This window comes from Taudactylus pleione, unplaced genomic scaffold, assembly GCF_031769625.1.
Source record: "Taudactylus pleione unplaced genomic scaffold, aTauple2 ptg001183l, whole genome shotgun sequence".
NCBI lineage: Eukaryota > Metazoa > Chordata > Amphibia > Anura > Myobatrachidae > Taudactylus > Taudactylus pleione.
Window position 1 is genome coordinate 573,401 of NW_028285584.1, and position 72,089 is coordinate 645,489.

Below are 72,089 nucleotides of genomic sequence, written 5' to 3' on the forward strand. Positions count from 1 at the left end.
AACCCGTCACCTACCCTTACCTCTAACTCACCTTTCCGGCAGCCTATCCCTAACTCCCCCCCCCCCCCCCCCCCCCCCCCCCGACAGCTTGACCCTAACCCTTCCCTTAGTGCCTAACCCCTAAACCAGGGGTGGGGAACCTTCTTTCTGCCAAGGGACATTTTGATATATACAGTATAACATTTGGGGGCCCTAGACAAGCCTCGCCCCTCAGCGTGATGTCACACAGGAGCAGGGCCACAATCGCCGGTGATTACAGCAATGCCCGGAGCATCCTGAGGAGCTGTAAGGGCAGCAATGTGGCTGTCTGAAGCCTCCTAAGGAGGCTCCAGGCGGAGCTGCTGCATAGATTCCGGCTACAGTGTGCCATTCTAGGCACCATGTTAGCCAGATGAGGCTAGCAGAAAAAAGCTTCAAGAGACAGACCTAATGATTCTGAGGGCCTGAGGTTCCCCATCCCTGCCCTAAACCTAATACTAACCATCAGGACTGCAGCTGTCATGGATTTTGGAGCCAGGATTCTGACTGCTGTCAGGATTCCGGCGCCGGCATTGTGTACGCTGGGATGCCGACTACATCCCCTCTCCGTATGCGTTGCACTTAAGAGACTATGGGGGTCATTCGGACCCGATCACCCTGGTCGGTCGCTAGAGCTGTGGGTGGTAACCCACAGCTTAGCGCTCGACCAAGAGGCGGCACTACAAGATGCAAGCGGCCGCCCTCATTCAGAGCGACTGCCTGCATGTAACAACCGCCTCTGAATGAGGTCCTATGACCAGTGATTACTGTGCAATGTCTGACTGTGCAAATATGAGTGAATGGATAAAATTATATTTAAGTTAAAATAAAGTAAATTAAACTTTATAATCTTAATAATAGATTTTACTTAATGATGCAGCCAGATAATGAGCTGAGTTGATCAGTTCATTAAATAAAAAGGTAAAATTCAGCCCATATGCTGTCCATTGGTTGCGTCAGTGGGTCCTTTAATTTCCGGCCTCCTGACCTGTGCCGAATCGAGATCCATTTCATTCCATTCCAAGCACAGGTTTGATGTGTGGAGCGTCAGCCACAAACAGTCCGGGGTCCGCTGGTTAATCCCCGGCATCAATAAAATAAAAATGCAAGAACACAGTTCACAAAACATCTTCCAGTCTTAAAAGGATTAAGTCCCAAATTTCTTCTCTTTCATGGGCGGTGGGAGCTGAGCCAGAATATCACAGATAGGTCTCTCCACCAGGACCAGTTCCCCATCGTCCAACAAGTCCATAAAGAGCAGGGGCTGCGAAGGCGTCCAACCAGCGGCACGGGCATTAATGTTTAGAGGGAAAGAGAAATGGAGAGTAGCGTTAAAGAGGATAAAGCAATGGGACAATATATAATACACACTACTCTGGGCATGTTAGCTATGCATAATGTCACTGGCTTGTCAGCGCCCTCATGCAGCTTCCAGGCAGTACGTTAATAACAATCTGTAGGTGTTGATTCATTGTGTAATCATTAAGGTAGACTGTGTACAGTACATCAGATGGACAGACAGGACAGACTCCTACCTGATACTTCCTGGTTATTTTAAAGGCGTGCCCCTGACTCCTCCGCACTCTTTCAGGGAGGTGCTTCAGTGAGATCTGGTTGACAAGTGCGGTCTTATCATCTGGAAGTGGCTGAGCAGAGAGAGACAATTCATTATAATACAATATATAAAATGGATGTATAGTGCTAAGTGGCATATTTTCCTTAGTGCTGTGCCAATCCCTGCTTGGATTCGGTTGTCAGATTTTTGCCAGCGTACATGGAGAATGCAGATCTCTTGGCCTGGAGAACGGTAGCACAGGCAGGCCCGCCACGAGAGGAACGAGGAAGCAGAGGGGGGGCTGTTCAACCCCAGCCTATCAGAGGTCGCCATCAGCACAGATTGCGCCATCATCGCAAGTTCCCCAAGCAGCACAGCTGCGGCTTTACTAACACATGCAGAGATACAAAGGGACATAGGGGCTGCATCTAGGCGCAGGAGGTCGTCTGAACTTCGTCCACAATACTTACTACATAAGCAGGACTCAGAATAGCAAGTAACTGTGGCTACGCGACCAGAAAATAGTTTTCTTGCATGCATTCGCCCAGTAACGGCCATTTAGCGGTCACAAAAAAATGGCTGATACCCTTATGCCTCTGAATGACATGTACGCAGTATGTGAGAAATCGCTGCATGCAGACGCATTCAGAATTGCGCGAGACTCGTAATCACAGTGCATAAAAGTCCCTTTGCATTAACCCCAGACATTCTGCCACTTACTAAAGACTTATCCAGGACGCAGAACATGTAGTTGTCATGCATCAGTATGTCCTCAGGCCTTGAGGGGTTAAATGCGATGCCAGTGATGGGCGTGTCTCTTTCCAGCCAATCACGATGGAGACCATGTTGCAGGACCCTCCGGCTCCAGTCAGTGTACTGTTTCTGAGCAATGCTAAACTCCAGCACCTGAGGGGGTGAGATGCCAGAACACACCTGTCAGACATAGGACTTGTGTTATATGCAGGCAGCGTGTCCCACGGCAGAGGTGTACTCACCTGCTGGTCGGCATGTGCAATCACCAGGTTTTTAGTGGATGGGTGGATACTGATTGCAGTAGGAGGGGAGTTGTATTGAGGCACTGAACACTTGAACTGCAAGAAGCAGAAATGCAGTGTGTTTAAAGGCAGAAGGAGAATAGGAAACCTCATTAATATCAACGTTCTACAGTTACGTTATATGTCATCATTCAGTTCCTACCTTTAGCTCCTTTATATTATAGACATCAATCTGTGAGCTGGGACAAGCCGCCGCCAGCAGTGACCCGTCTGCACTTGCAGCCAGGAGATGTACAGGGTCTGAAGACACTGATGACACAAAGGTTTGAGAGGTCAGACTGTTCGACAATCAAACACAACAGGGTAATAGTCTGGGGCTGCTACTCCTCGATCTGTACCGAAATGCCGTATCTAGTCCCCCTATCATCAATAGTACTGACTCGCCAGCCAATACCCCCCACCCCCAGTTCTCAACATCAACGTCCAAACCTCTCTCCTTATGTCTTCCATTTCTCTCCCCCTTCCCTTTAGACTGTAAGCTCCATAAGCAGGGCCCTCCACCCCCCCCTGTTCTCATCACCTACTCCTCTTGCACACCTGCTACATACCCTCCTTGGTCTATCTGTCCCTGGACTTCAATCATCTGTTTTTGTTTTGTTATTTTTCCAACGACCTAGAACCGTCATTTGCGCCCACGCTGACAGCTACAGGTTTCAGCCGACGCTATACATATCAATTGCACACATTGCATCAGTGGCTGTGTGGAGATTTGTAGTGCTATTTGTACTGTACGGTTTTACCCTGTGCTGTCTTATTGCTTTGCCCTCTGTACGGCGCTGCGGAACACTTGTGGCGCCATATAAATAAAATGTATTAATAATAATAAACTCCCCTTAACCCCTTGTGCCAGCTCAGTGGCTATGCCCCGCTAGGACCCCCGGTTAACATTATCCACTCTCCACAGACCTGAGATTCTCAGCACCCAGTAATATTCCCATTACCTGATGGGGGCTGTAGGGTGTGACTGTGCCGCCAGGTGCCCTCACACAGGTCCAGCACATGGACAGATGCCCCCTCTGACCCTACATAGAGCCGCGTGGAGTCAGGAGAGAAGAGAAGTTGCAGAGCTGCAGTTTGCGGCTGGGGGACTTTAGGAACCTGTAGGGGGGGGGGGGGGGGGGGGAGACAGAAGATACATTCATCCCTGCAGATATACTAGAATGCAGCTAAACACATGATATAAGAGGAAGCAGCAGTAATCAATTAATCCATGTACAGCCTTAGGCCTGATTCTGAAGTGATGGCAGAGGAGGCTGTTGTCTATTGGCGGTTGCCCGTCTGCGACTACATGAAAATGCCGCAACAAAGCCATTCCTTGGTGTACGTCAGTGCGTCTGGCGAGGCTTGGGCTGAGACGCCCACTGCCAGCGTCTGTAGGTGCTGAAGTACCACCTGGTGCATCTTTAGACGCCAGCATCGCACGCACCATCTAAACTTGCAACATCCCTATGGCGGGCACAGGTGTACCATCTGAGCTTGGCCTCCAAAGTGAACTGAGCGTCTGTTTATGCAAACACTTCCGCGGCGGTCTCTGTCGCTACTGATTGTAGCATTAATATAAACTACAATCTAGGTTTACAATCCTTTACATTTCCTAGGCAAGAAGCTGCAGACAGGAGCTCTGTGTAGGGACCACTCACCCGGCTGATGCTGATATCGTCGTTCTCGTATCGCAGCCTGTGCAGGAACAGACGGGAGGACGTGGCGTAAGAAATCCAGGAGCCGCAGCGGGATATGGAGCTGCATCGAATCCCCTCAGGTCCCTAAATGGAGACAGTCAGTCAGGGGACTAGAGCTTAGCAAACTAGCCTTTTCTTCTATGTATTTATATCATCAGATCGCTCATTTATTACCACACTGCAACTCTTATTACAAACATTGCTTTATCTGTCTAGCTTCTTTCTGTGCTCTTAAAACCATGTATTTATAGCATCAGGCATATTTTTCCCCATAGGGATGTGGTGGCTCTGCTGTGCTCTCTGCATGGGACACAGCTTCATCCAGACAGCAGCTTCATGTTATTTCCCATAGCTACAGAAATAAACAGCTCTGCATGGATGAAAAGCACAGAAAATAAATGGAAAGTCAAAACAAGTACTAAGATGCGCTCTGCCCATATGGAGGCACCCCGCTGTGCTGCTGCTATATATACATATGGAGGCCCCCGCTGTGCTGCTGCTGTATGTACATATGGAGGCGCCCCGCTGTGCTGCTGCTGTATGTACATATGGAGGCGCCCCGCTGTGCTGCTGCTGTATGTACATATGGAGGCGCCCCGCTGTGCTGCTGCTGTATGTGCATATGGAGGCGCCCCCGCTGTGCTGCATGTACATATGGAGGCGCCCCCGCTGTGCTGCTGCTGTATGTACATATGGAGGCGCCCCGCTGTGCTGCTGCTGTATGTACATATGGAGGCGCCCCGCTGTGCTGCTGCTGTATGTACATATGGAGGCGCCCCGCTGTGCTGCTGCTGTATGTACATATGGGGGCGCCCGCTGTGCTGCTGCTGTATGTACATATGGGGGCGCCCGCTGTGCTGCTGCTGTATATACATATGGGGGCGCCCGCTGTGCTGCTGCTGTATATACATATGGGGTCGCCCGCTGTGCTGCTGCTGTATATACACATGGAGGCCCCCGCTGTGCTGCTGCTGTATATACATATGGAGGCCCCCGCTGAGCTGCTGTATATACATATGGAGGCCCCCGCTGTGCTGCTGTATGTGCATATGGAGGCGCTGCTGCTGTATATACATATGGAGGCGCCCCCGCTGTGCTGCAGCTGTATGTACATATGGAGGCGCCCCCGCTGTGCTGCTGCTGTATGTACATATGGAGACGCCCCGCTGTGCTGCTGCTGTATGTGCATATGGAGGCGCCCCGCTGTGCTGCTGCTGTATGTACATATGGGGGCGCCCGCTGTGCTGCTGCTGTATGTACATATGGGGGCGCCCGCTGTGCTGCTGCTGTATGTACATATGGGGGCGCCCGCTGTGCTGCTGCTGTATATACATATGGGGGCGCCCGCTGTGCTGCTGCTGTATATACATATGGGGGCGCCCGCTGTGCTGCTGCTGTATGTACATATGGAGGCCCCCGCTGTGCTGCTGCTGTATGTACATATGGAGGCCCCCGCTGTGCTGCTGCTGTATATACATATGGAGGCCCCCGCTGTGCTGCTGTATATACATATGGAGGCCCCCGCTGTGCTGCTGTATATACATATGGAGGCCCCCGCTGTGCTGCTGTATATACATATGGAGGCCCCCGCTGTGCTGCTGCTGTATATGCATATGGAGGCGCCCCGCTGTGCTGCTGCTGTATATGCATATGGAGGCGCCCCGCTGTGCTGCTGCTGTATGTGCATATGGAGGCGCCCCGCTGTGCTGCTGCTGTATGTGCATATGGAGGCGCCCCGCTGTGCTGCTGCTGTATGTGCATATGGAGGCGCCCCGCTGTGCTGCTGCTGTATGTGCATATGGAGGCGCCCCGCTGTGCTGCTGCTGTATGTGCATATGGAGGCGCCCCGCTGTGCTGCTGCTGTATGTGCATATGGAGGCGCCCCGCTGTGCTGCTGCTGTATGTGCATATGGAGGCGCCCCGCTGTGCTGCTGCTGTATGTGCATATGGAGGCGCCCCGCTGTGCTGCTGCTGTATGTGCATATGGAGGCGCCCCGCTGTGCTGCTGCTGTATGTGCATATGGAGGCGCCCCGCTGTGCTGCTGCTGTATGTGCATATGGAGGCGCCCCGCTGTGCTGCTGCTGTATGTGCATATGGAGGCGCCCCGCTGTGCTGCTGCTGTATGTGCATATGGAGGCGCCCCGCTGTGCTGCTGCTGTATGTGCATATGGAGGCGCCCCGCTGTGCTGCTGCTGTATGTGCATATGGAGGCGCCCCGCTGTGCTGCTGCTGTATGTGCATATGGAGGCGCCCCGCTGTGCTGCTGCTGTATGTGCATATGGAGGCGCCCCGCTGTGCTGCTGCTGTATGTGCATATGGAGGCGCCCCGCTGTGCTGCTGCTGTATGTGCATATGGAGGCGCCCCCGCTGTGCTGCATGTGCATATGGAGGCGCCCCCGCTGTGTTGCTGCTGTATGTGCATATGGAGGCGCCCCCGCTGTGCTGCTGCTGTATGTGCATATGGAGGCGCCCCCGCTGTGCTGCTGCTGTATGTGCATATGGAGGCGCCCCCGCTGTGCTGCTGCTGTATATACATATGGAGGCGCCCCGCTGTGCTGCTGCTGTATGTACATATGGAGGCGCCCCGCTGTGCTGCTGCTGTATGTACATATGGAGGCGCCCCGCTGTGCTGCTGCTGTATGTGCATATGGAGGCGCCCGCTGTGCTGCTGCTGTATGTGCATATGGAGGCGCCCGCTGTGCTGCTGCTGTATGTGCATATGGAGGCGCCCGCTGTGCTGCTGCTGTATGTGCATATGGAGGCGCCCGCTGTGCTGCTGCTGTATGTGCATATGGGGGCGCCCGCTGTGCTGCTGCTGTATATACATATGGAGGCGCCCGCTGTGCTGCTGCTGTATATACATATGGAGGCGCCCGCTGTGCTGCTGCTGTATATACATATGGGGGCGCCCGCTGTGCTGCTGCTGTATATACATATGGGGGCGCCCGCTGTGCTGCTGCTGTATATACATATGGGGGCGCCCGCTGTGCTGCTGCTGTATATACATATGGGGGCGCCCGCTGTGCTGCTGCTGTATATACATATGGGGGCGCCCGCTGTGCTGCTGCTGTATATACATATGGAGGCGCCCCGCTGTGCTGCTGCTGTATATACATATGGAGGCGCCCCGCTGTGCTGCTGCTGTATGTACATATGGAAGCGCCCCGCTGTGCTGCTGCTGTATGTACATATGGAGGCGCCCGCTGTGCTGCTGCTGTATGTACATATGGAGGCGCCCCGCTGTGCTGCTGCTGTATGTGCATATGGAGGCGCCCCGCTGTGCTGCTGCTGTATGTGCATATGGAGGCGCCCTGCTGTGCTGCTGCTGTATGTACATATGGAGGCACCCCGCTGTGCTGCTGCTGTATGTACATATGGAGGCCCCTGCTGTATGTACATATGGAGGCCCCCGCTGTGCTGCTGCTGCTGTATGTGCTAGGGATGGGGGCTGGGCACCAGCAGAACTCAATCACGCGCAGGTGCAGAGAAAACCTGAAAACATGAGCTGCTGGGGGGGGGGGATGTGAACACTGAGTGCTGCTATAGGATAATAGGGGACAGGGTCTTTGCGTATGTCACCTGCCCATACTGACCCCTTGCCACAGTGCACGTATAGGTGGGTAATGTGTCCTGGGTGTCCCCGCTATGTAACAGCACAGCAGTTGTCTGCACACCCTGTACTGTTACCCACACAGTGTCTATTATAATGCCCCTACTCACTGCAGGAGATGCCTATACCCCATATTGTGTGATCTATAGTGTTCCTGCTAGGCTGGGCAAGCCCCCAGTGTGAGACAAAGGGAGTAGGAGGAAGGGATGGCAATAGACCACGTCCCCTCCCCAAATGGTTGTTTCTCTTGATGGGTGTCATGGGTTCGATTCCCACTATGGCCCTAACTGTGTGGAGTTTGTATATTCTCCCTGTGTTTGCGTGGGTTTCCTCTGGGTACTCCGGTTTCCTCCCACACTCCAAAAACATACTGGTAGGTTATTTGGCTCCAAACAAAATGAACCCTAGTGTGTATGTATGTGTGTAAGCATGTGATAGGGAATATAGAGTGTAAGCTCCACTGGGGCAGGGCCTGATGTGAATGGACAAATATTCTCTGTAAAAAGTGCTGTGGAATATGTGTGCGCTATATAAATAACTGGTAATAAATAAATACATGAACACGTTCTTGGGTAGGGATCAAGAGTCCTTTAAGAAAATTACTTCAGTTGAGGTCTAAATTCTAGTAAAATGCTGCCCCTGCAGCTTTCCATGAACGTCTTCAGATGCATAAGTAGTACAGATGTGGACAAATTTGTTGGTACCTTTACAACTTATTGAAACAATGCTTCATTCCTCCTGAAAAGTGATGACTTTAATGACTATTGCCTCTATATACCTACATATGACCTTGCTAGGTCATAGAATAAAGCAAATAAACTGTGAAAAGAGCTAAAACTACTGCTTATTCACCAAATATATTCTAAAATGACCAGGAGAGATATGTCGGTACCTCTTAGAAAAGATAATAATTGGATTATAGTCATATTTCAGACCAATCGCTTTCTTTAATTAGCATCACACGTCTTCAATCTTCTAATCAGTTATTCAGCCTATTTAAATAGAGAAAAGGAGTCACTCTGCTGTTTGGTATCAACGTGCACCACACCGAGCATGGACCAGAGAAAGCAATGGAGATAGTTGTCTGAGGAGATCAGAAAGAAATGACAGGCCTGTTAAAAGGTAAAGACCATTTCCAAGCAGCTTGATGTTCCTGTGACTACAGATACAATTAAGAAGTTCAAAGTCCATGGGGCTGTAGCCAACATCCCTGGACGTAGCAAGAGGAAAATTGACCCCAGATTAAACAGAAGGATGGTGAGAATGGTAGAAAAAGAGTCAAGGAAAACATCCATAGAGTTACGAGCTGAACTCCAAGGTCAAAGTAAGTCAGTGTCTGATCGCACCACCCGATGCTTTTTGAGTGACAGTGGGCTCCATGGAAGACGACCCAGGAGGACTCCACTTTTGAAAAACACAACATAAAAAAGCAGGACTGGAATTTGCCAAAATGTACAGACACAATGCTGCTGGGTGAGTCAAAACTGGAGTTCTCTGGCAAGTCACATCCGCTCTATGGGCCTGATTCAGAGCCGGACGCTCTTGAAGAGCGCTCGCTCTGAATCAGGGCGGGTTTTTTTGTTTGTTTCTTGTTGCGGCCTGTGACCACCCACAGCTTTTGCAAGCGGCCAAGTGGTGGTCGCTACCATCGGGGCTTGCGACGTGGTAGGGTCTCATCCATCGCAAGCCCCAGAGAGCTTCCTGCTCTAACAGAGCAGGAAGCTCTCCAATGACATCACTGGTGAGGCCAGTGGTGCCTCCCACAAACGGCAGGCGGGAAAGCCTCCGTTTGTGTAGCCACCCCCCCTCCCCGCCTAAAAAACATGGCGAGCTGTCGATCAATATCGACAGCCACCCCTTTTGTAGTGAGTCCCGGAGCGAGAGAATTTCTCTCTCGCACCGGGGCTTGCACATGCACGCGCCGCACCCCACCATCAACCCACTTGCGAGCGCAATCAGGCCCTATGTTCACAAATGAAAAGATGAAGCTTTCAAAGAAAAGAGCACCATAGCTACTGTGCAGCATGGAGGAGACGCTATTATGTTTTTGGGCTCATTTGCTGTGTCTGCCACGGGGTGCCTTAAATCTGTGCAGGGCACAATGAAACCTCAAGACTCTGAAGGCATTCTAGAACAAAATATACCGCCCAGTGTCAGAAAGCTCTGTGACAGTCACAGGTCCTCCAACAGGATAACGACCCAAAACACACGGCTAGAAGCACTAAAGAATAGGTAGGAAGAACACACTGGACTATCCAGAAGTGGCCCTCTGTGACCCTGATCTGAATCCTATTGAACATCTACACAAAGAGCCGAAACACGCAGCCTGAGGGAGACACCCACCAAACCTGAGACAGCTGGAACAGTTTGCTCAGGAGGAGTTGGCCAAACCACCTGTTGTGGTCTCATTAAAAGCCACAGAAATCACTTGATTGCAGTGACTGCCTCCAAACTTTGTTCAACAAGCTATTAGGTTATGGGTCACCTTATTTTTGTCCATGCCGATTTCATTGATTTTATTATTTAAAATATTCTGTTGAAGAAAAAATAAATTACAAAGCCTGATTTCTATTAAATATGGAACAATGATGGATGGCAATGACTTTTGTCAGTATTTCAGAAAGGAAATATAGGAAGGGGGGGTTCTTTTTTCCATTGAAGGGTGGCAACAAATTTTTCCACATCTGTATATGGTGAGAATGGAGGTTGAGGCTACTTTGATGAAGAGTATTGTTGTGTCAGCTATTGTCCTCTTTCCCTGCATGTAACATCTTCCTGGACTCCCTGAGGTGTACGGCTGTTAGGGACGGGCTGAAGCATGCTGGCTGTAATGTTGTGGGGGCGTAAGCTTAATATGTCGCGGATGTCATGTCTAGCCCCACACCATCATATTATTTATTACCAGTTATTTATATAGCGCGCACATATTCTGCAGCGCTTTACAGGGATATATTCGGCCACTCACATCAGTCCCTGCCCCAGTGGAGCTTACAATCTGTCTTCCCTATCACATGTACACACACACAAACTAGGGTTAATTTTGGTAGGAGCCAATTAACCTACTAGTATATTTTTGGAGTGTGGGAGGAAACCGGATTACCTGGAAAAAACCCACGCAGCACAGGGAGAATATACAAACTCCACACAGTTAGGGCCGTGGTGGGAATCGAACCCACAACCTCAGTGCTGTGAGGCAGTAATGCTAACCATTACACCGCCGTGCTGCCCCGTCTGTGTCTATATTATAGACAGCGTGCCGACAGGTTCCTGCGAAGCTGCAGTATATAGCGGCTGTCCACCACATAGGAATAGAGTACAAACTGGGGAAAAGGAAGTCGACAATGCAAAAGTACAGCATCACTATAGTTCTCTATGATCCGGACATATTTGGTGAAAATTTATTTTCCCTGCACACATTACACAGGCTTTCATGGTCTCCGGTAATAGCCCCAGTCAGTACAGACTCAGTGCTGCCACCTAGAGACTTCCCCCCTCACCTTTCTCTTCAGCTGCAGCAGAAGCTCTTGTTCCCGGGCCACAGGAAGGATGTCGCCATCTAATCCTATAATACACAGAAACAGGTACAGTTATAATAAAAGAACAGACTTAACTTGTATCCTATAACAAGCTGAACAATGGGTTCTTCCAAAGTATACTGGCTTCTTGCACATAGCACACCGTAACGTTTGCTAAATTCGTTATTTGTCTAACTTCTGTGCTTTTTAGTTATGTACTTATATCACAGGGCAAAGAGGTTTACTTTCATTAATCGGAGTTCGAACTGAACTTTTATGTACTATACTGCACTGGGTATAACTGCATCCACAGAGGAACTGTGTGTCACATCCCCTGGTAACGCAGCCATCCAACACTTCCCACTAATGTAACAAGGATATAAAAATCAATAGACTTAGTACAATCGCAGGACAGTGTCTGCATTCAGTCACCTAAACAGCAAATAAAAATCTTTGTGATGTTGCCAGAGGGGCAGATCTGGCTCTTCAACCCAAAATGCAGATAGGCCAATTTGGTCACTTTGCATAAATACGCAAAGTGGTAGCGAATAATACAGAAGTACACTGAAGGACTAAAAGTCACTGGATAGCAGTATGTAAAGGTAATGGTAGGTGGCGTCACCATACCGTAACATCTTGGAAATGGCCAGTTGTTATTATTATTATCCTTTATTTATATGGTGCCACAAGTGTTCCGCAGCGCCTTACATAGTACTAATAATTGAACAAGAAACTTACAGTACATTACAGTGCAGGACAAGGACACGATTTATATACATTGCTGCAATAGTGATTAAAGCGCTCACAATAAGCAGCCGGGAGTTCTGCATCAGTTGTAAGCTGACATCTCGTGAGTCAGTTTGAACACCAGCTAGGCTGCTCGTGGCAAGGCGACGTGAATTATCGGAGTTAGAACGGGGCATGATGGTGGGTGCCTGACTGATGGGACATTCCAATTCCAAAATTGTGCGGAGATTCAACTTTCCTCAATCTACGCTGTCATATGTGTACCCTCATGAAAGGCATTACCACCCCCCATGGACAGGTGTTTAATGATCGTGACCAGCGGAGTGTGGCTGGAAAAGTCCGTGGTAAGAGACAAACACTGGCTCAAATCACATCCACATTTAATGTAGGAGATACCAGACGCATATCCAGCAGGTCAGTGCAGTGTTCTTTAGCTTCCATGGGTTGTGGGAGCAGAAAGACCCACCAGAGTGACCCTGTAAACACTATGACACCGGACATAGCGCCTCACCTGGGCTTGTGACATTGCTAATTGGACCCTGGCCACGGTTTCAGATGTTTCGGGCTGATGGTAGAGTTCAGTTGTGGCGCAGTCTCCAGGAGGTCATAGATCCCAGCTGTCAACAAGGCACCATTTAAGCTGGTGGTGGTTCCATAATAGTGTGGGGAGTGTTCACATGGCTTGGGTTGGGTCTGCTAGTTCGCCTGATTACGTCATTGACCGGTAACCACTACGTTGCATTGCTGGATGACCATTTACAGACTTTCATAGACTTCGTGTACTCCCACAACAATGGAATATTCCAGCAGGATAATGCACTGTGTCATCGGTCTTAAGTTGTCCAGAATTGGTTTGAGGAGCTTTCTGGAGAGTTTCAGTGTAGCCACCATGTTCGTCCGACATGAACACAATCGAGCATTTATGGGATGTGGTGGAGAGGACCATTCATACCGAAGATCCTGCGCCTATAAACATCAAGGAGCTATGGGAAGCTATCCAGACGGCATGTGTCATCTCTCCAGAGGTCTTCCGTCCACTTGTGGAATCCATGCCACATCGAATTGCTGCACTTCGCTGGGCTAGAGGACCCTACACGATAATAGGCATCCCATGACTTCTGGCACTTCCGTGTACAAATCACATAGCAGATAGATATTACAGAAAGACTATTTAAAACCCAACTGGATTTTGATAAGGCAAAACGTATAGTAACTCCTCGTACCTGATTCATCTGTCTCTCCGAGTCGCCACAGTTCCAGATGCTCGGGAAACTGGAAGAGAAGCAAGCGGGATGCTTGAGCGCAGGACACCAGGTGTCGCTGTAGGGAGAAAGAGACTTGATAAAAGCAAACTCACGAGCCTTGAAATTATGGTGTACAACCGCAAACCCCAGCATGCCTTAACAGTATCTGGGCTGTACACATTCTTAGTCAGGCACAGAGATACTGTCGTTATTCAGTTGCTGTGAAACCTTTATCATCTGCATGTAGACACTTGCAGATGATAAAACTGATGAAGCACATCAGAGACAAGCAAAGCATGCTGGTTCTTCTAGTTCCCCCAGACTGTCAGCATGCTAGGAATTTTAATACCTTAAGCAGCTAGAATACAACAGTTTTGCTAAAAGCTGGGAACACACTGGAGCGTTGGGCACTTGTGCCGACTGCCCTTGAATGGGGTTTGCCCGTTAACACTCAAACAAGTTAATGAACGACGGAACGATCACGGTTCCGTCCTTCACTAACATACTACAGGTCACTAGCGATATAATCATACCATCGTTAGCGACCACGGGAGCGTGCAATTGCCAGTACACACTGAGTGATGTAGGCGATCTGTCATTACAAAGCGGCAAATCAGCCCAACGTCGCTCCAATGTGTACCCAGCTTAAGCCTGGTAGAGAATATCAGTCACAGGACAGGAGCTGTTGCCTGGTACAGAATAGCAGAGTCACAGAACAGGAGCTGCTGCCTGGCATAGAGTATCAGTCACGGAACAGGAGCTGCTGCCTGGTACAGAATATCAGAGTCACAGAACAGGAGCTGCTGCCTGGTACAGAATATCAGAGTCACGGAACAGGAGCTGCAGCCTGGTATAGAGTATCAGAGTCACAGAACAGGAGCTGCAGCCTGGTACAGAATATCAGAGTCACGGAACAGGAGCTGCTGCCTGGTACAGAATATCAGAGTCACGGAACAGGAGCTGTTCCCTGGTATAGAATATCAGAGTCACAGAACAGGAGCTGCAGCCTGGTACAGAATAGCAGAGTCACAGAACAGGAGCTGCTGCCTGTACAGAATATCAGAGTCACGGAACAGGAGCTGTTCCCTGGTATAGAATATCAGAGTCACAGAACAGGAGCTGCTGCCTGTACAGAATATCAGAGTCACGGAAGAGGAGCTGTTCCCTGGTATAGAATATCAGAGTCACAGAACAGGAGCTGCTGCCTGGTACAGAATATCAGAGTCACGGAACAGGAGCTGCTGCCTGGTCAGAACAACTTACATGTGGAAATGTGATTTTCCTCAGAGCAGCTTCATAGGATTTTTCCTGTATCTTTTCCAACAAGGGCCGACAGGCAACTTGTCCGTCAACACCTGCGAGAGAAGAGGAGTCTTTAGAACTGAAAGAGAGCAATGCACAGACTATAGATCCATATGGGGACAATATACCTCCAGAAATAAGAGAGTTGCTACTGTGAGCCACAGCCCTGACGTCGTGGGTGTGATGCCGGAATGGTTTAGTGGAAACCCAGTGCTGCTCAGCCTTCCCTTCTTGAGCAGCCAGGCGCTGGAATTGGTAGATGACCCCCTGACTCGTGCCCACCACCAAGCTGTCCTCTGACTGGCATGAAAAAAAAAAACCACAGCAGAGATCAGCATTTTAATGAAGCAGATTCTGTGTTTGTAAAGTGCGTATCCAGAGAGCGGCAAGATCACCTGGGACACTGCAAGGCACAGGATGTCACAGCTAGCCACAGGGTACGACCGCATAAGCGTCCCCTTCTCCAAATCCCAGAATTGCAGCCTCCCGGCAGAATCCACGCTGACGATTTCGCCGCAGGACAGAACGGCCACACTCCAAACCACGCAGTCACGCTTCCGCCCACTGACTGGACGCCGGTGCAGGGTGAGCACTTGCACTTGGTGACCTAGGGGTGAAAAAGAATCAGTATGTTAGCCCAACAATGTGCAAATGATCAAACATGTGCCAGACATTTACGATAAACATGCTATGGTTTAGCGCTGCGGTGGAACTTGCTGTCTTGCCTGCTCGTGTTATTTTCCCCTTTACATACATTGCCTAATGTTTCGGAGGTTACAGGTGAACTCCCACGGCGTATACAGTAGATTGCGATTTTATGCTGGTGTCTACTTACCAACTAACCATAGACGAATATACTATGATATCATATGTTTCTCCTACACTAATATAAATAACAGATTTCTTGTTAACTCAAGGGCACCGTTATAATAACTCCCTCTAAGACAGGAGGGTCTGGAAGGTCTTGGGTACGACTGAAATACATGTGTACAAAGCAGCATGTAAGACCTTTGGTGAAGTTGGTAGGCTAAAATACAAATGTTGATCGATAAACAGGTACATACCCAAACCTAGGATAAAACGTTATTGATTTCGCCTGTTTACACACTTTCTCTATGTATAATCACCTGACGAAACACTGAATACTCTAATCACATTGATGGAACCAGTGACGATATGAGACCCCGATGGATGCCAAGCCAGACAGAGGATACGACCTGAGACAGAGAAAGGGGAATATAAAAAGAGGAGCACATCGGTCAGCAAGACTGGAACACTAAGCAAATGACATTATCACACAATCAATCTTCCGAGCACCTTTCTGGCGATCCAGGTTCTTCTCAAACACAACACTCTCTGGAGTGATGCTGAACAGCTTCACGGAGCCATCTTCACAGCTCACCTGCATGACATAGAAGGAAGAGACAGCTCAGAGACTGGCTCAACCCATGGAAGGAACTTAAAACGATACAAAGGACATTTGATAAATCTAATAGGGCTTACGGCAAGATGGGAGCCGCTGGGACTGGCTGCAATACTCCAGATGGGGCCTCCGAACGCGTCCACAGAATATTTAACACACTGTTTCTGCAGGTCGTACTCTGTGATCTTTCCATTCAGACCGGCCGAGAAAAGGTGGTCGCCAGCGACCCAGCAGATCGACTCTGTGCATCTTGTCTCGTCGCCAGGAATAATCTGCACAGCACAGAGTATATGAAAAATAAAATGCCCAGGCAGGTCGCAGTAGTGTATGCAGGTCACGAGCTACCCTAAGGTGAATATAAACACTTCATACCTTTTCCTGGTAGTAGTTGGCAGGAAAGTTGTACACTTCCACAGAGCCATCACTGCGAGCCACGGCCAGTCTCTCGGTCTGTTCGGAGAATGCCATACATCTCACACCGCATGGCACATAGTCAAAGAACCGGACACGGTGGACCTTAAACTCCCCCATTCCTGGCAAATGATACAAATAGATGACACAATTAGTTCAACTCCAGTTGTTGGTCTTTGTAAAAATTGTTATAATTGTGTGAATCAAGTTTTTATTAGTGAGTAGGCTATCTAAGCTGTTCTCAAGTGACGGATATATAAAATATAACTGATATTTGTTGAGTTGTGATCTGGGCCTATGTCTTATCACTCATTACAAATTTTAAATGATGCTCCTGTCATGTGTTTGAAAAATGACAGATAGGAGCTGACTGATTGGAGCACCATTTAAGATTTGTAACAAGTGATAACAAGATCATCACTCATTTATAAATCTGAGCCAGAGTGTGAAAGTGACCTGTAACAGAATACAGTATGATGATCTCCTGATATACTGCTATCCCATGACACATGCGTGTACAGCCATGGCCAAAAGTTGAGAATGACACAAGTATTGGTTTTCACAAAGTCTGCTGCTTCAGTTTTTATTATGGCAATTTGCATATACTCCAGAATGTCATGAAGAGTGCTCAGATGAATTGCAAAGTCCCCCTTTGCCACGACAATGAACTGAATCACAAAAACATTTCCACTGCATTTCAGCCCTGCCACAAAAAGGACCAGCTGACATGTCAGTGATTCTCTCGTTAACACAGGTGAGAGTGTTGACGAGGACAAGACTGGAGATCACTCTGTCATGCTGATTGAGTTAGACTAGCAGACTGAAAGCTTTAAAAGGAGGGTGGAGCTTGAAATCATTGTTCTTCGTTTGTTAACCATTATTACCTGCAAGGGAACACATGCAGCGATCATTGCTTTGCACAAAAAGGGCTTCACACTCAAGGATATTGCTGCTAGTAAGGTTGCACCTAAATCAACCATTTATCAGATCATCAAGAACTTCAAGGTGAGAGGTTCAATAGTTGTGAAAAAGGCTTCAGGGCGCCCAAGAACGTCCAGCAAGCGCCAGGACCGTCTCCTAAAGTTGATTCAGCTGTGGGAATGGGGCGCCACCAGTGCAGAGCTTGCTCAGGAATGGCAGCAGGCACGTGTGAGTGCATCTTCACGCACAGTGAGGCGAAGACTTTTGGAGGATGGCCTGGTGTCAAGGGCAGCAAAGAAGCCACTTCTCTCCAGGAAAAACATCACAGACAGACTGATATTCTGCAAAAGGTACAGTGATTGGACTGCTGAGGACTGGTTTAAAGTTCTTTTCTCTGATGAATCACCTTTCAGATTGTTTGGGACATCTGGAAAAACGCTTGTCCGGAGAAGGAAAGGTGAGCGCTACCATCAGTCCTGTGTCATGCCAACAGTAAAGCATCCTGAGACCATTCATGTGTGGGGTTGCTTCTCAGCAATTTTGCCTAAGAACACAGCCATGAATAAAGAATGGTACCAAACATCCTCCAAGAGCAACTTCTCCTAACCATCCAAGAACATTTTGGTGAGGAACAAAGCCTTTATGGAGCACCTTGACATAAGGCAAAAGTGATAACTAAGTGGCTTGGGGAACAAAACATCGAAATGTTGGGTCCATGGCCAGGAAACTCCCCAGACCTTAATCCCATTGAGAACTTGTGGTCAATCTCAAGAGGCGGGTGGTCAAACAAAAACCCACAAATTCTGACAAACTCCAAGCACTGATTAGGCAAGAATGGGCGGCCATCAGTCAGTATGTGGCCCAGAAGTTGATTGACAGCATGCCAGGGCGAATTGCAGAGGTCTTGAAAAAGAAGGGTCAACACTGCAAATATTGACTCTTTGCATAAACTTAATGTAATTGTCAATAAAAGCCTTTGACACTTATGAAATGCTTGTAATGTTACTTCAGTATACCATAGTAACGTCTGACAAAAAGGACTAATAACACTGAAGCAGCAAACTTTGTGATAACCAATACTTGTGTCATTCTGTATGTAGTATAGGTAGGCATGGACACATGTACGTAACATGGGACAGGACAGGGGCACACATACACATGCAGTACAGAGGATATGGCTGTATGTAGTATAGCTAGGCATGGACACATGTATGTAACATGGGACAGGACAGGAGAACACATACAGTACAGAGAGTATGGCTGTATGTTGTATAGCTAGGCATGGACACGTGTATGTAACATGGGACAGGACAGGGGCACACATGCAGTACAGAGGATATGGCTGTATGTATGAGAGGATCAGACACGCACCCGGCTCCGGTCACGCTGCTGCTGCTGCTGCTGCTTCTCCCTCACGTGGATGCCACACAGAGACCCGGAAGCGGAAACTCGACGTCACTGGGGAATGGTTCCGCCCCATCCTGCTGCGGCGCCAAATACAGTTCCCGGACCCGAATCCCTGACACTGTATTACTGTGTGTCCGGTGCTGTGGTGTCCGGGGGCGGCCATGGTGCAGATCTTGGTGTCCAGGTCAGTGCGGTCCGTGTCCCGTCCCCAGGGCAGCTAAGCCTGTCACTATGATGTTATTACAAGGTATAATGCGTGACACCCTGCAGTGCCCCCAGCTCACATTATGCCGCCCAGAAGCCCCAACTCACACATCCCACAGTGGTAGTGGATAGATCCCCTTCAGCATTTGTACCCTGACGTAATCAGTTACTGTCCAACGTGATTCCCTACTATCCACGTGGACATAAAGGGGGAATATAAACCTGTGGCGACTACCATACCACAGTGCCCCCCAGGCTGGTGACGTGACTATGTGCAACGCTATGACAGGTCCTTTCTACGCCATGCGGCGGCCTGTGCATGATGTCATGTGTAAGGGGTACTGCTGGCAGTGCCAGGAATTACAGTCCTGCCAGGAGCGTCCTCAGGGTGTCTCCGGGGAAGCTGTGCACACATCTGCTCTGGGCGGCACTGCGGCAGCGATTCTGGCACCAGGGTGTCCGTTGTAGGCACCCTGCTAACCCGGTGCTGGGGCCGTGGGTGAGTGGCGGTGCAGCCCGTACACCCCTAGTTATGGCCTTTGCTATATGTAGGGGCCTCTGGCTAGCTGCCCTGTTATTAATCTGTCTCTGCCAGTTACCTTTTACCCGGGCACGGGTTACTGCAGCTGGGCACACTTTATATCTCCACTTCCCCTACCGGTATATTATATTGTAACCACCCCAACCAGTATACTGCCACCACCCTCCCTTTCTACCAGTATATTATTATATATTATATTATTACACCCCCTGCCATTATATTGCATTTTATTACCACCCTCTTGTGGCTCCCTGCGTGTTTCTCCTACCAACGCTTCATCTCCCCCGTGTTTTGTGCTCTCTAGGAGGAAAAATCACATTTGTCCAGACAAATCTTTATAACTCCAGCTCTGTATAAGAAAAAATAGAGATATTTTGCAACTATGGATTTGGACAATTCCAGGTTAGTTAATAGTTTGAGAGCACAGAAGAGCCCAGAGTCAGCAGGACTAATAATAATGAGTGCGATTCAATTCAGTGTGATGTCGGGAGGGAGCTCCCTCAGCTATTCAATTCCGCGTGCTGTTAAATTGGAGAATGGCGGATCTTGCAACTTAACCTGGGTTTTTAGTCGCGAGAACCGGCATATTCCGACTAAAGTGTCGGCCGCGCTAAGCCGGAAAACCGCCATGCGGCCGGCACTTTTGTCGGATTTCTCCTCACATCCCAGGAGGAAGCGAGAAGAAATCCTTTAGCCTGCCCAAACATCACGTTGAATTGAATAACTTCAGGAGCTCCCTCCCGGGGCTATTCAACATTGCATTGAATTGAATCGCGGCCAATTACACCTTACTTCTATAGTTTGACCACCATTGTCCAGCACTACACACCATTTGTGGCTATCAAGGTTTAGTAAATGAACCTTCTTCCACCTCTATTGTAAATCAGTTCAATAAGCTGATACCAAGATGCCTTTTAAAAGGTGTTATTTTGGTGTAAAAAATTATTAGTATGAGTGATAGTGTAAGTAGTCCTTCAGCTGGAACTTATGGGCCCCATACATCAGAGATGGATTGCCGCGATGCTGCAACCCGGCATCGCAGAAATCCAACATGTTGGATTTCGGCGATTTGACCATCGCGATCAAAAAATGATCGCAATCATGAAATCGGGGACATTTAACATGTCAAATGTCTGCGATCTGGCGACGGATCGCAGAACATCGATGGTGGGCGATCGTAAATTTCCCTGTGATGATCCGTCGCAGATGTATGGGCATTTTTAGATGGTCCCTTCACAGTAAAGCTGGCCACACACTAGACCAACTTACATCCAACCATCCAACTAGTTGATTGGTTGGAATGAAAATCTGGTAAGGTATGAAAGTAAATGACAATCAGCAATTTGCTCCCAAACACCGGAAAATGGACAAAAAACTGTTTGAACAAATTGTTTAGATCAAACATTTAACAAACTTGTCTGAATGACCATTATTCATCTGTTTCCTGGCATTTAGGAGCAAATTGCTGATCCACATTTACTTCCATACATTACCAGATTTTCATTCCAACCAATCAACTAGTTGGCTGGTTGGATGAAAGTTGGTCTAGTGTGTGGCCAGCTTTAGTGAAGCGTACTTTGTGGTTATAGCAGACCCTCCAACATGACCCCTTCCCTGCTCCTGGACTTCTTACCTAATTTATGATTGCAGTCACATGTGTTGAACTAGTTAATTGATGAGACAGGTGTTTCTATACAGGTGACAGCAATCATCAATTATGAGGGAACTCCAGGAGCAGAACTTTTTGTACCTGATGGAAGGGTTGAGCTTATTTCCCCTTCGTGCTAGGGATCTGGAAGTGACGTGTGGTGGGGGCGGAAGTGCGGTTCCATGCCCATAAAGTCCACCTTGAGTAGAAACTTATCCTCTCGCCACGCTTCTGGCACGGTGACTCGCTACGTTCGCCACAAGATTATCATCCCCCTCTATGTCCACGTGGATGGTAGGGAATGACATTTTACAGTAGATGATGACGTCACAGTCCTCTCCGCGAAGGGAATCTAAACACTACCCTGACGGAAGGGGGTCATGTTGGAAGGTCTGTTTTAATTATATATATATATATATATATATATATATATATATATATGTATATATGTGTGTGTGTATTGGTTATTCTAATGGCATGCTTATCACTGCCTTCCAGAGACACTCAGGGGCAGACAGATGAATGGCTGCTTATGGAGCTACAGGGTGAGATAGAAGCCCGAAAACAAGACGGATTAGCTGGAAAACTAATGGGAGATCTGCAGTACACGAAAGAGGTAGGTAGCACAGCTCCCATTCACATAGTACAGTCTACTGCTTTATACTATGACATTACTGCCAGATTGTGTATTGCAGGCCCTTTGTAGCTGCTATTTCTGTGCCAGCTCCATGCTAAATGCCAACTGTATTATACTGTTTAGCATGAAGACTTCACTGTCATGCAAACACTTTAGCTGTATCCACTAAGGGTCTGATTCAAAGTTGTCTGCATGTGCGGTAACACTAAGCTAAATATAACTTGCAGACATCACGGACATGCAAGCACAAGTTATGTACGGTTGGACACGCTGGTGTAGCCTGCCCTCTGGAGGCCTTATGAGACTTGGCTTCAGCTACAGATACACTGTTGGAGGCAAATCTATTGCGGGTCCCGAAGGCCGTGTAAAGAAATGCACTGATGATAATCGTATCTTTATGGTGTATGAAAATTTCACTTGGTTCAAAAAATAATGTGCGAATCCCCCCCTTCCCCAGCGTCACTTTTCCCTTTCAGCCACAGCTCCAACTGCTTGAGCGACAAGACAGACCCTAGACCTGGTGAAGATGGTGGACCGCTCTGCGCTGGGCACGGGCTGGGGTAAGTATACAGCGGTGTCGGTGAGGGGTCAAGACAGGGAGGATTCTTTCGGGGAATCGGACCTGCAAGAACACATGAGCCCCTAACCAACCCCTGATTATGATCATGTTTCTGATCCTCCACCGTAATCCCAGGATGTCTTGTAAATAGACACCTCATTGTTCTCACTTATATTTTGTTTGAGTATTATTTTAGCAATAAATGCAGCCCTGCTTCACAAGTCCTATGCAATTCTCCCCCTAGCCCCTCAACCACGGGAAGCCCTTTTCTCTGGAAACCATAGACCGTCAAGACTGTTCCTTTGAAAGATGCAAAGGCGACCAAAATGGCTACTTAGGGCCGTCATTGACAAATTGATATCCAAAATGGCAGCGCTTGATTCATTAAACTGGCTCGTTTGCATTTCAAGAGGCTTCTAAGCAAGAACCCTCTGATCTCAACTCGAAGACCACATGGAAGATCTAAAGTACCGATCCAGGACGAACAGAGGGCCTGATTCAGACCCGCTCGCAAGCGGGTCGATGTTGCCCAAGTGCGCATGCGTACGACGGAGACGGCTCCGTCGTGCGCATGCGCGAGACCCGAATAACGACGGCCAAGCCGTCGTTATGGATCTCGCACCAAAGGGGGCGTGCTGTCGATGGTGATTGACAGCACGCCCCCTTTGGTGGGCGTGCCGGGGGCGTGGCTGCCCAGACGGAGGCGTTCCCATGGGAACGCCTACCGTCTGGGGCCGGCCCCACTGACATCACTAGTGATGTCAGTGGGAGTGCTTTTGGTTCTGATAGAGCCAAAAGCACTCCAGGGCTTGTGGCAGCGAGACCCTACCGCAAGGGTCTCGTCGCAAGCCCGATGGTCTTGACCATCGCGACCATCATTTTGGCCGCTCGCTATAGCTGTGGGTGGTCACCCACAGCTATGCGAGCGGCCAGGAGGGCGCTCCAAAAAGGAGGAGGGACGGCCCTGATTCAGAGCGAGCGCTCTGTCAGAGCGTCCAGCTCTGAATCAGGGCCAGTGTTCAAATGAAAAATATTCTGGAATTGGGGGTTTCTGAAAAGGTCCCAGCATGCTTAGAAGACGAATTTAAACGTATGGCCTCAAATTCTTGGAGAGGACCTGAAATTAGATTGTGCCTAACAAACAACCCCCACACGATGGGGTGATTCTGTTCCGTTACTTTAAAAATTGATATAGAAACTGCCTAGAGAAATGGTCCTACATATCAATACTCAGCAATGCAGTGACAAAGAGTGGTTATCTTAGATTACCGCTGTTTGTTAAATACAGAAAGGATGTGATAACCCCTTTAGTGAGCGCTAAAGGGGGTTGTGTAACGTTGTTAAATGGGGCCCTTAGTTCTTTTGTTACCCTTTTTTCCTCCCTTTTTACTGTATTTGTACTATATTGTTTAACTCTGTCATTTGCACAAACAAACTATCAGTGAATGTGAATTGCTTCCATTTATCAAATAAGCACATTGTAGCACCTTGTACAAAAGGCAGAGCAGCGTCCCGTTACACCTCCATGGACCTCAACGCCTGTATACTTGTCTTATTAGTGTCACTGAGTCTTTATACTCCTCCATATATTGTAAACATGGAGGTACAGTCATACGATTTTCACCTACTGAGTAAGTGCCCTCTACCCTCTTGTGCTTCTCCCTACTGTATTTTCATTTATCTCTTACTCCCCACTAGGGCAACTAACACTTGGCTGCTTATGTGGGTGTAAAGGTCACTAATATATAGCTATGTTTATTATCCATGTCTGTGTCCTGCATTGTATTGTAAGTCTCTGGTTACTTATTTCTTTATGTACTATGTAAGGCGCTGCAGAACACTTGTGGCGCCATATAAATAAATGATAATAATAATAAGTGTGATGTGCATGGTTGGATAACAATTGTGTCATGAAATATTAAATTGCCCAAACTGATTGCTTCATGATTGGCCAACTTTGATCTTTAGGTTATACAGTCATGCTGTAAGTAAGTCATGCTTACAGTGAACCCAGCTGATCTGAGTGTGCCATGTACTATTATTGCCTTGTAGTACACTAATAACAAGAATTAAGACCTAATGTTGTGGTTTTTTTTTAATTATTAAAACCGCTAATAGTAAGTAAAGCCTGCAAACTTAGACCCCTTTTCCACCAAAATCCCGGGTCTGACCCGGGATTTGGAAGATTGTTCCAAGACCCGGTATTTACCCAATTTCCACTGCGGCGCTGACCCAGGAATATCCCGGATCGGCACATGGGTGCAGTGCCGGAGCTTGGAGATGATGTCATCACTGAGCGTCGGAAACTCCAGATCTCCCCTGAACCCCAGACCGGAGCGGACTGGCAACCAGGGGAGGGGGTGTCATTCGGAAGCTGTCTGTGACAGCGTCACAGGGGAGGGGGAGATTACAGCCTCCCCATATGAAGCAGGGATGGGGTAAAAACCTTAACAGTCCGGACCATACTGGGAGGCTGTAATTTCTCTCTCCACGATGACAGCTGTCTCAGACAGCTTCCAAATGCCAGCCAATCACCATGCAGTAAACGGGTCCCAGGTCGGATGACCCGGGTAACCCGTTTATCCATGTAAAACCCTGCTCGAGACTCGGGAAGAAATGCCCGGTCAATCGACCCAGAATTTTTTCCTAGGACCCTTTTCCACTGAGCCGCGACACGGCAATAACCCAGATTTTTGCAGCACTGTATAAGGGGAATTAGTGATTGGGAGTTTTTGATTCATAGAATAATTGCTCACCTCCACAAATGTAATGTGAATTAGTAATGCCTTGCATACATTGAAAGCTACAGTATACTGAATCATAAAAAATGTGCTGGATTGCAATACTTAGTGAGGCCACAGGGTGTCATACTTGGATTTCTTCGCACAACGCAGGTCAGCAACCTTCGGAACGTCAACTGGAGCGGAGTTACTGTATATTTCCCCTGCATCTAGCTAGCTGAGAATTGTGGCAGACGTACATCCGCAACAACGCCAGTGTCATAGGTGGCTCATAACTCCTCTATATTGGTTGTATATTAAATGTCTGACAGCACAGATTGTGACGATCTCCTCCTTTGTCACCAGGGTGTCCCTATTCTTATTATTGGACATCACATCCTGTATGGGAAGGTTGTAAAACTGGAGAAGCCGTTCGCTGTCCTAGTGAAGAGCAGCAGCGCCTCATTGGAAGAGGTCATGACCCCTACAGATGGGCACGAGACAAAGTACAATGTGACTGCACTTATTAAGAAGAAAATCATCTTCAAGACACGGCCCAAGCCAATAATCACCAACGTCCCCAAGAAGGTGTGACGAGCAGAAAATGGACCTTTCACTATAATCAGCTTTCCAGGAGAGCTGGGAGAACCCATTTAGAGGGACGTCCAACGCATTTCACAACACTGGTGACATTGGGTGGGCAGCGTACAGCACTGAATCACAAGTGGGCAAAATAAAGCTCACCGCAGTACTGCAGCGAGCCATCGGCCTGATCTGGGAGCATCCATTGACCACCCAAATGAATGAATCCTAAACGTGGTAATAGGAATGATATTTCTTATATGCATTGGATCCCTGGATCATGCATTGAATATTCATGTTAACAATGAATAATTCATTTTTTTGTAGTTTTATTTTCGTTTGAATTAATTTTGTATAAACCTAAAATGTTTATTTTGCTGTATGTTTAATATAAATAATATTCTACCCCCAAAGGCAATTGTTGACCCTTTATTTACTTTTAAGTGATGTCCATTTTATGCACAACCGTGTGTCCCAGATGTATAAACCTGTATAGTTGGGGGAAAGCAAAGTATTGATTGTAATCAGTTCTGTTCCACTATAGATTTATAAGATGATAAATTAAAAGGTCAACCCTGGTTTTATTGACCGTGTTTGTCTTTGAACAATTAATTTAATTGCGAATTAAGCAAAGGTTCGGTTTGTTGTAGCCATTTATACGAGGCGGAAAATGTCAATGAACATCGAGCAGAAAAAAATCTGCGCATATTTTATATTGCAAAGTAATTAAAAAGAAAGAAAGGAAACTGTGGAGGCAGCCATGTCGTAGACTGACTAATCACCAGGGAGTAGGGTTGCATAAAAATCAGATTTAAAAAATAAATCAAAAACGGATTTATTTGATCAATCAGATTTTTGGGATTTAAAATATGATTTTTTTTTCAAAAAAAAAAAATTTAAGAAAATGTTTTACATTTTTAAACGTTTATTTAAAGAAAAAAATTATTTAAAAAAATCCTGTTTAAATCAAATCCGTTTTTTATTTTATTTATTTTTTTATTCAATTTTATGCAACCCTGCCAGGGACCAATGATATCATTGAGGTATGAGGCACCGTGTTACCAATATTTATGGGGCCAATAATAACAACATGCTGTATGCTGGTGAAATGATCATAGACACCAATATGGCTCCCCGCCACTGCCTATACCTCATACTGAAACATTACTTATTTTAATAGTTTGAGACATTTTATCCAGGAGGTAAAAGCAAATTGTTCTATTGGAACCTGTGACTGTTGTTTTATTTTACTTTGGCCGAGCAGCCAGTGGGGGGTAAACTCTGCATTGCACTTGGCCTTTTGCTAACAAACCTACATTAGGTTAGAGGCCGAAATTATGCTGGTTCATCTAATATTCATGAGAATGCATCCAATCAAATCACTAGAGACCAGAACCTCATGAATATTAGTCCGGCCTCATTACAACACTTATGTCACTGGCTACTAGGAAATATATAAACTGTAAATGAGTTCAGCCCACAAAAATGGATGATGCCTCTGTAGCATGTAGGAGACGGGTCCACTTTAATATATGTGCTATTATTTTTATTTAGCTTTATTCTATACAGCAGAGGTTCCCAAACTTAGTCCACGTTTTAAGGATGACCATGCTTGGGCACAGGTAACTTAATTAGTACCTGAGTCTTTGGATTTAACCATCTGTGCTCAACCATGGATAGCCTTAAAACCTGGACCGTTAGGGTACCATGAGGACCGAGTTTGGGAACCTCTGGTATACTGTAAAGAAGCGCCAATATAGGCAGTGCCAGGAATATCGGCTTTGTACATTCAGTTGTAGCTAATTTTGTATGTTGGAAAGTAGTGCAATGTATATTAGCACTATATAAAACAAAATAAACCCTGTAAAAAGATGTGTACACTGTATAAATAAATTCAATGCAAAGTGTTGCTTTAGAAAGAATCCAATGCATATTGCGTTTTTGCATCAATCTGTATTTTCTAAACATTTTAAAAACCTCATTAAAATGCATATGACAAATACACGTTTGCAAAATGTTTAAAACTGTACAAAATGAAAACAAGTTTGGGAACATTCAGATTGGGGGAGTCGGCCCGTTTCATGCGGCGTGCGGAGGTCATGCTTGCGACCTGCACCCATTGCACGTAGTCTACCTATGGCGATGCCCAAACGCAAGATGTCACCCTGCGCTTTGAGTCAAGGGGGGTAAATTTGTTCAGTGTCACTGTTTTCAAAGCCGCAGTGTCTTCTGCAGTTTGTACAGCTGGATGTAAAGGAGCACGAGCGTTACATCCAAACCCAGATGTGCCTTGTACTTAAAAGCATTGCCTCTTTAAATCCAGCGGCAGAAACCACTGAAGACACGGCTTTGTGCTGCTTAGTAGTTTACCCCAAAGTCTGTGCATTGCAGAGCTAAATAACGTACTTGTATGTTTTTACTACAGTACGTCTGTCCAGCATTGTATACGGTCTATGGCATTCTTCATTACTTAGTGGCATGGTGCTTCTTTATTTTCCATCATATTAGTTTCCAAGGTAAGGATAAAGCCCTGTGCAGGCAGCATATTTAAATCATGTGTATTCTGAATATAACAGGCCATTCCCACCTTATAGAACGTGGAAGGAAACTTCTTCGACAACGGGCACCTCTAAGCCTCAACACACTGTGTTGCCCTGAAATCTGGGTGATAAGCATGGCGCCTGGCACTTACACATATGGCGATACCCTCGTCCCCTTCCTTATTTTGAAAGCTGGTTAAGACATGGAGCTTTACAAACAGGTGAGCTGCAGATTTCAAGTTATTTAACCAATGAGATGTCACCTTTCATTAACCTGCCTAATGTAAACTGATACCTAGTTGATATGGGTTACAGCACGTCATTGGTCTTTGCACCTTGTTATGACACAAGCCCCATATTGTAGCTCAGTCATCTGCTTTTTAGATAACATCCCTTTGTTGCAGCATGTTGTATTGCCTGTACTCAACTCTGAAGCCTAATCACTTCTGGTTGGTGTGTAGGGATGTAGTTACACTACCGACCTGGATGCCGGCTGGCTAAATCCCGAACTGCGGACAGAAGACCGGCACTGGAATCCCGACTTGAGTGCAGATGCCGACGCCAGGATCCCGACACCGGCATCCCTATCATAAGTATAGCAGGCGCCCTTAGCCGTGGGGGGGGGGGTGTATTAGGTTTAGGCACCGCGGGGGGGTTAGGGTTAGGCTACGAACAGGGCAGGTTAGAGTTAGGCACCACCGGAGGGGGGTTAGGCACTGAGGGTTCGGGTGCAGAAAAGGAGGGTGAAGGGGGGAGGGTTAGGTTTAGGCACTACCCGGGAGTGTTAGGGTGCAGAAAAGGAGGGGGGAGGGTTAGGTTTAGGCACTAAGGGGGGAGGGTTAGGTTTAGGCACTAACCGGGAGGGTTAGGGTGCAGAAAAGGAGGGTGAAGGGGGGAGGGTTAGGTTTAGGCACTAACCGGGAGGGTTAGGGTGCAGAAAAGGAGGGTGAAGGGGGGAGGGTTAGGTTTAGGCACTAACTGGGAGTGTTAGGGTGCAGAAAAGGAGGGGGGAGGGTTAGGTTTAGGCACTAACCGGGAGTGTTGGGGTGCAGAAAAGGAGGGTGAAGGGGGGAGGGTTAGGTTTAGGCACTAAGTGGGGAGGGTTAGGTTTAGGCACTAACCGGGAGGGTTAGGGTGCAGAAAAGGAGGGTGAAGGAGAGAAGGTTAGGTTTAGGCACTAAGGGGGGAGGGTTGGGTTTAGGCACTAAGGGGGGAGGGTTAGGTTTAGGCACTAACCGGGAGGGTTAAGGTGCAGAAAAGGAGGATTACAGGGGGGGGGGTTAGCATACTTACGTATCCCGTTGGGATTCTCAGCATTGGGATGTTGCTGTCGGTCTTTTGACAGTTGGCATCCTAAGTGCCCGGGCTCCCATCCTCAACCCAGTCTGTATACCTGATGTGAGGTGGTGCGCCTTCATCTTGCACCACACCGCATGATGAATACAAACAAACTGGGAGTTTTGCGAGGCCTATGATATCTTCTTGCTGCTCTCTGGGTGGCACATATATTTATAGAGACTGGTAGATACTACATTCTGCATGTTAGGATGAATGCTGTCCTGTTCTGTTTTCTGCCCCGTATAAACCTAACACTGAGACCTATTTGGTAGGCTTGTTGGTTACTACATCATAAAACTCCCCTCCGCACTGCAACGGTACAGGGACACATTGCTATCACAGCGGCGGCAGAGAGGACAGTAATGTCCTAAAACAGATGGAAAATGTTATAACAAGACAAAATAACGCACAACCCTGAGAGAAGCCATTGTCACTGAATTCTGCTTATAATGATCACCATGAGGTTTCTGATGCTGTCACAGTGCAAATGGTGCACAGAAAATGCCTTGTACGACATACAGTTTATTTTGCATGTTAAAAATTCTGTATACTAGCGTTTTGGATGATGTTTAAGACAAGTGCCCTATAAGCTGTCATAAACTCACATATTCCCTGTGTAGTATTTATTAATCTGGTTCTTATTAGTATTACTTATTGAGGTTAGAATGATAATTGTGCTCAGTAGTTAGGCGAAGGTGCATAATAATATAGAGGCATGAGGCACTTATCACTAGTTCCTTATGACCCGATGATGGCGGAGACACCTTAAATATGTTCTTTAATCTTGGAAAGTGGATGTCTTACTGCAGAATAATTAGCACCTTTTATACTTCAAAAACAATTCTTCTTTATCAAGTTGTTAAAACATCTGCAAATGGCGTTTTCCTCTGATCCAGCTTGTCGTACAGGTTTACCGTTTCTTTATAAAATAGATGATGCTAGCAAGACTGCCTTTGTAAGTGTCGGGGGCAATGGCATTTGGTCTGAAGCCTAATTGCAATCAGCAATTCTTAACGCGCATCGGTCTCGCAAAAAACAGTTATAAAACAGTGGCCCTGATTCAGAGCCGGACGCTCTGACAGAGCACTCGCTCTGAATCAGGGCCGTCCCTCTGAATTTAAGAGCGGGCTCCTGGCCGCTCGCATAGCTGTGGGTGACCACCCACAGCTATAGCGAGCGGCCAAAATGATGGTCGTGATGGTCAAGACAATCGCGACCATCGTGCTTGCGACGAGACCCTTGTGGTAGGGTCTCGTTGCCGCAAGCCCTGGAGTGCTTTTGGCTCTATCAGAGCCAAAAGCACTCCCACTGACATCACTAGTGATGTCAGTGGGGCCTGCCCCAGACGGTAGGCGTTCCCATGGGAATGCCTCCGGCTGGGCAGGCACGCCCACCAAAGGGGGCGTGCTGTCAATCACCATCGACAGCACGCCCCCTTTGGTGCGAGACCCATAGCGACGGCTTGGCCGCCTTTATTCGGGTCTCGCTCATGCGCACGACGGAGCCAGCTCCGTCATGCGCACTTGGCCAACATCGACCCGCTTGCGAGCGCTCGCGAGCGGGTCTGAATCAAGCCCAGTGTCCTTTCCTCTCTGTCTTGTAATTCTGCTAGTTTGCTGGTGGAGGCTGTCCTGCTGGCTACAGATCATGTGACGCTGTGCCAGGAATTACCGCATGAGATTTGTGTGCTCGTAATGGTCTAGATGATGTCACAGTGAGCGTGATCCTTCCTGTACATGGGACGTTCTCTTATGAACTGTGAATATTTATACTTAACCAGGAGATACTGCATGCAGATATCTAAAGAGAGACTAATATAAAATTCACCAATGACATATGTTTAGTGATTTGTTGGCTGTTGCGACATCTATACCCTTTGGAGTTCACTTTGAGAGAAAGTTGATTTGACAACAAACAGACCATGGGGGGCTTATGTAATAGGTTGGGACGTGTAGCCACTGCGGGAACTATTGCAGGTCCTTATGAATTTTTAAAACCGCAATCATTTTAAAGGCAAAACTTGCTTGGTTTTGCATTTTAAAATGATTGCTGCTTTAAAAATACAGGAAGACTCGCAGGAGTTCCCGCAGCAGCCGATTACATAAGCCCCCATGTTTGAAATCTTCAAACCTGATAATGCCCATAACATATGTTTTATATGAGTTTTGATTATGTTGCACTAAAGTGCATTTGTGCGACGTAAAAATGAGCTTAGGTGCAAAATTGACTCACCGCCTATACACAACATAGTGTATTTAGAGGTGCATGTATCTGGAGAGGCCGACGAGGAGGTTAACGTGTCAGTCTACAATGAGGTGCATTTTACATGAACCTTGAAATACATAAAGCAGATGTCCATTTTGCACCTAAGTAAACCTGGCGGAAATTTTGGAGTTGCCACCGATGATCGCCGTCACCTCTTTACTCGAACGTATTTATAATTAGAGGCCTGAATCAGCGGTGCCCGTAACGTCCGTGCCACGCACAAGCAGGCAATGGTTTCAGTTTGCGCGTGCGTCCCGATGGTTACCGCCAGGAACCGCAGAACAAATTTGGAGGCAAGAGCGGGGGATTTCAGTGGACTTTACTGGGAGGTAATGGGGGCGGCTCGCCATACGCGGGCGTGTCGTGATCAGCTACTGCATCACTGACACAGGCAACCATGTTCAGACCGATGATCTGCTCTTAATGGTATAATGTGTGGCTCCATATCACATCGTGCCATCAACCCATCGTTTCTTGGATCATTACAAACACATTTCCTAGAACAAGTCCTAGAACATGGATGATCATTTTGCCCATCAGTCAACTAACTATGTTTAGCCATTACTCGATACTTCTCCCATATGTCTGGTGTCTGTAGAGGGTTGCTCATATAAATAACCTCTTCCCCTGCCGTGGATATGGCTGTGCAATGCTCAATAAAGCTTTCTCACATTTATTACTTTGTTGGTGGCACCATACCACAAGGATACTTATGGACGTGTTAAGGCTGTGCCAAACGATGGCTCTTATTGCTTTGGCAACTTGCTCGTATGATGATCTGCCTGAGGTATATGTTTGCATAGTACAGTCTTATCACTGTAAGACTTTGCTGGTGAGAAACTGTCTGTGGTCACATGGATCCTCCTCGCATCGATCACAAGGAAACCTCTTTTGATCCTTCTTTACCCTATACTGCTGTAGGTCGTACATTTGATTGGTCCAGCCATATCCTCAATAATATATTCAAGTTTCGTCATGTCAGTTCAAAGCTAGACCCTGTCCTCACTGTCACACCTCTGATAATGCCAGGCTGTAAAGTTCCTGCTTCTTTCCACACCGACGGGCAACGATTGCCAGGTAGACACTGAGCAATGCCAACCAGTAAAACCCGTACAGGACTGCTCCTGTTACCAGGAATAACAGTTCCGTCTCAGTGAAAGGATCCTGGCTCTGGCAGTACGCCGTGTACACTAGTCCACCCAGGAGGACACAGAACCACACCGACACAGGTACTATGCCCATGAAATTCACCACCAGCCTCCTCCGTCCCGACGTCCCCCATCCGGACTTGTTGATTGTGATCACAGCAAACATTTTGGCAGGTAGCAGGCTGGTCATGTAGAGGAGAGAGTACAGAGACATGAAGATCATTTCAGCATTGCCACGCAGAAAGCAGGCATACGTTGCCTTCACTATGCCCACCAGCTGCACAGTCAGCAGGAAGAGCATTATGTTCCAGATGCGGCCACGGTAAAAGAGTTGCACCACCGTGGCCACCAGGAAGAAAGGAAAGAAACCTGTGACCACGGACTCGTAGGTCATCCAGAGGTGGTGCTTGTGGAACCACAGTGCATTGTACAACCATTCCCGGAAATACGACTTACTCCACCGCGTTTGCTGGTTCAACCATCGCAAGTACTTGGTGGGCGTCTCCGTCAGGCACCTGGATCGCGCGGTGTACTTAGTCCGGTAACCCATGCTCAGCACTCGATTGGTGAGATGCCGGTCGTCTCCAAAGCTACACTTCTGGCCAAGGAAGGTCTGGTGGTACCAGTCTTCCAGGAAATACTGCAGCAGGCTGTTTCGGTACATCCCCAGCGGGCCGCTGATGCACTGTACACAGCCAAAGTAGGACTGGCAAGCTCGCTCTACATTAAATGCCATCCAATATCGTACGCTGCTCAGGAAGGAGATCCAGGAATCGTATTTATTCAGGATCTGTAGGGAAAGAGTGGACATTAGAGGCAGCAAGAGGAGAAAAACGAAGCTGTGGTCAGTACTGCACAATAGGATGAGATCCCCATGTCCGAAAAGTGTTTCATGAAGTGTTTCCCCGACTCCGAGCTCAAGGTACCTTAACAGTCCAGGTTTTAAGGATATCCATGTTTGAGGACAGATGGTTTATTCAAAATGAATGAGGGACTAATCTACTATGCTCAAGCATGAATAGCCTTAAAACTTGCACTGTTAGGCTGCCTTGAGTTTGGGGAACCACTGGTTCAATGGAAAAAAATACAACAATCAACATGCAAGCGGTAAAGAAAGAAAAAAAACGATGTTACCTGCACATCACCTCCAACTCCACCCACATTAGGGTCCTCTTCTAAAATCTGCAGCATTTCTGCAGTGCACGCTGGGTCCAGTACAGTGTCGGAATCACAGACCTACAACCAGATGGAAACAGCAGGAAGTGATGACGGGTGGATCAGCACTCTATGATCTCACAGTGATATTCAGTAGATTATAATTTGAATTCCAGGCCCATATTTTTACCCATACATAGTTGGGACAACCATTTTGTGGAGTGAACCAGCATTAATGAGAGCACAGTCCCTCAGGCTCTCTCTCAGTGATTTTATAATGATGTTTTCTCATGAGTAACCGTTCAGGCTACAAAATGGCTGCCCTCACTGTGTGTAAGCGATAGGTGCTCTAATCACTGCCTGTCATGCAACAATGCACACAATTATACCACATCAAACTATTTATAATCCACTTTCAGCCAGCAAGGGGGAGATTTATCAAAAGAAGGGATACCCCTTCTCCGGGGGTATACGTTGCCACGCTATGACATCCTGTATAGCTGCTATAAGCGTTAATACAGGGTGTGTCTTAGGCCCTGATTCAGCAGCGAACGCAGCTCCATTTTTTTATGCAGATTCCCAAAGTTCGGGAATCGGCGCATTTGCCGGACCCATACTGCTCATGTGCAGTACGGGTCTGGGATGTTGCCCGCAGTGCCTGACCGTCTGCTGCCATTTCGGGGAAGAGATGGGGCGCTGACAGTATCTGTTTCCCAAAACGGAGGTATGTCTTCGCCATTGTGGGGGAGTGATGAGGATCTCCATCAGCTAATGGAGATTTCCTGGCCTCTTTCCATCATCTGCAGTGACAGCATGGGTATCGCAGATGATGCGTTATTGCGTTCTAGAACGCAACATGGTTCAGTAATGCATGCAGAAGGCATGACACCTCCTGCTGCATTGTCATATTCGAGTCATCGCAGTTGCTACCATGTAAGCAGCTGCGAGAGCTACTGCAGCAGAATCAGGCCCTTAGTGCTGAGAAATGTCAGTTATTGCAAACAAAACGTATGGTGGTCGCTCACATCAACTTAATGACATTGCACAGGTGCTTGTAAAGGGTGGGGTTTACACTGAGCTACAGAAAAAAAGGGGATTTTCCCTCCAGCACACTGCAGCAAAAGCAACAAAAATACTTGAATCCTACATGATAATAGAAATTCAAAGGTATTGGTTTACATACATTTGCAAATATATGAATAAGCGCTGGGCCAACGTCAAGGCTCCTCTACACAACTATACTTTACACTTCACTTTCACCTTTTTTCCATTTTTCGTGTGATGCCCTGGGGATAGTCCTTGGCTGGATTCTTTTGGGGTTCCCTGCGTCTCGGACGTGAACCCCATAATGTTAGGGATGCTGGTATAGAGGAGCCTTGACGTTGGCCCAGCGCTTATTCATATATTTGCAAATGTATGTAAACCAATACCTCTGAATTTCTATTATCATGTAGGATTCAAGTATTTTTGTTGATTTTACTGCAGTGTGCTGAAGGGAAAATGTCAGTTATTGATAAAGTTTTTTCAAACGATCTTCCATGATAAAACTACTCAGATGTCTTTACCTCTAATCAATCATTGCATTGTTTTCTTCATATGGCCATCCCTGGCATGCTGTCAGTCACCTTCTGGGAGTGGCTTCACTCACAATTTTGCCTAAGAACACAGCCATGAATAAAGAATGGTACCAAAACATCCTCCAAGAGCAACTTCTCCCAACCATCCAAGAACAGTTTGGTAAGGAGCAATGCCTTTTCCAGCATGATGGAGCACCTTGCCATAAAGCAACAGTGATAACTAAGTGGCTTGGGGAACAAAACATTGAAATTTTGGGTCCATGGCCAGGAAACTCCCCCAGACCTTAATCCCATTGAGAACTTGTGGTCAAACAAAAACCCACAAATTCTGACAAACTCAAGTTGAGTGACAGCATGCCAGGGCGAATTGCAGAGGTCTTGAAAAAGAAGGGTCAACAGTGCAAATATTAACTCTGTGCATAAACGTAATGTAATTGTCAATAGAAGCCTTTGACACTTATGAAATGCCTGTAATTTTACTACAGTATACCATAGTAACATCTGACAAAAAGGTCTAAACACTGAAGCAGCAAACTTTGTGAAAACCAATACTTGTGTCACTTTTAAATTTTTGTTAGCCATGACTGTATGTTACTAGCAGCACTAGTCTGTAGGTATGTAAAATAATATGGGGCCTCATGGTGACATAGTGGTTAGCATTGCTGACACGGTGCTAGGGTCATGCCTTCGAATCCCAGCCAAGTCCTAAGTGAATGGAGTTTGTACGTTCCTTTCACAATCCAAAAACATTACTGATAAGTTCAGTGGCTGCTAAAATGGACACGTGTGTGTGCGCTAGGGAATGTAGACTGAAAGCTCCAATTGGGCAGGGACTGATGTGTATGACAAATATTCTTTGAACAGTGTTGCTTAACTTGGTGACATTATATAAACAGAATTAGTATAATCTATGTGTTATCTGTCTTATAGTTCTGTCATATTTCTCTCTGGGGACCATTTATTAAGAAAAAAAATTGTGGTCAATCCGCTGAAGACTGCTGCATTGTTGAGTATCAGGGCTATTTAAACAAGATGGCACCACAACAGATGGGTTTGGTATAAAATCCCGGCTGTCAGGATGCTGCTGAACACAAGACCAACAGCCAGAATCCCGACACCCATAGGGAAGATCCGTAAGTATTTTTCTAACCCTCCCTCCCTGGTGCCTAACTTCCCCCCAAGTGCCTACACCTAACCTCCCCCTCTCCGCACCTAAACACACCCACCCCGGTGCCTAAACCTAACCTTCCCCCCCCTAGTGCCTAAACCTAACACCCCCTCACCGGTGCCTAAACCTAACCTTCCCACACCCTAATAGTAACATTCCGTCCCCGGTGGCTAACCGTAACCCTCCCTCCCTAGGGAATCGGTATGAAATACCGCCGGCCGCATCGATCCCCGGCAGCGTCTGGCTGACAGATAAACAGAGCCCGACAGCGCTGGAAATCCCAATCGTTGCTAAGGTAAGTATATACTAACCTAACCCCCTAACCCTCCTTAGGGGTGCCTAACCTCCCCCCCCCCCCCCCCCCCAAGTGCCTAAGCCTAATCCCCCCTCTAAGTGCCTAACCCACCCCTTCCCGCTGCCTAAACCTAAGTCTCCCGGGGGGGTGCCTAACCCTATGTCCCCCCCGGGGGTGGCTAACCCTAACCCTCCCTCCCCCTAACCCCCCCGGGGGGGTGCCTAACCCTAAGTCCCCCCAGGGTGCCCTAAACCTAACCCTCCCCCCCGCGGCTGTCCGCTCGCGGCGCCCGGCATCCCTTCGATCAGGATGCCGGTCTCCCGGTGTCGGGGAAATGTCAGGCATCTACATCTAGACGCCCGGCATTTCACCCTCGCCGGGATATGACAGTCGGGAAGCCAGCTGCCGATATTAAGGCAACCAGTTTCCTGATTGTATAACCTTCCTAGTGCCTAAATCTAACCTCCCCCTCCCCGCACCCTAATCCTAACACTTCCTACCCGGTGCCTAACCATAACCCCGCTACCTAACCTCCCTCTAACACCCCGATACTTACCTTCGGGATACTGGTGCCGGGATCCCGAATTGTCGAGCTTTCGGCGCCGGTATTCAGACCATCGGCATCCCGCAGAGAAGAGAATTTTTGGGGCACGCATTAAATGATATGACGACCCATCTATCGTGCGTGGCTGCTGCATCTGACTAGAAGTACCCAATATACAGCCCATTTGGCTGACATCCCTTAAAAAAATACTATGGAGTGTTTAATATATTTAAAGGTATAATATTTTGTGTCGTGAGCTGTAAATATGACACTGTGAGATGGGTCAGAGTTTATGTTCTATACTCCCTACGCTTTATCCGATTAGAAAGTAAAGTGCTTCTTCCTCCAGTACTGAAGGGAGTGGTGCAGACGGACTTTGTAGCACACACATAGAAGAAGGTAACAAGGGCCTGATTCAGAGACGGTTGGTAATGCAGCCGCGCTCGCAACAGCGGTTGTGGGAAGATGCACATGCTAATCTCAGCCTTCCCTTTGTGCGGGACGGAGGGATGGGGTGTACGAGCGCTGAGACGCCCACTCTCAGGCTGTACGGTCTGTGCATTTGTGATGGAGATTGTAAACATTCCAACATCTGTCGCACAATCAGTATTTGGGGTACTCTAGGGTCTACTCTAGCTACTCTCCTCTAATCCAATCACACATGGTCTCTGAAGCATTGGATTTGCGGTTAAGAACGCCCATGACACATAACACGCCCATGACATGGCCGCTTTTTGCGATCACTTTTGGTCACCTCCCAGTCTCCACCCTGACACACCCAAGGATCGCAAACCCCTTCTCAAGTGTTAGCGATGCCGTACACAATTGCAATCGGCATATGACACATGGCTTCACGCGTATGCAGTAAGGGATTCCCTGAATTTTCGCACATGCGCAACGGCAAAACGTTACTCAACTGCATAAATAATGGTCCTGTGTCAGGCCTAAGACCCATGGAGGTGTTTCTAATGGTGTTATATAATACTATATTTCTTTAGAACCCCATTAGATCATATATGGGAACATGTAATACAAGTTACTGTATGCTAGTGTGCTTTAAAGCTGCATACACACGGTACGATCTGTACCACCAACGACTTGAAAGAAATCTTTCAGTGAAGTCATCCTGCCACATCTCGGAACGGGCAAAGTTGACGATATCGTCTAGATTGGCCTGCATGTACGGACGATCATAGATATCGCTATCGTTCGTCGTTCACTGCATAAAAATGAACGATATATCGTTGAACAATATCGTTATCGTTCCTATCATTCATAGATATCGTACCCTGTGTCCGCACCTTAAGCAAAGCATGATATAAATTGCTTCATCGTTCTTACCTGCACATAGTCCACACTGTCCCCAAGGGCCCGGAACGCAGTGTACATAACCTCTCGCTTCCCTCCCCACTTCTGCATGATACAGGAGTAATGGAACTTCTGCACCAGTTCCCGGACCCCTCTTTCACCCTCCTGGCCCCCCTCTGCCGTTTCATGGTAATTGTTGTCCCACAAGTAGCAGCATGTGCCTTCCGATCCCATCACCTCTCGGAAGATGTCCATCATGTATCTGTCTTCCTCCGAATTTCCGTCCACCACCATGACCACTCTCAAGTGGGGGTAGGAGAGACGTCGGACTGACTGCAGACATTTTCTCAGGTACTCTGGGTCTTCCTGATAGGCTGCGATGCACAGCGCCACTGTGGACCTGCCTGTAGGGATTCTCCCACCTGTCCGCATTCGCCTGTGCTCCAGGAAAGCAAAGAGGCTCTGAGTGAGCAGGTGCAGGCCCAGGATGGCTCCGTAAAGCCCGAAGGAGAGGTGGTGATGGTCAGTGTGTATAAACTGGTATCCCGTCACATAGGCTGCGAGTATGCCCCCCAGGACCAGCAGAGCAAACAGGCTTGTGCCCAGGATCTTCAGAGCACTCTGCAGCCGTCCAGGCATCTGTGCCAAAAGAGATTGAGGCAGTGAGAAATGAGCATAGACAAACTCATATATAGAGATACCTGCAGCACCAAGTCAACACATGCAAGCCTCCCAGTCTACGTGCAGTGTCTGCCAGTACAGTACGCAATTACATTTGGTAATTGTTTTAATTATATATGCGATTCACTCTTCTTACATTGCAAGAGTTCACTTTAGAACAAAAGAGCAAAATATCCCTTAGCCAACAAATCGGATGCCCCCATATGCCCAAATATAGAATTGCTGACAGCAGCTCATTGACTCTGGATAATTAGGGCTCACTTACTGGTAAGTGAAAACCCAGTGGCTGAGATAAAGATTTCTTTCTTTTCTTAATGTAAACCTCAGTTCTCAGACGACTGATCTGCCGAGAACAATTGCAGCCGCCTACAGAAGCTAAAATTGCCAGTTAGGCAGAGACCTGTTATCCCGCAGTTATGTCTCCAATCTTGTGTTATTACCAGGCGGTTTCGGTCACAATAACTTCAGACGTGTTCATTTACTGGGAGCGCCGATTCCAAACGCTATGCAAGGTCAGAGCAATATATATAGGGCAGGTGTAGGCGGCACAGGGCGTGCTCCAGGGGTTGTGGAACTACAAGTCCCAGCCAGAGGCTGAAAGACAATTCTTGGACTTGTAGTTCCACAATTGTGATTCAGCCTGATTTCACGTAACCTCCCGCGATTTTCCCACCAACTTTTTTCTCGCCAAGACTGAAGGAGTTAAAGAAGAGGAGGAGGAAATGGGAACGCTACCTATTAATGACCATCCTGGGAAACAGAAGACATCAAACGGCTTTAATGCTGAGGGGCGGGGACAGCTGGTAATGACAGGTTACAGCTATGGGAGACTCCAGCTTGTCTTTAAATGAGACTTCTAAAGGAAGGATCATGGCTACAAAGCCTAAAGGTACTGAACCTGATGCCCCAGCTGTAAGCTCAGCCATGGGAGGCAGAACGTGGAGTCTCAGGTCTCCTTTATAAAGGGCTGTCCTGATTATAATTCCCCCTTATTATAACTGCTTCAGATCATTCTAAATTCATTTATTTTAATTGTGTATAATAATAAACTCTTATATTTCATGTTCCATACACTTTACAAGTGTTTGACTTAATTTGGATTGGATTTTGTGTTTCCATCTGTGCTCTTCAGCGCTGTGTTTGTATAATTAGGACGTTATATGTATCAGAAAGTACTTGCAGTTGTGCGCACTCTCCGGGGTGTGATCACCTAAGAACCGGAATCATCCAAACAATAAAGCTGCATACACACACAACGATTTTTTGAATGATTATCGTTAAACAATATCGTTTAACTATAATCGTTTGAAAAAATTGTTCACTTTCTGAGTCGTTCATGCGCGTTCACGTTTGTAGTTTAGTCAGACTTGTTAACTGAATGATTTTCATTAAGGGAACATGCAAAAATCGTTGTGGTAGTTAAAAAAAATCGTTCATTACACTTTAAAAAATCTGACAGATAATCTGACAGAAAATCGTTCATAAAATCGCTGGTAACAAAATCGTTGAGTGTGTATGCAGCTTTAAGCTGCATACACACACAACGATATAGTAAATGAACGATTTAGTAAACGATTTTCGTTCATCTTTTCAAGGGAAAAATGAACGAAAATCGTTTACTAAAATCGTTCATTTACTAATGTAGTGAACGATTTTTGCATATTGCCTTACTGAAAATCGTTGAGTTGGTCAGTCTGACTGAACTACAAATGTGAACGCGCATGAACGATAATCGTTCATCGTTTTAACTCAGAAAGTGAACGATTTTTTCAACGATTGAACGATATCGTTATCGATAATCGTTCAAAAATCGTGTATGCATGCACGTTAAAGGGGCCTATCCATTAGCAGATCTTTCTAAAAGACAAAAGATTATCCCTTGAAAATTTCGGTGGCTGCGGTGACAGATATCTGTCATGTACATGACAGATTTTTGCAAACGACGAACGATATTGCATGACATCATTCTGGGAGTGGATTTTTTTTAATGTTTCTATTTTCATTAAAAAAATCGTTTGTCGTTTACCACGACAGATATTTCTAATATCTGTCAGCGATAAACGATAATTGACCAACATGTTGGAGAAACAAAAGACCAAATTTGTCGGCCGCGGGAATGCGCATTTTTATCGTTCAGAGCCTATCCATTAGCAGATAAATTGAACGATAAATCGTTCATCGTTCAAATTTATCTGCTAATGGATAGGCCTCTTAACTATTCAAAAATCCCTTTCTCAGAGGATCCACTTCATATGGAGTTCTTTAAACAGGGGAGGTATTTCCCACCTTTGTTACGGATATTCGCTCCCCCAGATAAAATTTTATTGTAATCCACTCTCTTTCCTCCGTATGGACATATAAACAAAAAGATAAGGACACCTTTTCTATGTGTATATACGCTAACTGGAGCGGCGTTTGGGGAAACCAATAAGGAGGGAGTTGATGGTATTTTAAGGAGTGATGACCACCAGAGGTATACACCTTGATAGAGGCCATAGGAGAGCCGAAACGCGTTGGTGGAGTCAGGAGGGAGGCAATCCAGGTTGAGATAGCGGGGAACTGTGGATTCTTTCACGGAACCAAAAGTACTCCAGCACCTATACCCAGGAGGTAGCTGGCACAACTTCAAACTCGTGAGTTAGCGTGTGTTACATCCATCAGCACCCCACTTAATCTGATACGCTGCTTCCTATGTCATTGTGGAGGTTATGTGGTGATGACTTTACTTAATATTTTGTAGCAATAACCAATACTTTACTATATATGATATCTCCTTGTTTATATGTCCATGAAGTGGATCCTCTGAGAAAGGGACTTTTGAATAGTTATTGTTTGGATGATTCCGGTTCTTAGGTGATCACACCCCAGAGACTGCGCACAATCGCCAGTACTTTCTGATACATATATCTGTTTGAGGTGTGTGACAACCTCAGTGTATTGGACGTCGCACTATTGTGTTGAAGCGCTGGTTGCTTTATATATTAGGAAGTGTTTATGGTCATTAGGCCTGATTCAGAGTGGTGCGCTATGCCGATTGTTTATACCGACTGTATCCAGAGAGCGGCCTTGTGTCTATATCCATGGTCAGCAATACATTCTAATGTTATAAAGATGTGGCCAGAGCTGGAACATGCATCAGGCAACCTGGGCTCTCGACGTTTTCATTTGTTTGGGTTAAATTATTGGGAGAAAGGGCTCAAAGCATTTGTTGTCTAATGCCCCACCAGGCTCTGGCCATGGCTGAAGGACACAGAAAGATAATGCAGTGTGCTTAGTAATACATGTAGAAGACAACATATTGAACTCATGTGAGTATTGAAAGCCACTTCATGGGCCCTAGACAGTTTTTTGCTTAGGGCCCTTTCTATACCCAGCCATGCATGATGGGACATATAAGGTTCTGTATAGAGTGTAGGCTTCAGTTATTTTTGACGCTCTATATGGTGTGTCCCAGACCTGTCCTGCCAACATGGTCTGATATTTCCACAAAGCCTGCTGAACCACAGAGAGCCGCAGTCGCCTCGTGGGAAGTAAAAACTGTATGTGTAAAATGAGATACAGATATGTCCACATACATCTTACTTCCGTGCACATTAAACAGCCCTTCTAGTGGCGCGACTCGGCAGCACCGAGCACAAGCAGCTTTTGTTGGTTAAAATGATATGCAGCATGCCTATATTCTGTGTGCGCCTGTATCTGCATGCCAAATGCTACGTTACAGTATCATAGCCGCTGACACTGTAACGTAGCATTTTGTATGCAGATACACCCGCAGCTGCACACAGAATTTAGGCATGCTGGGTATCATTTTAATCAGCAGAAGCTGCTTGTATGTGTTACTCGCGTCGCTTTGTGAATAAGACGCATTTTAAGGGAAAGTGTCACACATAAAGACGCATGGCGCTACCGAGTCGCACATCTCCCACCTTATTGCGTAACGCAACTTGTAGCGCACGGAGCATAGATATATGTGGACACATCTGTAGTACTAATTCTTTTTTTTTACGGTCTCTGTTTCAGACCTGAGAGTCAACCAGCAGCCTCACAAGTGTCACTAACAATCACAGCCTTATCTCAGCTATTCATATTTTACCTGCATGTTTGTGAATGTCATCAGTAACAACAGTATTTATACAATGCAATGTGCATTTAACAGCTAATCACCAACAAGGGCTGTGCAAGCACCAGACCCGAGTCCTCCTGCAGGCACTGAACACCGGACCCTCTTTAAAAATCTCCTGTTAAGGCGTTTTAAGTTTAAAAAAACACATTAGGCTTCTTTGTATAACTGCTGTGCGAGGTCTGGGGTTTTCCTCCCATGTAAGCTATTCTGTCCCTGCAATGCAGGCCTGATGCAATTATTTAAAATACTTTTAGAAAGTCTGGAACTAGGCCGTGCTGCAGTGCACACCCACTGAGCTCCACCTGTGCCATCTTTCCTTCCCAACAATGTTATTAGCCTGCCCACAGAGCTTGCACTCTACTGTTATGTCCTCACAGGCAGGAGCAGGATTTCTACAAAGGAAGATTCTAACTTGGCATCTCGCTAATACCTGCATTATACATAGTGATATTATACATAACATGCTGCTCTGGTTCGGTCTGCGAATTATGCTGCCATGCAGAAAGACGCCAGCGAGGAACGTGCACAGTGTCAGCAAAGCCATTAGTACAGCAAACAATATTCATATGTACACAAGGGGGTCTGGTCTACAAAGGGGAATCACCACAAAGCACCTGAAAAGTTGACTAAACTCTGTGGAGAGGCTATATGTATTGTATGGGTACATACTGTAGAACAGAGGCGCAACGCCCCAGTTGTTGTGGAACTAGAAGACCCAGCAAGGGAATGCTGGGACTTGTTGTTCCATAAGAGTTGAAGACCCATGAGTTCTATACCTTGGATCTGGGGGGCGTGAGCACAGAGATCTAGGAGAATAGATCTGTAACTGCAATGAATGAGGGGGAAGGGGTCTGACAAGCATTGCTCTGGTGACAAGGACATGAGGAAGGGGATTTACTATTCAATTAGCTGCATGATCATAGTCCTGCTGCCCAGTGACACAATGCAGAGAAGCAGCCACATGCATTTATACACTTACACAGAATGGTGCGTATCACTGCCTGCTTTACATTGCATATATATATATGTGTGTGTGTGTGTGTGTGAGGGGGAATGGGTGCATGGATTCTAATATATAGATATTTATCCCCCGGCTGCAATACTCTGATGCTGCACAATGTATCCATGTGTAAGAGGACACACACACACACACACACACATATATATGTACACCCAGTGTGGTCTCACCGTTCTGTAGCCCCCTCCGGATTATTCCACAGTCCCCTCACTTGCAGCACTCAGCATCTTCTCTTCCTCGTCTCCTCAGGCAGCCTGTGCACTCCGTACTACTGAGCACGTTATCAATCCTCTGCTCTCCCCGGCATCCTGTCAGCACTACACCGTGCGTACTCTGCATCACTTTACACTGCACCCCTCTCAGTATCCTCATCTCTCCTACACTCACCTCACCTCCCTCCATCAGCAGGTTGCATTAACCTCTAACTCCCCTCCCCCTAGCCCACCACCGTCTACAAATCAGCCTCAGTCACAGTGACACCCCCCCACACACACACGTTATACACCCCACCTTATCACCAGGCACCTCCTCTTATGCCCCAGTGAGGGGTCTCCCATGTGCTGTAGTTGCACCGTGACCTGCAGCACTATCAATGCCAAAGAATGAAACCATTCTGCAGAGACTTGCCCGACTCAGCCATTGGTTGCTGGTAATGGTTAGTTTGCTGCTATTTATTTGTTCAATTCACATAAAATGTATATTTAGACCCAGGAGCCACCAACAGCTGTCACTATAAGGAATTTGGCAGCAGGTGTTTTTAGGACTGGTGGTCTTTCAGTGCAGCAGGGAATTATAATGGGACAACTGCACCAGCAAGAGGCTGATTTACAGCAGGCAAAGGGTGGTCCCCTCCTGCACTAGTGACACTGGACAGTACACGGACAGTAAGAGCCTGGGACAGTGTGAGACTTATTAAGGCCCTTTATGAAGACTGCAGAGTTCCTGCTTAGACACTAAAATCACATCTAGGAGTTTACAGCTCTTTTTAAAAATATATATGTTATTGCCCATGTACATGTTTCTGTAACTCCTACATTATGAGGCCAATTCTGAATTGGAGGAAGGATCCAATGCAGGCAGATAAATGCATACCACACACAGAAAGAAATCAGCGCAGGCGCTGTACAAGGCGCACAGACATGGACGAAGTTTGCAAGTGCGTACGGATTGATACGCCCATCAACAAAGCATTCTTTCTGTCCAATGGGATTTTCTGGGTGGCGGATGAGCAGCGACTATGCGGACGCACGGAAGTAATTTGTCTCATGGGAAAGTAAGGGGGCGTGTAAGCCGGTTTCTGTGTGCGGACGCAGTTGGGGTCCGGCTTATGTGTGTGGACGCAGGTGGGGTCCGGCTCATGTGTGTGGACGCAGGTGGGGCGCCTGTTTCTGATGGATCTTTTGCACCCAGCACGATATTAATAATGGCGGCTGCGGCCGGTAAAACAGTGGGCGAGATGGACTTCCGCATGCAGATGCGCGGATGTTCGGTATACACGGGCGCATTCTCGCATAAGATAGTAAGATGGCTGCTGCTGCCATATGGAAAAGCGTCTATTATGTATTCTAGCACAGTTCTATCCGGGATGAATTCATCAATGAATGAAACTCATCAAGGTAACATACCCTTGTTTTTTAAACTTTTACTGGGAACAATCTAAAAGAGAGATAAAAATGTTTTCTATCAGCATAATATAATAAATATAAAGATTTAATAAATATAAGAAATTATCAGATTAGTTAAAAAGTTTAGGTGATAGTTAAAAGAACACCCAGGTGCCACTACAAACGTATCAAACATCATATAGCATAAAACTCCTGGTGACACTGTTAATGGAGTAGGACAGAAATGGGCTGGTAAAAATGGAGATGCCCTCAAAGAAACCACTTCAACTCAAAGTCCTGATTTAGGGGGTCATTCAGACCCGCTCGCGAGCGACAGGACGCTCGCAAGGGGTCGATGTTCCCCCACTGCTCATGCGCACGACGGAGGGAGCTCCGTCGTGCGCATGCGTGAGACCCGGCGAGCGACAGGCTCTCCATCGCTCCGGGCCTCGCACCAAAGGGGGCGTGCTGTCGATGTTGATTGACAGCACGCCCCCTTTGGTGGGCGTGCCGGGGGCGTGCCTGCCAATTGAGGCATTCCCATGGGAACGCCTACCGTCTGAAGCCGGCCCCACTGACATCACTAGTGATGTCAGTGGGTGTGATTTTGACCAAAATCACTCCAGGGCTTGCGGCAGCGAGACCCTACCGCAGGGTCTCCGTCGCAAGCCCGATGGTCGCGATGGTCAAGACCATCGCGACCGTCATCATGGACGCTCGCATAAGCTGTGGGTGGTAACCCACAGCTATGCGAGCGTCCGAAAGGCCGCTCCAGATTTACATAGGACGGCCCTGATTCAGAGCGAGCGCTCTGGTCAGAGCGTTCAGCTCTGAATCAGGCCCTTAATCCTTTAGGACTGAGTGTGTGGAATTTACCATCCATGTGATTGTGCTGGCGCCCACACATCATCACGTTTTTTTGGACACATGTTTCTCTGCCTATGGTTCCTTTAGTACCCACCCTATCATATTTTATTAGCTATTTTTGGGAAAGATTGACCCAATACTTCGTTCTGACCTTTATTGGTTCTGATTTTGGATTTCATGGATTTTTAATATAGTCACATTTTTTTGCTATGTGCATTACGAAATAAATATCTTTGTATTATATTCTAGGCATTTTTGGAGGTTTTTGAAAAGATACCTTGATGAGTTTCATTACGCACCAGAAAGTGTGAGTATGGGTACGCATCCACTAAATATACATTTAACAGGTAAGATTGATTTCAACCGAACAACTGCCTGATTGAAAGAAACCTTTATATGCTTCCTAGCACACCTTACATGTGTAAGTCAGGTGTGTGAATTGCCATTAATAGTTATAGATTCATGAATATTTGTTTGGAAGATATTTTTATGTGTCTGGGAACACACTTTACAACTATAAGTCAGGAAAATGACCAATAACAACGTTTGTGGAAAAAGGAAGAAAACAATCCTATGTTTTCTAGATAAGTATTCTCCTTCTGTTATCCCTTGACTTCACACACAGACAGCGCCCCCACTCTATGCCACACCTATTTTTTTAAGTCCACAGGTGTATTCATCATTTACTGACACATTTTAAAAGATCCACAGGTGGAGCTAATTATTTCACTTGCAATTCTGTGAGGAGACCTGCAAAACATGCACTGTGTGGGGTCCTGAGGACCGAGTTTGAGAACCTGTGATCTAGACAAGCTCCTGCCAGAGACCTGGTGCTTCTTTCAATTCCAACCCGTCCATGGACCCATCTGCACATGGATTTCGTGACTGACTTGCCAGTTTCCAATGGTTACACTACCATTTTCGTGGTGGTCGATCGTTTCTCAAAGATGGTCCATTATGTTCCACTCAAAAAACTACCCTCCGCTTCTGAACTGGCTCAGTTGTTTGTACACCTTATATTTCGTCTGCACGGACTCCCAAATGAAATTGTATTGTACCGTGGGGTAAAGTTCATGGCCAAAGTTTGGAGAGCTCTCTGTTCTACTCTGGAAGTCAAATTAAATTTCTCTAAAGCCTATCACACTCAAAGTAACGGATCCAGAGAGGGTGAACCAGGACCTGGATAACTTTTTAAGGATTTACATATCGTCCTCCCAAGATAACTGGTCTGACTCTCTTCCTGGGCAGAATTTGCACACAACTCCTCTTACCATCCCTCATCCAGTCAGTCACCATTCTATGTGGTTTATAATCTCCATCCTATAGTTCCTGTGTTTAAAAACCTGATGTTCCTGCAGTTGAATCTACTCTATGCCAATTTGCTCAGATTTGGACACAAGTTCATGCAACTCTCCTCCAGACCAGCGTTATAAAAAAGGGGCAGATAGGAAACGTAGAGCTGTTCCCAAGATGCAAGCAGCTCTGGCTTTCCGTTGGTATAAAAAGTGTACAATGCTATTTTTGAGGGTAAAATCACAACCAGATGAAGTGTGACATATATAAACAGCTTAATGAATGAATTAAAATTGATTGCAATTAAAATAAGATATAAGACTTAACACAATCTGAACATATAAAACAATTTAGCAATCAGATGACATTGAGCACCTTATCTCTGTGACGGGTAAGTTTGTGTGATATATAGGGATAAATACTGGAAATGTCCTGTTTCTATATGACTCCGTAATGGTGGACAACAGATGTTAATGACTTGATGCTAAGCCCAGTGGGAATATACAGTCTCGTACCAACTCACAATAATGAGGGTCCTCCTTGTAAATAAGCGGAACAGCAATCTCGCTTTGGTAGGTCCCTTGGAGAGATGTATGAGAATTGATCCCTGGAGGCTTAGGTACTTGTAGTCCAACCGTTATCCACTTCCCCAAGTGGGGTAGCAAAAGATGTCCAGGAGTCTGGTTCAGGTCACAATATCCATAATACAAAGATGGGTATTCCAAAAGTTCCCGACAGAGTAGGAGGCTCCACCTCTAACGCGTTTTGCTAGGTAACTCCCAGCTTTATCTTACATGTAGTAAGTGTTATATCCACAGTGTGCCTCATAAGATGTGCCAATTTATACAGCTGCTGTGGAACAAATACCTATTAGAGCGCCTGATACCAAAGATATCTTTGTATTCTTCAATTTGAGGTCTGGCTTTCCACCCGCAACTTACGCCTCAGGGTTCCGTCCATGAAAGCACCCCGGTTCATCGATCCTTTCTCCATCATTGAGGTCATTAACCCTGTGGCTTACCAAGTAAAACTCCCTTCTTACCTCAAGATTCCTAAATCATTTCACATTTCCCTACTTAAACCTCTTGTTCTCAATAAGTTCCTCAAAGTCCTATCTTCACCTCTTAAGGTTCTCACTGAGAAAGGGGTAGAATTCGAAGTGAAACATGTCCTGGACTCCTGCTTTCAATATGGATATTACAGTACGTGCTGGACTGGAAGGGTTACAGCCCAGAAGAACGATGCTGGATTAAAGCAGACGATGTTCACGCTCCTAGCCTCATTCGCAAGTTCCATGCCTCTAACCTAGAGAAGCCTGGGAAGTGTCTGGAGGCCACTCGTAAAGGAGGGGGTTCTGTCACAACCAGAGTTGTTGAACCTGGCGAGTCGCGGTCTCTGCCTGTGCTTTGGTGCGGTCCTACTAGTGGGGGTGCAGGTGTCTGAAGGTTGGCGCGAGGTGCGCGTGGATGTCCGAAGGGTACAGGCCATATGGTGATAGGTGAGACTGGCAGTGCTGCCACGCTGGGGATTGCTGGGCGCCGCCATCTTGGTATTAGGCATGTGACCTGAATGGGCCAATCAGGTTGGAGCATCTTGTGTGTACTCTCAGCAGCCTATCATGCACCTTCCCATGGTACTTAAGGGTGTTCAGCATATCCTCTAGTTGCCAGTGCAACGTATACACAGCGCAAGCTGTGTGAGAGTTCTCTGTGCTCCTTAGCTCGGTGTGATAATTGCAGTCCCAGCAGTGCTCCGTTTCCTGCTCTGTCGCCATCACAGGCTGTTCCCGCATACCCGCATCTACCCTGCTATACCCCGTTACTCGCCCCACGGTTTGTGAACCCTCCAGCACTCTGGACAGAACCCACTCCAGTACTTCAGACCTCTGGCCCTGATTCAGAGCCGGACGCTCTGACAGAGCGCTTGCTCTGAATCAGGGCGTCTTTTTTTTGTTTTGGAGCGGCCTCCTGGCCGCTCGCATTGCTGTGGGTTGCCACCCACAGCTAATGCGAGCGGCCAGGATGATGGTCGCAATGGTCAAGACCATCGCGACCATTGGGCTTGCGACGAGACCCTTGTGTTAGGGTCTTGTGGCTGCAAGCCCCAGAGAGCTTTCGGCTCAAACAGAGCCGAAAGCTCTCCCTCTGACATCACTTGTGATGTCAGTGGGTCTGCACCCCGACGGTAGGCGTTCTCATGGGAACGCCTCCGTCTGGGCAGCCACACCCCCGGCCCGCCCACCAAAGGGGGCGTGCCACGCAACATCGACAGCACGCCCCCTTTGGTGCGAGACCCGGAGCGACGGTTTGACCGTCGCTATCCGGGTCTCGCACATGCGCACGACGGAGCCGGCTCCGTCATGCTCATGCGCTCTGGGCCACCATCGACCCGGTTGCGAGCACTCAGCGCTTGCGTCCGGGTCTGAATCAGGCCCTCTGTTCCTCATTCACACCTCCATTGGACTTTTGTTTTTTTGTGTCAGACAACTGCTCCCAGCCTCACTAATTGGACTTTTCTGCCTGACACCTGTTTCCAACCTCATTAATTGGACTTTGTTTTCCTGCAAGACATTTGTTTTCAACCTCCCATCACTTGGACTTGTGTATTTTCTGCCAGTTTATATAGCTATTACCATTTCATGAATAATAATATTCCTATTAAACTTGCTGCATTCCAATACTACAAACCCATTCCTGTTTCTTCTCCTGCATCCAATCCGGGTTCAAAAAATTATCCAGACCTGACAACATGCAAATAAGGGGCACTACTGTGCATGATGTGTATAAATGACACTTCTGTGGCATTGTATAAGCGACACTACTGTGGCATAATGTGAATTATAGGCACTACTGTCAGGCATAATGTGCATTATGGACACTACTGTGGCATAATATAAAATGTGGGCATTATTGTGGTAGAATATGAATAAGTGGCACTATAGTGGCATGTGAATTGCGGGCACTTCTGTGTGGCATAACATGCATTGTGGGAATTACTGTATAGCATAATGTGAATAAGGGGGACTATTGTCTTGTATAACATGAATATGAGGCACTACTGTGGCTAAACGTGTATAAAAAGCACTACTGTGTGGCATAATGTGAATAAGGGGCACTACTGTGGCGTAATGTGAATTGGGGACACTATTGTGTGGCATGTGAAGTTTCTGCACTTTATGTGGCTTAATGTGAAATGTTGGCATTATATTACTGTACATATAATGTAACATTACTTATTTTGATGTATATATTTTAATAGTGGAATTACTTTAGCGGGTTGAACTATATATAGCCCTCCGTGTTCCAGTTTTATACTGCCCCTAATGTTTATTTTTATTTCCCTTTAATTTGCCCCTAAATGCTGGACACGCCCCCTATGTGGACACGCCCCCTCCCCACACTTGTGGGGAGGGGGTGGTAGCACACACATGCTCTGGGAAACCATGGCTACACGCTACACTTCGGACTACATATGTGCACCCCAGGAGAAGGGTCTGGATAGTGGGGGGTGATTCTGTCCATTAAGTGTCGGGTTATCAACATTACAGTGGTATCATATACAGGATCCATATAGGTAATTGATTAATAAATATCCACTGCTACACAACAACCAATATAATTAATAATAATGTGCAGCGTACATTTGTGTTAATAATTTTCCATCACTTTTTGCACATCTATAAACTTTTAAAATTTATCTTAGTTTAAGAGGATCTCATGGAGAAAGAATGAAATTACATTAAATGTGCCTTTAAATGATATTGAACAAAGTTTAATACTTTTATCCATTTATTTTGATCCCTAGTGCAATGTGACTTTAAATGAGCTCGCTTGCTACATCTGTGTCGCGCAGACCTCAGTTCAAGGCTGCAAACATCGATTTTGTCCATACAGCGCATTCGCAGATGAGAATTTACGCACTTTTACGTATGGCCATCCCATGCTGAGCTAGACACAACCTGGGCGGATCTGTGCTTCTTGCAAGAGTGTCACAGGTGCGTCGTGGGCGCAAATCAAAAGCTCCATGCGATTCTGATTGGAGCGTACGGGGAAGGGAAGCCTGTTTCTGACAGATCTCTTGCAGCCAGCAATGGGGTTGGTGCATGTGCAGATGCGAATGGAGGTTGCCGCGGTCAGCGTAAAGTCAATGGTTGGCACTGTTTTCCGTTTGCACATCCACGATCCCCCGCATTAGTTGATCAGATAAATGTATTAGCATAAGGTAGTAAATCAGGCTTCCGCAGCTACAGTAGCCTTCATTCTAGCACCCTGCACATTTCACAACCTGTGCAGTTCCTTTTTCCTGCCCGGGGTGTCACTCTGCTCTGGTGTAGCAGAGCAGATAGCGACACCCTAGGCAGGGAGGAGGAACTGCATGGGTTGTGACAGGTGTAGGGTGCTTGAATGAAGGCTACTGTAGCTGCGGGCATTTATCCGATCAACTAATGCGGGGGATCAAGCGACCATCGATCATGATGGTGATCCCAGCCTGCGAGGTCAGTCGCAGTGCTGGGATTGCTAATGCAGCAAGGAGGGTGTCTGACACCTCCTTCTGCATTCATATCAGAGATGGACAGATTTGTACAGCCGCTTGTCTGCGGCCGTGCAAATCCGTCCATCTCTGATACAATATGTGTTCGGGAACAAATAGAAGGGATGCTGAGCGCCCAAGCATCAGGCTACAGTGTTGCTGGAAAAGAGAAATACTTATTTTCTTTGTTCAAACTCAAGAAGATCCATTTTTGCACCACAGGAGCTGTGGACTGGTCACGACCTAAGGACCTGATTCAGAGCCGCTCGCATCCAGCGTATGCAAATTCAGCAAAGTGATGCCATGGCAGGCGCTCGCTCGGAAAGGCATTAGCACGCCCACTTTGGCTGTGCGAGCGATCGCTCTGTGTATGCAAACATGTTAGCATATGTTGAGACGCCTACTAGCGCACGTCATCTCCAGGAAGTGTATTAAAACATTGGTACATCGAGGACCATCGTAAGCGATCACAGCGCTTGTGGTTGCCTTACCTTACCGCAAGCACTGCGAGGACTTCAGAGTAAAAAACAGGCATGTGACGTGTACTATGACGCTGCCTGTTAATTATGCACGCCTTAGAAAGCGTGCGCAGTCGCATACCATCGGGCCGCTTGCGAGCGGCTTTGAATCAGGTCCTTAGTGTGCTCTGAGCAGTACAGTAATATCCGCCCTTTCCAATGCAAAGCACAATTGCAGTTCTGCAACTGTAGCGCACCCTCCGGTATTACAGCACTCGCATAATTCTGAGGGCAACACCTCTGAGCCTGAGGGGACATCAAATGAAAATTGATTCACAAGCCCCAGCGTTTTACCTCCTGCAGCTCACAGCTTGCGCAACTACAAAGGCTGCCGCAAGCAGCGATTATACAACGTCATCTGTTTCTGTGGAAAACGTATTGGTTTTAGAGTTGATGAAATAGCAGCATATTTTGGGAAAGAAAGCACCAACCATTTATTGAAGGCAATATAATAAAATCCAGCAATAACAATGTGTTGCAGGAAATGCAGGTGGCCGCTATGGGGGGCGTGGAGGGATGAATCGCGTTATAATTGCCTCAGTGCAATGTTGCAAATTGCAGAGGGCGGAGTCGTGGGTTGCAAATACTGATACCACACCCATTTTACTAGGAAGTGGGAGGGACACCTGCTCTTCAGGGAGTCAATGGGGACTCTAAGAAATTTTGGAGACTCCCGGGCATTCTGGGAGCGTAAGCAAGTGCTGATTGTACAATACACCAATGTGCGTTTAGACTGCACCATGTGTAACAAGCTTCCATTTACCTCAGCACTAGCACAGTGCTAGCTGTCCTCCATGAGTCCCTGCCCACTCCTACTTCTCTGCTCCTAACATGTGCCACCTTCCTGTCCTTCCCCTGCCTGCAGCTCCTTGGGGTGAAGTGAGTGTTGGGAGGAGACCACACACAGACAAGAGCTCCCTACAAGCAGAGGTAAGGATCTGTGGAGGAGGGGCAATTTTCAATGATATCTGGGGATTGGGGCATACTTACCAACTCTCCCTGATTGTCAGGCAGACTCCCTGATATAGCAGCAATCTCCCTGTCTCCCTGAAGACTCCAGCAATCTCCCTGAGTGCACATTACCCCCATTATGAAGTTGTTATATATAAAAACACAGAGATATGTACATTCAAATGGGATCATTAGTATAATTTCCCTGCATTGGGTATAAGGCACAATGGGGGAGATGTAAGAAGCCCAGAAACTGTATCAGCGCACATAACGTATGATATGTATGATCGGGGGTCTGGGCGGTAAATGACAGGGGAGCTATGCGCCCCTGTCATTATCGGCGCTGCTATCTACAAGATAGCAGCGCCGATAGCCTGGGCTATGTACAAACGGTCAAATCGTCTGACCGTTCGGCCGGCTGTAGCTGTCGTTATCGACACCTATCCCCACAGCAGGGACAGCGCTGTCCCTGCTGCGGCGGCTACCGGCTCCAGGCTGCATACGGGGATCTCGCGATACTTGCGAGATCCCGCGCATGCTCACTGGAGCCGGCCAGGACAGAGACACAGCGCATCAGCACTAGGCTGATGCGCTGCTGTCTCCAGCGGGTAGCGCCGGAGGGGGGAGTTAAAGCTCCCCCTCTCCGGCCGATGAGATGTTTATACATCTCATCGGTAGTGCTTCCTGCTTCGCCTCGGTAAAGAGGCGAAGCGGGAAGCGTTATAGCGGCACGGTAGGTGCCGCTATAATACATCTACTCCAATGATCCCTATGGCTACAGGCATTTTCTGAGAAGAATCCGTGTGTTTTCATCACCAAGTAGATCTTAAGGCGGGTATCCATTTGCCAATTAAAATGAGCGATTGAACGATATCGTTATCGTTCAATCGTTCATTAATCGTGCACAAATCGGGCATGAAAATGTCGGAAACGACCAGCGATGCGCGCTCCCGCTGGTCATTTCCTACATCAATCATCACCTGAACATGCTGTTCAATCTGCCGATAATGACAGATTCACCATGTTCAGGGATGAGGGAGGGTGTCTACACTGAATGGCATATCGGTCAGTGTAGGCACTGCAGGGGAAGAGGAACGGCTGTACGATTACAATGTTGTAATCGTACCATTGTTCCACTATCGGCTAGTGGATACGCACCTTAACTAACTGCTTTGGGGCTCATTTACATGTGGATGTAAGTCAGGTGTATGACACACATCTCGGATGTAGCAGGACACGCCCACTTTACCGCCGCGCTCACAGGTGCTGCTTTCTCCCTGAAATGGTTTTTCAAAAGTAGACAAGTATGGGTTGGGGTGTTCTTTACTTTTATCTTGTGCTGTATTAATATTATCTGTGGATAGGTTGTGTTGTAATTGTGTGTGGGGGGGTATTAACATTATGGGTTTGTGCAGTAATGTTCTATTGGGGTATATTGGGTATGTAGTCATTATATCGACATTTTATATCGACATGGTTGAGACTGAGTAAACATGTATGGACATAATGTGACATCATACCCCCCAACAAATGTTCCCTTGAAATCAAGACCCCATGTGCGCCAAAGGTGCGTGCGTCCAAAAAGAGGGGGTGCCAGATAGAGAAAGAGACGTGGTAAAGCAGTTCTTCATTAGTGAGATAAAGCATATTTTCCTTTATAAAAAAGTTAAATATATATACAGTATGTGTGTATGTGTGTATATATGTTTTACTTTGGTTTGTTTTTGTTTTTTTTACAAATGCATTATTTTCTTTATATTTTTCATTGAATCTGCCCCTGAAAGCCACTGACCGAGCTTCCACTACAGTACACCTGTGTGACCCGGCAATATCGGGTCACGTATGCGCAGAACGGCCCCGACTGACCAGCAATGTGGTTAGTCTCTTCCTGCTGCTGCCTGCCAATATCATAGGGGAGTTGAGCATTACTTTGTCCTGACATTTAGGCTCACCCCCATCTAGATATCCTGTTGCAGCAGTGGAGTCTGGGCAGCATTTTGTACTAGACCTCCGGGTACCTGGACTGCAGACTCGCCATCCAGGACATAGTTGCCGACTTTCTGGCTGCTCCTTCCAGGAGGGAGCAGCCAGATCATCAGGGCAGCGGGGAACGTGACCGAAAAAGGGTGCTTGTCCGAAAAAGGGGGCGTGTCGTTTGTAGGCGTCACGGGGGCGGGGTCACGCAATCGCGTAATTTTGGCCCAGCCCCAGCTACACAATGCCGATAATACAGGCATTATCAGGCAGGGGGCGGGGCCAAAATGACGTGAATCGCGTCACTGGCTGCCCTCGCAGCTTGGATTAAGAGTAAATTGCGGGGGATGTCAGGGGGATCGCCCGCTGCCGGAAGGCTTACCCGTCTTTCCGGGGGGGAGGGAGTTGCACACGATTATCGGAAGGCTCCCGCCCAAATCGGGAGGGTAGGCAACCCTGACAGGATCAGGCAAGAGTACTCATCTTTATCATACAAAATTGACGTGTGTGAGGAGCTCGGTGGTGGGTATTTGGGGGAGGAGGGGGCAGGCTTAAATTTCCCTTGGGAGCAGAGAACCCCTTGCACCGGCCCTGGTGGCAGATGCCCAAGGCAACCACATACATCCCTTACAAGTGTAATATTATGCGGGGTGGGGGCAATATGAATTTTATAAGAGGTCAAATTAACAATCAAATGTGTTGATCACTAATTATAATAATAATAATAATTTTAGCTATTAGGCATTATTAATTGAAAACAAGATAGGGGCGTTATTTGTACTTTAATCACAGCTTGTACCTGTAGAACTAAGGTGATGTTGTGTGCGTTTTAGGTGGGAACAGCGCGCAGTATGAGAAGTGCACCAGCGGGACGAGGTTCTCCATTGATTCATATTGGATACAACACAAATACTTTATATCTTCATAGGAGTGTTAGAAGTCGCGTTTGTAGCCCCACCCAGATGTAATTTTCGCTTCCCTAGGCACCTTTATGCGTCCACCACTCCCACCATTTGCACAGTGCTCCGCAATTAAGCTGTACCCCACCCCTTATGGCAAATGTATTCTTTATAAACTCTATTACATGTATAAGTAAGCATATCGGAATTAGGCCTTTTGAAGTCGCTATTGATTAAATGTGTTTTTAATCGCATTTTCTATAAAAACTGATTTTAGATAAGCCAGATTATGCCCCCATGTCCCAAGCACCAAGAACAGTTTGTACGATCAGCTGGGTAGCGAGACCGGCTAGGACGACTATGTTGTGGGTTTCCGGCAGCCGTTCAACTGTAAGATCCACGGCGGCTGGAGACTCACAGCTAGGGATGGACAAAGTGATGTAGAAGAAATTCAGCAATTTGCAAATCGTTCCAGATTTGCCAAAAATGTGCAGAGCAATTAATTTATCAGATCCATCCGAGTGCAGGAAACATGGAGACCAATCAGCAAGGATCCCTCCCATCTCTATACATAGTCTTATATGCCACTCATTCTTCCTGGGTTATTCCAGGCAGGGGAATAGTCTGTGGATGTTGGTATGTGTGGCTGTGGCCTGTGACTTATTAGTGACCGCTAACTATTCTGCTCTTCATCTTCTCCTCTATGTGCCCTTGCTATATCACAGCATCCTCGGATTAACCTTTTTTATGTTATTTTTTAATAAGTTACCCCAACAGCGACTCACATTGCTGGAGTCCAGCAGCTGATTTGTGTGGGGCTGGCCACATCCCACCTCCCTTTTTATTTAATTCAGTACTGCAATCATTCCAAGGGCCATTGTTTCTGTGATTATTACCCATATTTTGTGGAATTCAATACAGTGCACCGCGGCTGCGCACATATCATCCATATACGGTAGGGCCAATGGCGCACTTTTACACTTGCACCTGTAACAGGTGCGAGGAAAACTTGTGATGCTGGAGGGCGCGATGTGCAGTTCCGGATCGGCACACCGCAATAAAATCGCTGACTTAAATTCTTCCCCAGGTGTTTACATACTTGGTATCAGTGCCGTTCCAGAGTAACCATCCTTGCCGAGGAGACGGGACTGCCAGCGCTAGGAAAAACCTAATCACCTGGAGCTTCCTAAAGCTGGGCACACATTGAGACAATGATGTTACAATTTGTCCGATTTGGCCAAACCGTAATGGTGCATACACACAGTCAGATTTTTCTTCAGATCTGAATGATAACAATTTAAAAAATCGTTCATATCTGGAGGAAAATCTGACATATCTGACATGCCTGAACGTTGCGCGTTCCCGATGGTCAGATAACGATATCTAACATATGATGTGTTTGCAGTCAGAGTTGGACGATTCCATTCATTTTAATGCACTCAAAAATCGTTCATACTTCAAATTGTTCATCAAATCGTTCAGATCGTTCAAATCGTTCAATCGTTCATCTGACACATCTGACCGTGTGTATGCTCCATAACAACCGATATTGCAGTGTGCATGTACAATGTGCGCGCTCCCGTGCGCGGCTCCATGCATGTTAAAGGAGGATGGAACGAGGGATCGTCGGCCGATGTAGTTCCAGTACACATCGTCTCAGAGTGTGCCCAGCTGAATGGTAACTCTGTGCTGGCTCGCTAGGCTGCAAGGTGCCATTCCAGACACCCTGAAAGCCAAACACAGGTGCCACTACTGGGCAGCGATGGTGCCTCATCCTAGGCAATGCACCCTGGTTGGTGACACCGCTATCTCTGCTTGTGAATGACGCAAAAAAAATCTATTGTAAATGCTGCAATTTGCTGTACACATGCCAAGGAAAACAAATGCCCAGAAAATAAATGACTACCGCTAACAAGAGCTGGAAAATTCAAAAATAGCCCCTAACCAGCTGCTTTCTCCAATAAATAAATGAATCAACTGTAATATCTAAACAAATAAAATAACATAATAACTTTAAAAAAATGACAACCCCCGCCCATGCCACAAAACAAAAATCTATAAATGTACATACAGTAAAACATGAAAGTGATCCTAAATGGAAAGAAATAGAACATAAACTAGATTGTAACTTTAAGTGCCCTCCCTAGCTTTAAGTCGCTGAGCTACCGGTAGATGGCTGATCCGGAGGTGGATCAGAGGCTTATCTAAGGAATTGGCAGGTAGAATTGTATAATCATGTCACATGCATTGTCATATTCTGAGCACCACATTGGCCATGTCTTGGCACATAGAACATATTCACTGTTATGCACCTGTAGGTACAGGCTGTCATTACTATTATCATTAATTGCAAACTGTGCAGCACTGGGTAGATCATACAGTGCATCCGGAAAGTATTCACAGCGCTTCACTTTTTCCACATTTTGTTATGTTACAGCCTTATTCCAAAATGGAATAAATTAGTTTTTTGTCCTCAAAATTCTACACTCAATACCCCATAATGACAACGTGTAAAAATTTTTTTGAGACACAAAAATTAATTTATTCCAACTTGGAATAAGGCTGTAACATAACAAAATGTGGAAAAAGTGAAGCGCTGTGAATACTTTTCTGATGCACTGTATATGATAATATATGTGAGGTAAATGTTGAAGGTGTGAGAATAGTTAATTAAGTCACCTGTACCCAAGCATGGTTATCCTTAAAACCTGGACCGTCAGGGTGCCTTGAGGACTCAGGGCCTGATTCAGACTCGGACGTTAAGCCTCGATCGCTCGCTATGGATGATGGATCTAGTGACTTTTAGCGAACTGCGCACGCATTGGGGCCTGCATACGCAACTTAGAGAAATTACGGGTGACTCAAATTGCATGGAGGTAAACATGGAGGCAATTTCTATAGCTAGTCACAGTCACATTGCCATGGAGTGAGCGTGAGTAATACACATCAGGGGGTATTTGGTAATTAGCACATGACTGGCATATGAGACTGAAGTGTACCGGTGGGCTACCTGTCTGCTGTTGCACCTCTTAGTAACTGTCTAGAACACAAAGCTGGGAGATGTAGTTCAACAATAACTGTTCTGCTGCAGAAAGCCTGATTTTTGGATTAATAAACATCTAACTTTCCCTTTTTACCATTTATTTCCTGGCTTCCTGCCCGAGAATGGAGATCTAGATGGCCGGGGAGGAAGAGGCTGACGGCAGTGACCAGAGGACGACAAGGGGCCAACCAGGTGTGCGGAGCCGGCCAGCTGCGGGAAAATGACATTCCAGCAACCGCCTGTGGGCAATCTGACACATTTTATGCCACTATGCCAGGCAAGTGGTTAAAGGGCACCCATGTAGATATTTCCTATGTATAGGCCCCCATGCAGATATTTCCTATGTCATAGGGCCCCATGCAGATATTTCCTATGTATAGGGCCCCATGCAGATATTTCCTATATAGGGTCACCCATGCAGATATTTCCTATGTATAGGGCCCCATGCAGATATTTCCTATGTCATAGGGCCCCATGCAGATATTTCCTATGTCATAGGGCCCCATGCATATATTTCCTATGTCATAGGGCCCCATGCACATATTTCCTATGTATAGGACCCCATGCAGATATTTCCTATATAGGGGCACCCATGTATATATTTCCTATATAGGTGTAGATAATGGGCCCATGTAGATATTTCCAATTGAAGGGGCCCTATGTGGATATTTCCTATATAAAGGGCCCCATGTAGATCTTTCACACTCATATTCAACTCAGTTTTACCTGTTTTGTCTATTAACACTGGGCCTGTGTTAGGAATAGAGTAAGATAGAGCCAGTGACTGTGCACCTTGGTAACACCATGCTCCACTGCAGGTGGGACAGGTGTAACGTGTGCAGAGAGAGTAATGGTGCATACACACGGTCAGATTTTCCTTCAGATCTGTACAATAACGATTTTAGAAATCGTTCATATCTGAAGGAAATTCTGACATGTTTGTCAGATGAACGATGCGCGTTCCCGCTTGTCAGATAACGATGTCTGACATCTGATGTGTTTACAGTCAGATTTGGACGATTCCATTCATTTTAATGCTCTCAGAAATCGTTCAAAATCGTTTGTAAAATCTTTCAAGTCGTTCATCTGACCGTGTGTATGCACTATTAGATTTGGGAGAGTTGTGTCCAAATTAAAAACTAAATTGCAGTGTAACAATAAAGCTGTCCTCCATTTGTGGGCCACATGCAAAAGCAGCCAATATTTACACGGGTTCAACCCGGCTCGCTATACAGTGTGAACGGGTAACCAGTGTCGATGCGATCTGGGTCCTGGTCACAGAATAGGAAGAGCTGGCTCAGCACGTGGTGGTGGTGATGTCAGGAAAGCGTCTCTAAACTTCTAAATACGTATCCTAAACCAGTGGTCTCCAACCGGTAGCTCGCGGTCTTCATTTTGGTAGCTCCCCCAGCTGCAATACTGCCGAGTCAACTAGGAGGAAGTGACCTCTGATGTGTGCTCCCCCGTGGTGTCGATGCCATGGGTGGAGCCACAGGGAAGCACGTCCGGTGATCGTGGTGTCGATGCCATGGGTGCAGCCACAGGGAAGCACGTCCGGTGATTGCCGCAGCCTCTACAGCAATCGCATAACATGGTTCCACCAACACCGTCTACGCTATGGCAGAGCGATTGACTCCCACCCAGCCCTGCCAGAAAATCACACAGCAGCCCTGCCTATATCTTTTGCTCCTTTACTGCACGTACCTTCAAGGAGCCAGTAATTAACATCAACACAATGTGCCTGTAATTAATTTTTTTTACAAACTACAACAATATCACCGTAATAATTAAATGCATTGTTATTTTCTATGAAACATTTTTTTTCATTTTCATTAAATGACCTTCAATTGTTCGGTTATTAGCCAGATTTTTTTTTTATACAATTTTAGTAGTTCTTCAGGAGGTTTCATTTTTCTAAAGTAGCTCACACCTCAATTAAGGTTGGCGATCACTGTCCTAATCACATTACATGTCTGTGGGGCCAGATCACAAAGTCAAGCAGACTACAAAGTTTCCTAAATGTAGGGTCCCCTCAACAAAGATGAGCCAATGACCAAATATATGTTTTCAAGCTACACCATTAAAATAGAGTTTGAGACACTTTCAAGAGAATGTAAATGTGTTTAAGGTTTGATTGAATGCACCCGAACACAAGTGGTAATTGCCAGTCTATGTGATATAGCTACAGATGTGGGAGAGCCCGGCTTCCACTCACCCCAGGAGACCTGCGCTAAACTCTCTCCACGTCTGGGGGTTGTAGTGCACCAGAAACAATAAAATCATGCTCTAAAAGACCATGGGAAATATATTTATAGCAGCTACTTTAATCCCACCAGCGTCTGATTGGTTGTTATTGCATGAGCCAGTGCTTTCTATGCAGGCAATACAGATAAATGGTCGGAGTGGCCGCAGCATAAGAGCAATTCTTACATAAATGTTGTTCAACTCTACATAAGACTATAATGAATATTGGGCACAATATTAGTGACACAGGTGCTTGTTTATACAGTACAGGTACAATAACAGAATAATACTGGAATAAAAGAGAGGGGGAGGGAAATAACCGACCCACCCAACCTTCCAGTCATTCCTAAATTACAGGCCCAGAAAATAAAGACGTTCTCCTCACAGATATATTACTGCACCTTCCCTGGAGTTGATGTCACCCTGCTTTGGAACCTGGGTAAAAGCCCCCAGACCTCTCACAGTTGCTCTATCCCAGCAGATTATGACACAACATAAATAATAGATTCAAACAGAATTTTATTTATAATTGTCTCTAACTACAGATAAATGCTGCAGCTGTGCGACACTGGAAGCAGTCACTTGGTGGCAGGACCTAGGCTTCAGCCGTGGGATACAGGTGGTCTTCAGTTAGGATGAGGAAGCACCTACCCCAGATCTATTTATGAGAGTCAGCTGTGGGATACGGGAGGACTTGATTGGACTTCTACTCCCTCAACCACAGAGTAGCTCTAATTCAGGTGTGTGGGAGGTGCTGGGATACAGGAAACCTCTCCCCCTAAGGGCGCCTCTGGTCTTCAGTTTGGGAGCCGGAGCATCAGATGTCCTTCATGGCTTCAGCGCCGGGAGACGGGAGAGTTTCGGATTTAAGGCAGGAGCTGGTCCAGATATTTTGCTCAGGTTCATCCATGGCAATAACGGCAATTTAGTAACGAGCAGTGGAGACGCTGGTAGTTTGCCCAGGGTTGCCCAGCTACAGCCATCATTGGCAGAGTCTCTAGATGGCTGTGCTTTGATGCCGTGTCTTTGTGCAGGGCACTGTTCCTGCCGGCCCATGTTAGACGGCTGTTTGGAGGCTGAGTTGTGTAACAGCCTGGCGCAGATTCTATTTTCTGCCTCCTTTTTATAGCTGTAGAAGTCCTCACCTAGGCTATATGGCTTTCTAGGTGAGACATGTTTCCCCTCTACCTGTATCTCCTGCATGGTGGCATATGGACTTGTACAGCTGTCCGGCCTGGATGAAAATGGACTTGTTGATGCAGAGCTACATGCTGGGCTCCTCGATGGAGGGAGATGGGAGAGTTTCACATCTGAAGCATTATACACTGGTCCAAATGTTTTCCTTGGATTCATCAGTGGCAATAACGGCAATTTAGTAATGAGCAGTGGACATGCTGGTGGTTTGCCCAGTGTTGCCCTACTACAGCCATCACCAGCAGAGTCTCTAGATGGCTGTGCTTTGATGCCATGTCTTTGTGCAGAGCGCTGTTCCTGCTGGCTCATGTTAGACGACTGTTTGGAGGCTGAGTTAGGTAGCAGCCTGGCGTAGATTCTATTTGCTGCCTCCTCTGTATAGTCATAGAGGTCCTCACCTAGGCTATATGGCTTTCTAGGTTTCTCCTCTCCATGTGTGCCCTTCATGGTGGCATATGGACTTGTTCTGCAGCTGTCCTGGCTGGATGAAAATAATGTGGAGCTACAAGCTGGGCTCCTTGATGGTATAGAACCACGACTATACGTGGCCAATTCTCTCATTTCTCTGGGAAATAGTAAATAATTCACTGACAAAAACTTCTGCTGCTCTGTAGGCTTACAGGCACACAGTGGTACAGAATTGCCAGCCAGCAGGGTTCTTAACTGTCACCTGACAATGCCCTTTATGACATAACACTGCTTACAGGTTCTGATGTCACCACTTATGCCTTAAAGGGCCAGTGACATGCTAAATTATGTTTGTATATAATGCTTTTTAAATATAGGGTAATATAGGTTTAGGAACACTTCAGCTGCCATTAAAGTGCAGTAGATTGGCATTGCCCAGGTTAGACCTGTACAATCTAGCTGGTGTTGTCTCTACCCCATGAAAGCCCTTCCACCATCACTGAGGCCACACTGAGAGGCTTCCACCAGAAAGCAATCACAATAAACATAATGGATAAATTATCTTATACAATATGTCAGTGGAGGGTTCCAGACTGTAGATAGACAGTAATTAGTTAGACAATGTCTAGATAGACCCCAGATGTTAGACAGTCAGTAGGTCGACAGGTACAAAAGTTTGACACACTATAGGTCGACATGTAAGAAGGTCGACATGCAAAATGGTCGACATGAAAATTGTCGACACAAAAAATTTATTGACACTTTATTTTTTTTTTAGGTTTATGCACTTACCCCCACGGTTAGGCACTTACCAAGATGGTTAGGGTTAGGCACTTACCAAGACGGTTACAGTTAGGCACTTACCATGACGGTTACGGTTCAGCACTAGAAGGGAGGGTTAGGCACTAGAAGGGAGGGTTAGGGTTAGGCACTAGAAGGGAGGGTTAGGGTTAGGCACCAAGGGGAAGTTTAGACTTAGAGTTAAGTGCAGATTAGTGCTAAAAAACAAAAACCACGTGTCGACCATTTTCATGTCGACCTTTTGACCCTGTCAACCATCTTACACGCCCACCTTTAGTGTGTCGACCTTTTTCTACCTGTCGACCTATTGACTGTCTAACATCTGGGGTCTATCTAGACATTGTCTATCTAATTACTGTCTATCTCTTATACCACACCCATCAGTGGAGGCTGAGTGACCCTGTCACTGCTGAAAAGGAGGATGATTCATGCACCTTGTCCCTGGTCAGATATTGTATATATAATATCATAAAATACAGTATGTTGGTGCATTTTAGCAACTGTGGAGATCTCAGTGGCTGCCTGTATTCCTGCACCTATATAGCTAACAGCATTAATGACAAGTACAGAACATAATTGGGTATTGTGGTGACCAGTGTGTTTGGAGAAGTGTTGGCAATGGATTGCCTGTATAAATCGACACTTGATAGATTCTGTGTCGACCATTTTCATGTCGACCTTTTGACCCTGTCGACCTTCTTACACATCCACCTTTAGTGTGTCGACCTTTTGTACCTGTCGACCTATTGACTGTCTAACATCTGGGGTCTATCTAGACATTGTCTATCTAATTACTGTCTAAGGGCCTGATTCAGACCCACTCGCGAGCGGCTGTCCGCTCGCAAGTGGGTCGATGTTCTGGACTGAGCATGCACACGACGGAGGGAGCTCCGTCGTGCGCATGCGCCAGACGCGACGAACGAAGGAAAGTCCTTCGCTCGTTGTGTCTGATCAAAGGGGGCGTGCTGTCGATGTTGATTGACAGCACGCCCCCTTTGCTAGGCGTGCCTCCCTGACGGGGGCGTTCCCACGGGAACGCCTCCCGTCAGAAGCCGGCCCACTGACATCACTAGTGATGTCAGTGGGAGTGATTTTGGCTCTGATAGAGCCAAAATCACTCCGGAGCTTGCGGTTGAAAACCTCAACCGCAGGCTCCGGTTCGCAGTTTCGATGGTCGCGATGGTCAAGACCATCGCGGCCATCAAACTGCACGCTCGTATAGCCTGTGGGTGGTCACCCACAGCTATACGAGCGTCCAGGAGGACGCTCCATTTTCATGGAGGCCTGCCCTCATTCAGAGCGTGCGCTCTGCTCAGAGCGTACGGCTCTGAATGAGGGCCTAGGTGCGGGTGCGGGCTAACAGGGCCGTCGCCCGGAGTGCCGACACCTAGAGGGCGCCACTGAGTCCCCCCCACCGAAAAAAAAATCAGAAGGGAAAAAAAAATGTGCCGGTCCAATCCCCCCCCAGCCGCCGCCGGGACGCTGCATTTGCCGGGCGCCCGCTGATATTTGTTATCAGCAGGCACCCAGCTCCCGCCCTGCAGCAGCAGCCGAAAGCTGGAGCTCACTCCTGAGCTCCGGCTTCCGACAGAGAGAGAGTACTATGGGAGGGACGTCATGATGTCATGACGTCTCCCCATAGATCCGAGGAGCCGCCGTCTGACCAGAAGGCAGCGGCAGCAGCAGCGGGAGCAGGAGCGCGGCTAAAGGTAAGTATTGTGTTTTTTTTGGTTTTTTTACAGTCGGAAGCACCAGCACTGGGGGACAACTATAGGGGGCATTACTACTAGTGGGCACAACTACAGGGGGCATTATTTCTGGGGACATTACTACAGTGGGCACTACTATAGGGGGCCAGTACTACTGGGGAGCATTACTAATGGGGGCAGTACTACTGGGGAGCATTACTAATGGGAGCAGTACTACTGGGGAGCATTACTAAAGGGGACATTACTAATGGGGGGCATTACTACTGGGGAGCATTACTAATGGGGGCAGTACTACTGGGGGATTACTAATGGGGGCATTACTACTGGGGAGCATTATTAATGGGGGCAGTACTACTGGGGAACATTACTAATGGGGGCATTACTACTGGGGAGCATTACTAATGGGGGCAGTACTACTGGGGAGCATTACTAATGGGGGCAGTACTACTGGGGAGCATTACTAATGGGGGCAGTACTACTGGGGGACAACTATAGGGGACATTACTACTAGTGGGTACAACTACAGTGGGCATTATTTCTGGGGACATTACTACAGTGGGCACTACTATAGGGGGCAGTACTACTGGGGAGCATTACTAATGGGGGCAGTACTACTGGGGAGCATTACTACTGGGGAGCATTACTAATGGGGACATTAGTAATGGGGGGCATTACTACTGAGGGAACTACAATAAGGGACATTACTACTGGCATTACTACTGTGGGCACTACTATAGGGGGCATTACTACTGTGGGCACTACTATAGGGGGCATTACTAATTGGGGAATTACTACTGTGGAGCTTTACTACTGGGGGAACTACTAATGGGGCACTGCATGGGGGGCACCACTACTGGGGCCATTGTGTAAGGGGCACCACTGCTGTGGCCATTGTATAAGGGGCACTACTACTGTGGGCATTGTATTAGGGGCACTACTACTGTGGGCCTTGTGTATAAGGTACACTAATTTTGGCATTATGTAAAAGGGGCACCACTTTGTGTCATAACATAAGGGACTACTGTGTGGTGTAATTTGAATTGGGGATAATGTATTATAAAGGTAATTACTGTGTGTGGCACAATGTATTATACAGGTTATTACTGCACATAGCATAATGTGTTATACAGGGCATTACTGTGTGTGCATAATGTGTTATACAGGGCATTACTGTGTGTCGCATAATGTGTTATAAAGGGCATTACTGCGTGTGGCATAATGTGTTATAAAGGGCATTACTGCGTGTGGTATAATGTGTTATAAAGGGCATTACTGCGTGTGGCATCGTGTGTTATAAAGGGCATTACTGCGTGTGACATAATGTATTAGAAAGGGCATTACTGCGTGTGGTATAATGTGTTATAAAGGGCATTACTGCGTGTGGCATAATGTGTTATAAAGGGCATTACTGCGTGTGGCATAATATGTTATAATGGGCATTACTGCGTGTGGTATAATGTGTTATAAAGGGCATTACTGCGTGTGGCATCGTGTGTTATAAAGGGCATTACTGCGTGTGGCATAATGTTGTATACAGGGCATTACTGCGTGTGGCATCGTGTGTTATAAAAGGGCATTACTGAGTGTGGCATTGTGTGTTATAAAGGGCATTACTGCATGTGGCATAATGTTTTATAAAGGCCATTACTATGTGTGGCGTAATGTTATGTTAGAACCGGCCCTGAGTACACCTGTGCACCAGCGAGGTGGTCTGGAAAACATGACCTGTTAGGGATCCTGAGGACGGAGTATGAGAACCACTGCTCTAGAACGAACCAAGATGAATTAGGGGTAGATTTACTAACGAGCGGTTTGTCAAAGCCAACGATCATCAGCGCCTTTGGCTCAGTTTTAAAAGGGCAGTAGAAACAAATGCCAGATAAGCCTTGTTTAGCGTTTATCACTCAGTGTGTGAGGGGCTGGATGCTCAGTGTATAAGGCCATAGACTAGTCATGTGTGTTGATGCATTACTCTCCATGCACTATGATAAGTCTTGATTCTCCGATGTGAATTATTTATTCAGAAATTGTATACATTTTTTAACAAATTTAATTTCAGAATCAATTGAGTCCATTCACCCAACACTAGTTACAGTGCAGCCCAGGTCACGGGACCAGCAAGCAGAGGAGTACCTGGCGCATCCTATAGACACTCCGGGTGACATTACAAGCTGTAGGGTTAGGGGACATTCCTGCCGCCTCTACAGGCTGCATTGTGCCGTGTCATGCTCTCTGCAAACCAAATGCAGGTGTCATGGAGCAGCGACGCTGACACTCCCCTGTGCCCTGGGCGTAGGCACCACTCACACATCCCTAGTTACGGCCCTGAAGGTGCAGATATGGTGCCATGCCCCTGAATCTGTTGTCACTTTGTATCTATCCCTTCGCTGCTTATCTGTCTTTACAGTAAAGGTGCCCATCCACTTGTAGATGCGGGGGTGACGGCACGATTACGACATCGTAATAATGCCGTTGCCTCCCTAGGGGAGAAGTGCATACACTGAACGTTCAGTGTATGCACATCAATCATCCCCTGTAGACCGTCAATCATCGTCATCAGAAGGCCGGATTAAGGGGGGGGCGACAGGGGCGGTCGTCCCTGGGCCCCCACACATGGAGGGGCCCCCACTAGCAGCGTTGCGCTGTCTGCGCCCGCAGCTAGCGTCCATTCCACTAGTGTAGTGTAGACTACACAGTGACATAGTCAGACAGACTCTCATTGGCTGCTGTACAACGGAAGGGAGCAGCCCCCCCCCCGCAGCTGGTGATCATGACGCTGACGTCTCTCCCAACTGTGCAACAGAAGAGCCGGGACTCTCGTAAGGAGCGGGGATTCAGGTAAGCTTTTTTTTTTTTGTGTGAGTGTGGGGCACTGTCTCGGCATAGGGGGTGGGGGGAGTGTTACAGGCGTCCCTGTATAGGGGGGCAGCTGCAAGGGTCACTGTATAGGGGGGCCATTTCATGGGGGCACTGTATATGGGGGTGTTTGCTACTGGGGGAAATGCATAGGGGGGGCTACTACTGGGGCACTGTATAGGTGGGGACTACTACTGGGGTAGAGCATGGGGGACTACTACTTGGACACTGTATGGGGGGACTACTACTGGGGGCAGAGCATGGGAGGACTACTACTGGGGGCAATGCTTTTGGGGGAATACTACTGGGGGCACTATATAAAGGACACTGCATAGGGGGATTACTACTGGGGGCACTGTATAAGGGTGGACTACTACTGCGGGCAATGCATAGGGGGGAACTACTACTGAGGGCAATGCATAGGGGGGACAACTACAGGGGGCACTGTATAGGGGGACCACTATTGTGGGCATTATATAAGGGGCACTGCATAGGGAAGACCAATACTGGGGGCACTGCATAAGGGGCACTACTACAGGGGGCACTGCATAGGGGGACTACTACAGGGGGCACTGCAGAAGGAGCACTGTATAGGGGGGACAATTACTGGGGACATTGAATAAGGGGCACTTCTACAGTGGGCATTGCAAGAGGGGCATTAAGGTGAATAGAAAGAAAAAAAAATCCTAGGGTGACGAGAAACGGTGGTATATAGGGGCCCCCACAAGTTTGTTGCCCAGGGGCCCCCACAAACCTTAATCCAGCCCTGGTCGTCAGGTTGACCGTCATGTTCGGGCGATGATAAATGTCAGAAATGACCAGCGGGCGCACGCCTTGCTGGTTGTTTTAGACATTTAAATGCCCGATGTGCAGTTGATAACTGAGCGATTGCATGATTACGATGGCGTAATCGTGCAATCGCTCAGTATTATCGGCACGTGGATGGGCACCTTAAGTTCCTTCCTGAGATTCAGCTCGGTTACGTTTAGTGCGATAACTCAGTGGGATGCTGACCCCACAACCAGTGGTAATTAAGGCCTCACTCAGATTACTGTCTGGACCGTGTAAGACCAGTCTGTATGTAACTATGGCTTCTGCTTCAAACAATCGATGGTCGGTCTAGAATATCCGGTTACTATGATATTTCTTTTTCACACAGCGCCAACATATTCTGTAGAGCTGTATAATCAGAGAACATTATTCAGGCACATACGTTTATGCTCCAGCGGAGCTTACACTCTAAGGCCCTCATTCAGAGCCAAAATCACTCCCACTGACATCACTAGTGATGTCAGTGGGCCGGCTTCTGACGGTAGGCGTTCCCTTGGGAACGCCCCCGTCAGTAAGGCACGCCCCCGGCACGCCCACCAAAGGGGGCGTGCTGTCAATCAACATCGACAGCATGGCCCCTTTGATCAGACACAACGAGCGAAGGAAAATCCTTCGCTCGTCGCGTCTGGCGCATGCGCACGACGGAGCTCCCGCCGTCGTGCGCATGCGCAGTCCACATCATCGACCCACTTGCGAGCGGACAGCTGCTTGCGAGTGGGTCTGAATGTCAGGACCAATTCATTTAATGTCAAATAATTTACCAGTATGAGAGGAAATAACTCACACGAATACTGGGAACACATACAAACCAGACACAGAGACACCCTGGCCGGAGTAGAATGAGGCCCCTGCGCTGCTATTATGCATCCAATAAGGTAAAATTGCCCCTTACCATAAACCAGCAGAAACGTCAGCATCAATCATTTGCAGATTATCATGTTACTAACTGGCTGCATTCATTTCACTACCAATAGGTGTGAGGCGTTTCTTTATTACTGCATTAACATAACAAAGGAACATAATATGTATTCAGGGACACAAAGGTTTTTTTTTTTTTTAATAATGTTTTCAGCTTTGTACTTATATACAGCTGAAGGTTAGTACAGCGCCAGCCACATTATCCACTGGGCACAGTGGGCCTGATTCAGACCCGGACGCTATTCGCGGACGGTCGTTCTGAAAAAGGGGCTGGCTATTTAAATTGAGCGCTCGCTCTTTGCGGTCTGTTGACGCCTCTATGTCTGAGAGAGCGAACGAAACATGCGCTCGCTATTTTGTAAATATGCCCCCTTGCCACTCGCATCATACGTCATCTCCGCTATTTATTAGATTAATCAAGTACATCGAAAGGCGTATGAACTGCTCGCTGTTCTTGTGGTAGCATTTTCCTACCGCAATCATGCGAGCAGTTCAGGCTAAAAGACAACC

At 47.0% G+C, this 72,089-nt stretch overlaps 3 protein-coding genes across 5 annotated transcripts; 1 reads left to right on the top strand and 2 right to left on the bottom strand.

Moving 5' to 3' along the window:
• Nucleotides 1-1,162: 1,162 nt before the first annotated feature.
• On the bottom strand, nt 1,163-18,959 carry UTP4 (UTP4 small subunit processome component). The gene is made up of 17 exons (XM_088462279.1): nt 18,853-18,959; nt 16,522-16,682; nt 16,230-16,421; nt 16,044-16,128; nt 15,854-15,943; nt 15,122-15,333; nt 14,855-15,026; nt 14,688-14,779; nt 13,404-13,500; nt 11,416-11,480; nt 4,269-4,391; nt 3,570-3,726; nt 2,771-2,877; nt 2,569-2,664; nt 2,294-2,479; nt 1,554-1,664; nt 1,163-1,282 (listed from the first exon to the last, which is right to left on the bottom strand). Exons 2-17 carry the CDS (start codon nt 16,678-16,680, stop codon nt 1,166-1,168), a joined length of 2,061 nt encoding a protein of 686 aa, XP_088318405.1. The 5' UTR covers nt 16,681-16,682; nt 18,853-18,959; the 3' UTR covers nt 1,163-1,165.
• Nucleotides 18,912-26,567, top strand: CHTF8 (chromosome transmission fidelity factor 8). Of its 3 annotated transcripts, none has more exons than XM_088462281.1 (3): nt 18,912-19,072; nt 21,780-21,897; nt 25,564-26,567. In XM_088462281.1, exons 1-3 carry the CDS (start codon nt 19,050-19,052, stop codon nt 25,789-25,791), a joined length of 369 nt encoding a protein of 122 aa, XP_088318407.1. In that variant the 5' UTR covers nt 18,912-19,049; the 3' UTR covers nt 25,792-26,567. The 3 variants fall into 3 exon arrangements, with proteins under 3 accessions (XP_088318407.1, XP_088318408.1, XP_088318406.1); XM_088462282.1 differs by lacking the exon at nt 18,912-19,072 and adding an exon at nt 19,944-20,035; XM_088462280.1 differs by lacking the exon at nt 18,912-19,072 and having other exon boundaries at nt 21,754-21,897.
• A 6,363-nt stretch (nt 26,568-32,930) lies between these two features.
• On the bottom strand, nt 32,931-45,315 carry HAS3 (hyaluronan synthase 3). The gene is made up of 4 exons (XM_088462277.1): nt 45,110-45,315; nt 39,151-39,756; nt 34,205-34,306; nt 32,931-33,860 (listed from the first exon to the last, which is right to left on the bottom strand). Exons 2-4 carry the CDS (start codon nt 39,754-39,756, stop codon nt 32,931-32,933), a joined length of 1,638 nt encoding a protein of 545 aa, XP_088318403.1. The 5' UTR covers nt 45,110-45,315.
• Between the last annotated feature and the right edge of the window lie 26,774 nt (nt 45,316-72,089).

What these genes read in the sequence shown, in the direction of transcription:
- UTP4 (XM_088462279.1), bottom strand. Translation starts at nt 16,680, where the DNA reads ATGGGGGAGTTTAAGGTCCACCGTGTCCGGTTCTTTGACTATGTGCCA. An exon ending in CCAACTACTACCAGGAAAAG is followed by an intron (nt 16,422 to 16,521) that starts GTATGAAGTGTT and finishes TGTGCTGTGCAG; the next exon opens with ATTATTCCTGGCGACGAGAC. An exon ending in ACGATATCAGCATCAGCCGG is followed by an intron (nt 3,727 to 4,268) that starts GTGAGTGGTCCC and finishes CCCCCCCTACAG; the next exon opens with GTTCCTAAAGTCCCCCAGCC.
- CHTF8 (XM_088462280.1), top strand. Translation starts at nt 21,754, where the DNA reads ATGGCATGCTTATCACTGCCTTCCAGAGACACTCAGGGGCAGACAGAT. An exon ending in ATCTGCAGTACACGAAAGAG is followed by an intron (nt 21,898 to 25,563) that starts GTAGGTAGCACA and finishes CTTTGTCACCAG; the next exon opens with GGTGTCCCTATTCTTATTAT.
- HAS3 (XM_088462277.1), bottom strand. Translation starts at nt 39,756, where the DNA reads ATGCCTGGACGGCTGCAGAGTGCTCTGAAGATCCTGGGCACAAGCCTG. An exon ending in ACAGTGTGGACTATGTGCAG is followed by an intron (nt 34,307 to 39,150) that starts GTAAGAACGATG and finishes ATCTGGTTGTAG; the next exon opens with GTCTGTGATTCCGACACTGT. An exon ending in GAGTTGGAGGTGATGTGCAG is followed by an intron (nt 33,861 to 34,204) that starts GTAACATCGTTT and finishes CTTTCCCTACAG; the next exon opens with ATCCTGAATAAATACGATTC.